Consider the following 72,089-nt stretch of genomic DNA (forward strand, 5'->3'; position numbering starts at 1 on the left):
AGCGTATAGATACTCAGTATTATTATACACAGCGACATGTCTATTATCAGCGTATAGATACTCAGTATTATTATACAGAGCGACATGTTTATTATCAGCGTATAGATACTCAGTACTATTATACCGAGCGACATGTTTATTATCAGTGTATAGATACTCAGTATTATTATACAGAGCGACATGTTTATTATCCGTGTATAGATACTCAGTATTATTATACACAGCGCCATGTTAATTATCAGCGTATAGATACTCAGTATTATTGTACAGAGCGACATGTTTATTGTCAGTGTATAGATACTCAGTATTATTATACAGAGCGGCTTGTTTATGATCAGCGTATAGATACTCAGTATTATTATACACAGCGCCATGTTTATTATCAGCGTATAGATACTCAGTATTATTATACAGAGCGACATGTTTATTATCAGCGTATAGATACTCAGTATTATTATACAGAGCGACATGTTTATTATCAGCGTATAGATACTCAGTATTATTATACAGAGCGACATGTTTATTATCAGTGTATAGATACTCAGTATTATTATACAGAGCGACATGTTTATTATCAGCGTATAGATACTCAGTATTATTATACAGAGCGACATGTTTATTATCAGCGTATAGATACTCAGTATTATTATACAGAGCAACAGGTTTATTATCAGTGTATAGATACTCAGTATTATTATACAGAGCGACATGTTTATTATCAGTGTATAGATACTCAGTATTATTATACAGAGCGACATGTTTATTATCAGCGTATAGATACTCAGTATTATTATACAGAGCGACATGTTTATTATCAGTGTATAGATACTCAGTATTATTATACAGAGCGACATGTTTATTATCAGTGTATAGATACTCAGTATTATTATACAGAGCGACATGTTTATTATCAGCGTATAGATACTCAGTATTATTATACAGAGCGACATGTTTATTATCAGTGTATAGATACTCAGTATTATTATACAGAGCGACATGTTTATTATCAGCGTATAGATACTCAGTATTATTATACAGAGCAACAGGTTTATTATCAGTGTATAGATACTCAGTATTATTATACAGAGCGACATGTTTATTATCAGTGTATAGATACTCAGTATTATTATACAGAGCGACATGTTTATTATCAGTGTATAGATACTCAGTATTATTATACAGAGCAACAGGTTTATTATCAGTGTATAGATACTCAGTATTATTATACAGAGCGACATGTTTATTATCAGTGTATAGATACTCAGTATTATTATACAGAGCAACAGGTTTATTATCAGTGTATAGATACTCAGTATTATTATACAGAGCGACATATTTATTATCAGCGTATAGATACTCAGTATTATTATACAGAGCGACTTGTTTATTATCAGCGTATAGATACTCAGTATTATTATACAGAGCGGCTTGTTTATGATCAGCGTATAGATACTCAGTATTATTATACACAGCGACATGTCTATTATCAGCGTATAGATACTCAGTATTATTATACAGAGCGACATGTTTATTATCAGCGTATAGATACTCAGTACTATTATACCGAGCGACATGTTTATTATCAGTGTATAGATACTCAGTATTATTATACAGAGCGACATGTTTATTATCCGTGTATAGATACTCAGTATTATTATACACAGCGCCATGTTAATTATCAGCGTATAGATACTCAGTATTATTGTACAGAGCGACATGTTTATTGTCAGTGTATAGATACTCAGTATTATTATACAGAGCGGCTTGTTTATGATCAGCGTATAGATACTCAGTATTATTATACACAGCGCCATGTTTATTATCAGCGTATAGATACTCAGTATTATTATACAGAGCGACATGTTTATTATCAGCGTATAGATACTCAGTATTATTATACAGAGCGACATGTTTATTATCAGCGTATAGATACTCAGTATTATTATACAGAGCGACATGTTTATTATCAGTGTATAGATACTCAGTATTATTATACAGAGCGACATGTTTATTATCAGCGTATAGATACTCAGTATTATTATACAGAGCGACATGTTTATTATCAGCGTATAGATACTCAGTATTATTATACAGAGCGACAGGTTTATTATCAGTGTATAGATACTCAGTATTATTATACAGAGCGACATGTTTATTATCAGTGTATAGATACTCAGTATTATTATACAGAGCGACATGTTTATTATCAGTGTATAGATACTCAGTATTATTATACAGAGCGACATGTTTATTATCAGTGTATAGATACTCAGTATTATTATACAGAGCGACATGTTTATTATCAGTGTATAGATACTCAGTATTATTATACAGAGCGACATGTTTATTATCAGTGTATAGATACTCAGTATTATTATACAGAGCGACATGTTTATTATCAGTGTATAGATACTCAGTATTATTATACACACTAGTGACAACATTATTATGTGGATACTGTGGTGAATACCAGCAGTCCCCTCTAGGGGAGCTTTGCACAATGCACAGTTTTTCCCTAACCAGCTCCTGTAGTCAGTGTGCAAGGCATGCTGGGATGGATACACCCCCTAGATTTGCTCTCTTCCCAGTGTGTGCATGGAGTTCGGCCATGTTGGGTGTATGTTACAGCAGGAATGTGTATATCAACAAAGGGATCGAACATAATATGTGACTTGTGATCAATAAATCCTGGCTGATTAATAGACGGTATGTTATTGTAAGTCAGCTATCATCAAACATAACAGGTACTCGGCATCATTATACAGAGCGACATGTTTATTATTAGTGTATAGATACTCAGTATTATTATACAGAGCGACATGTTTATTATCAGCGTATAGATACTCAGTATTATTATACAGAGCGACATGTTTATTATCAGTGTATAGATACTCAGTATTATTATACAGAGCGACATGTTTATTATCAGTGTATAGATACTCAGTATTATTATACAGAGCGACATGATTATTATCAGTGTATAGATACTCAGTATTATTATACAGAGCGACATGTTTATTATCAGCGTATAGATACTCAGTATTATTATACAGAGCAACAGGTTTATTATCAGTGTATAGATACTCAGTATTATTATACAGAGCAACAGGTTTATTATCAGCGTATAGATACTCAGTACTATTATACCGAGCGACATGTTTATTATCAGTGTATAGATACTCAGTATTATTATACAGAGCGACATGTTTATTATCCGTGTATAGATACTCAGTATTATTATACACAGCGCCATGTTAATTATCAGCGTATAGATACTCAGTATTATTGTACAGAGCGACATGTTTATTGTCAGTGTATAGATACTCAGTATTATTATACAGAGCGGCTTGTTTATGATCAGCGTATAGATACTCAGTATTATTATACACAGCGCCATGTTTATTATCAGCGTATAGATACTCAGTATTATTATACAGAGCGACATGTTTATTATCAGCGTATAGATACTCAGTATTATTATACAGAGCGACATGTTTATTATCAGCGTATAGATACTCAGTATTATTATACAGAGCGACATGTTTATTATCAGCTTATAGATACTCAGTATTATTATACAGAGCGACATGTTTATTATCAGCTTATAGATACTCAGTATTATTATTCAGAGCGGCTTGTTTATTATCAGCGTATAGATACTCAGTATTATTATACAGAGCGGCTTGTTTATGATCAGCGTATAGATACTCAGTATTATTATACACAGCGACATGTTTATTATCAGCGTATAGATACTCAGTACTATTATACAGAGCGACATGTTTATTATCCGTGTATAGATACTCAGTATTATTATACAGAGCGACATGTTTATTATCAACGTATAGATACTCCGTATTATTATACAGAGCGACATGTTTATTATCACTGTATAGATACTCCGTATTATTATACAGAGTTACATGTTTATTATCACTGTATAGATACTCAGTATTATTATTCAGAGCGGCTTGTTTATTATCAGCGTATAGATACTCAGTATTATTATACAGAGCGGCTTGTTTATGATCAGCGTATAGATACTCAGTATTATTATACACAGCGCCATGTTTATTATCAGCGTATAGATACTCAGTATTATTATACAGAGCGACATGTTTATTATCAGTTTATAGATACTCAGTATTATTATACAGAGCGACATGTTTATTATCAGCGTATAGATACTCCGTATTATTATACAGAGCGGCTTGTTTATTATCAGCGTATAGATACTCAGTATTATTATACAGAGCGGCTTGTTTATGATCAGCGTATAGATACTCAGTATTATTATACACAGCGACATGTCTATTATCAGCGTATAGATACTCAGTATTATTATACAGAGCGACATGTTTATTATCAGCGTATAGATACTCAGTACTATTATACAGAGCGACATGTTTATTATCAGTGTATAGATACTCAGTATTATTATACAGAGCGACATGTTTATTATCAACGTATAGATACTCCGTATTATTATACAGAGCGACATGTTTATTATCAGCGTATAGATACTCCGTATTATTATACAGAGCGACATGTTTAATAATACTGAGTATCTATACAGTGATAATAAACATGTAACTCTGTATAATAATACTGAGTATCTATACAGTGATAATATACAGAGTTACATGTTTTTTATCACTGTATAGATACTCAGTATTATTATTCAGAGCGGCTTGTTTATTATCAGCGTATAGATACTCAGTATTATTATACAGAGCGGCTTGTTTATGATCAGCGTATAGATACTCAGTATTATTATACACAGCGCCATGTTTATTATCAGCGTATAGATACTCCGTATTATTATACAGAGGGACATGTTTATTATCAGTGTATAGATACTCAGGATTATTATACAGAGCGACATGTGTATTATCCGTGTATAGATACTTAGTATTTTTATACAGAGCAACATGTTTATTATCAGTGTATAGATACTCAGTATTATTATACAGAGCGACATGTTTATTATCAGTGTATAGATACTCAGTATTATTATACAGAGCAACATGTTTTTTATCAGCGCATAGATACTCAGAATTATTATACAGAGGGACATGTTTATTATCAGTGTATAGATACTCAGTATTATTATACAGAGCGACATGTTTATTATCAGTGTATAGATACTCAGTATTATTATTCAGGGTGACATGTTTATTATCAGTGTATATATACTCAGTATTATACAGAGCGACATGTTTATTATCAGTTTATAGATACTCAGTATTATTATACAGAGCGACATGTTTATTATCAGCGTATAGATACTCCGTATTATTATACAGAGCGACATGTTTATTATCAGTGTATAGATACTCAGTATTATTATACAGAGCGACATGTTTATTATCAGCGTATAGATACTCAGTATTATTATACAGAGCGACATGTTTATTATCAGCTTATAGATACTCAGTATTATTATACAGAGCGACATGTTTATTATCAGCGTATAGATACTCCGTATTATTATACAGAGCGACATGTTTATTATCAGCGTATAGATACTCAGTATTATTATACAGAGGGACATGTTTATTATCCGTGTATAGATACTCATTATTATTATACACAGCGCCAAGTTTATTATCAGCGTATAGATACTCAGTATTATTATACAGAGCGACATGTTTATTATCAGCGTATAGATACTCCGTATTATTATACAGAGCGACATGTTTATTATCAGCGTATATATACTCAGTATTATTATACAGAGCGACATGTTTATTATCAGTGTATAGATACTTAGTATTATTATACAGAGCGACATGTTTATTATCAGTGCATAGATACTCAGTATTATTATACAGAGTGACATGTTTATTATCAGTGTATAGATACTCAGTATTATTATACAGAGCGACATATTTATTATCAGCGTATAGATACTCAGTATTATTATACAGAGCGACTTGTTTATTATCAGCGTATAGATACTCAGTATTATTATACAGAGCGGCTTGTTTATGATCAGCGTATAGATACTCAGTATTATTATACACAGCGACATGTCTATTATCAGCGTATAGATACTCAGTATTATTATACAGAGCGACATGTTTATTATCAGCGTATAGATACTCAGTACTATTATACCGAGCGACATGTTTATTATCAGTGTATAGATACTCAGTATTATTATACAGAGCGACATGTTTATTATCCGTGTATAGATACTCAGTATTATTATACACAGCGCCATGTTTATTATCAGCGTATAGATACTCAGTATTATTGTACAGAGCGACATGTTTATTGTCAGTGTATAGATACTCAGTATTATTATACAGAGCGGCTTGTTTATGATCAGCGTATAGATACTCAGTATTATTATACACAGCGCCATGTTTATTATCAGCGTATAGATACTCAGTATTATTATACAGAGCGACATGTTTATTATCAGCGTATAGATACTCAGTATTATTATACAGAGCGACATGTTTATTATCAGCGTATAGATACTCAGTATTATTATACAGAGCGACATGTTTATTATCAGCTTATAGATACTCAGTATTATACAGAGCGACATGTTTATTATCAGCTTATAGATACTCAGTATTATTATTCAGAGCGGCTTGTTTATTATCAGCGTATAGATACTCAGTATTATTATACAGAGCGGCTTGTTTATGATCAGCGTATAGATACTCAGTATTATTATACACAGCGACATGTTTATTATCAGCGTATAGATACTCAGTACTATTATACAGAGCGACATGTTTATTATCCGTGTATAGATACTCAGTATTATTATACAGAGCGACATGTTTATTATCAACGTATAGATACTCCGTATTATTATACAGAGCGACATGTTTATTATCACTGTATAGATACTCCGTATTATTATACAGAGTTACATGTTTATTATCACTGTATAGATACTCAGTATTATTATTCAGAGCGGCTTGTTTATTATCAGCGTATAGATACTCAGTATTATTATACAGAGCGGCTTGTTTATGATCAGCGTATAGATACTCAGTATTATTATACACAGCGCCATGTTTATTATCAGCGTATAGATACTCAGTATTATTATACAGAGCGACATGTTTATTATCAGTTTATAGATACTCAGTATTATTATACAGAGCGACATGTTTATTATCAGTTTATAGATACTCAGTATTATTATACAGAGCGACATGTTTATTATCAGTGTATAGATACTCGGTATTATTATACAGAGCGACATGTTTATTATCAGTGTATAGATACTCAGTATTATTATACAGAGCGGCTTGTTTATGATCAGCGTATAGATACTCAGTATTATTATACACAGCGCCATGTTTATTATCAGCGTATAGATACTCAGTATTATTATACAGAGCGACATGTTTATTATCAGCGTATAGATACTCAGTATTATTATACAGAGCGACATGTTTATTATCAGTTTATAGATACTCAGTATTATTATACAGAGCGACATGTTTATTATCAGCGTATAGATACTCCGTATTATTATACAGAGCGACATGTTTATTATCAGTGTATAGATACTCAGTATTATTATACAGAGCGACATGTTTATTATCAGCTTATAGATACTCAGTATTATTATACAGAGCGACATGTTTATTATCAGCGTATAGATACTCCGTATTATTATACAGAGCGACATGTTTATTATCAGCGTATAGATACTCAGTATTATTATACAGAGGGACATGTTTATTATCCGTGTATAGATACTCATTATTATTATTATACACAGCGCCAAGTTTATTATCAGCGTATAGATACTCAGTATTATTATACAGAGCGACATGTTTATTATCAGCGTATAGATACTCCGTATTATTATACAGAGCGACATGTTTATTATCAGCGTATATATACTCAGTATTATTATACAGAGCAACATGTTTATTATCAGTGTATAGATACTCAGTATTATTATACAGAGCGACATGTTTATTATCAGTGCATAGATACTCAGTATTATTATACAGAGTGACATGTTTATTATCAGTGTATAGATACTCAGTATTATTATACAGAGCGACATATTTATTATCAGCGTATAGATACTCAGTATTATTATACAGAGCGACTTGTTTATTATCAGCGTATAGATACTCAGTATTATTATACAGAGCGGCTTGTTTATGATCAGCGTATAGATACTCAGTATTATTATACACAGCGACATGTCTATTATCAGCGTATAGATACTCAGTATTATTATACAGAGCGACATGTTTATTATCAGCGTATAGATACTCAGTACTATTATACCGAGCGACATGTTTATTATCAGTGTATAGATACTCAGTATTATTATACAGAGCGACATGTTTATTATCCGTGTATAGATACTCAGTATTATTATACACAGCGCCATGTTAATTATCAGCGTATAGATACTCAGTATTATTGTACAGAGCGACATGTTTATTGTCAGTGTATAGATACTCAGTATTATTATACAGAGCGGCTTGTTTATGATCAGCGTATAGATACTCAGTATTATTATACACAGCGCCATGTTTATTATCAGCGTATAGATACTCAGTATTATTATACAGAGCGACATGTTTATTATCAGCGTATAGATACTCAGTATTATTATACAGAGCGACATGTTTATTATCAGCGTATAGATACTCAGTATTATTATACAGAGCGACATGTTTATTATCAGCTTATAGATACTCAGTATTATTATACAGAGCGACATGTTTATTATCAGCTTATAGATACTCAGTATTATTATTCAGAGCGGCTTGTTTATTATCAGCGTATAGATACTCAGTATTATTATACAGAGCGGCTTGTTTATGATCAGCGTATAGATACTCAGTACTATTATACAGAGCGACATGTTTATTATCCGTGTATAGATACTCAGTATTATTATACAGAGCGACATGTTTATTATCAACGTATAGATACTCCGTATTATTATACAGAGCGACATGTTTATTATCACTGTATAGATACTCCGTATTATTATACAGAGCGACATGTTTATTATCACTGTATAGATACTCCGTATTATTATACAGAGTTACATGTTTATTATCACTGTATAGATACTCAGTATTATTATTCAGAGCGGCTTGTTTATTATCAGCGTATAGATACTCAGTATTATTATACAGAGCGGCTTGTTTATGATCAGCGTATAGATACTCAGTATTATTATACACAGCGCCATGTTTATTATCAGCGTATAGATACTCAGTATTATTATACAGAGCGACATGTTTATTATCAGTTTATAGATACTCAGTATTATTATACAGAGCGACATGTTTATTATCAGCGTATAGATACTCCGTATTATTATACAGAGCGGCTTGTTTATGATCAGCGTATAGATACTCAGTATTATTATACACAGCGACATGTCTATTATCAGCGTATAGATACTCAGTATTATTATACAGAGCGACATGTTTATTATCAGCGTATAGATACTCAGTATTATTATACAGAGCGGCTTGTTTATGATCAGCGTATAGATACTCAGTATTATTATACACAGCGACATGTTTATTATCAGCGTATAGATACTCAGTACTATTATACAGAGCGACATGTTTATTATCCGTGTATAGATACTCAGTATTATTATACAGAGCGACATGTTTATTATCAACGTATAGATACTCCGTATTATTATACAGAGCGACATGTTTATTATCACTGTATAGATACTCCGTATTATTATACAGAGTTACATGTTTATTATCACTGTATAGATACTCAGTATTATTATTCAGAGCGGCTTGTTTATTATCAGCGTATAGATACTCAGTATTATTATACAGAGCGGCTTGTTTATGATCAGCGTATAGATACTCAGTATTATTATACACAGCGCCATGTTTATTATCAGCGTATAGATACTCAGTATTATTATACAGAGCGACATGTTTATTATCAGTTTATAGATACTCAGTATTATTATACAGAGCGACATGTTTATTATCAGCGTATAGATACTCCGTATTATTATACAGAGCGGCTTGTTTATTATCAGCGTATAGATACTCAGTATTATTATACAGAGCGGCTTGTTTATGATCAGCGTATAGATACTCAGTATTATTATACACAGCGACATGTCTATTATCAGCGTATAGATACTCAGTATTATTATACAGAGCGACATGTTTATTATCAGCGTATAGATACTCAGTACTATTATACAGAGCGACATGTTTATTATCAGTGTATAGATACTCAGTATTATTATACAGAGCGACATGTTTATTATCAACGTATAGATACTCCGTATTATTATACAGAGCGACATGTTTATTATCAGCGTATAGATACTCCGTATTATTATACAGAGCGACATGTTTAATAATACTGAGTATCTATACAGTGATAATAAACATGTAACTCTGTATAATAATACTGAGTATCTATACAGTGATAATATACAGAGTTACATGTTTTTTATCACTGTATAGATACTCAGTATTATTATTCAGAGCGGCTTGTTTATTATCAGCGTATAGATACTCAGTATTATTATACAGAGCGGCTTGTTTATGATCAGCGTATAGATACTCAGTATTATTATACACAGCGCCATGTTTATTATCAGCGTATAGATACTCCGTATTATTATACAGAGGGACATGTTTATTATCAGTGTATAGATACTCAGGATTATTATACAGAGCGACATGTGTATTATCCGTGTATAGATACTCCGTATTATTATACAGAGCAACATGTTTATTATCAGTGTATAGATACTCAGTATTATTATACAGAGCGACATGTTTATTATCAGTGTATAGATACTCAGTATTATTATACAGAGCAACATGTTTTTTATCAGCGCATAGATACTCAGAATTATTATACAGAGGGACATGTTTATTATCAGTGTATAGATACTCAGTATTATTATACAGAGCGACATGTTTATTATCAGTGTATAGATACTCAGTATTATTATTCAGGGTGACATGTTTATTATCAGTGTATATATACTCAGTATTATACAGAGCGACATGTTTATTATCAGCGTATAGATACTCAGTATTATTATACAGAGCAACATGTTTATTATCAGCGTATAGATACTCCGTATTATTATACAGAGCGACATGTTTATTATCCGTGTATAGATACTCAGTATTATTATACAGAGCGACATGTTTATTATCAGCGTATAGATACTCAGTATTGTTATACAGACTATTGATTACATTATTATGTGGATACTGTGGTGTATACCAGCAGTCCCCTCTAGGGGAGCTTTGCACAATGCACAGTTTGTCCCTAACCAGCTCCTGTAGTAAGTGTGCAAGGCATGCTGGGATGGATACACCCCTTAGATATGCTCTCTTCCCAGTGTGTGTATGGAGGTCGGCCATGTTGGGTGTATATTACAGCAGGAATGTTTATATCAACAAAGGGATCGAACATAATATGTGACTTGTGATCAATAAATCCTGGCTGATTAATAGACGGTATGTTATTGTAAGTCAGCTATCATCAAACATAACAGGTACTCGGCATCATTATATAGAGCGACATGTCTATTATCAGCGTATAGATACTCAGTATTATTATACAGAGCGACATGTTTATTATCAGCGTATAGATACTCCGTATTATTATACAGAGCGACATGTTTATTATCACTGTATAGATACTCAGTATTATTATACAGAGCGACATGTTTATCAGTGTATAGATACTCAGTATTATTATACAGAGCGACATGTTTATTATCAGTGTATAGATACTCAGTATTATTATACAGAGCCACATGTTTATTATCAGTGTATAGATACTCAGTATTATTATACAGAGCGACATGTTTATTATCAGTGTATAGATACGCAGTATTATTATACAGAGCAACATGTTTATTATCAGTGTATAGATACTCAGTATTATTATACAGAGCGACATGTTTATTATCAGCGTATAGATACTCCGTATTATTATACAGAGCATCAAGTTTATTATCAGTGTATAGATACGCAGTATTATTATACAGAGCAACATGTTTATTATCAGTGTATAGATACTCAGTATTATTATACAGAGCGACATGTTTATTATCAGCGTATAGATACTCAGTATTATTATACAGAGCGACATGTTTATTATCAGTGTATAGATACGCAGTATTATTATACAGAGCAACATGTTTATTATCAGTGTATAGATACTCAGTATTATTATACAGAGCGACATGTTTATTATCAGCGTATAGATACTCAGTATTATTATACAGAGCGGCTTGTTTATGATCAGCGTATAGATACTCAGTATTATTATACACAGCGCCATGTTTATTATAAGTGTATAGATACTCAGTATTATTATACAGAGCGACATGTTTATTATCAGCGTATAGATACTCAGTATTATTATACAGAGCGACATGTTTATTATCAGCGTATAGATACTCAGTATTATTTTACAGACTAGTGACTACATTATTATGTGGATACTGTGGTGTATACCAGCAGTAGGGGAGCTTTGCACAATGCACAGTTTGTCCCTAACCAGCTCATGTAGTGTGCAAGGCATGCTGGGATGGATACACCCCCTAGATTTGCTCTCTTCCCAGTGTGTGTATGGAGTTCGGCCATGTTGGGTGTATGTTACAGCAGGAATGTGTATATCAACAAAGGGATCGAACATAATATGTGACTTGTGATCAATAAATCCTGGCTGATTAATAGACGGTATGTTATTGTAAGTCAGCTATCATCAAACATAACAGGTACTCGGTATTATTATACAGAGCAACATGTTTATTATCAGCGTATAGATACTCAGTATTATTATACAGAGCGACATGTTTATTGTCAGCGTATAGATACTCAGTATTATTATACAGAGCGACATGTTTATTATCAGCGTATAGATACTCAGTATTATTATACAGAGTGACATGTTTATTATCAGTGTATAGATACTCAGTATTATTATACAGAGCGACATGTTTATTATCAGCGTATAGATACACAGTATCATTATACAGAGGGACATGTTTATTATCAGCGTATATATACTCAGTATTATACAGAGGGACATGTTTATTATCAGCGTATAGATACTCAGTATTATTATACAGAGCGACATGTTTATTATCAGCATATAGATACTCAGTATTATTATTCAGAGCGGCTTGTTTATGATCAGCGTATAGATACTCAGTATTATTATACAGAGCGACATGTTTATTATCCGTGTATAGATACTCACTATTATTATACAGAGCAACATGTTTATTATCCGTGTATAGATACTCAGTATTATTATACAGAGTGACATGTTTATTATCAGTGTATATGTGGCAGAAGCAGCCACAAGAGACTATTATTTACGATGTATTTGTCCTTAGCTCTATATGTCAATGCATATAATGTATGTTGTACCAGCATGTTAATGTAATCGTTTCCCGAGCCCAATATACTTACCCGGTTCGGGAACCGATTAAAAGTACCGAATGCCAGACCACCCTGCTGTGGTCGTGTGTCTCCTATTAAGAAAGAAACAATGTTACACATATCGTTATTGGGTTCGTGGGTGGCCGCCGTTCGCCTAACCTCCACGTGGCGGCGGCCATCTTAACTGCCGAACAGCGGTGTTTGGTCGTCGAGCGTCTGGAACTAAAATCGGACGCTCGACTAACCAGACACCGCTCAGACCTCCAGGATTGCCAAACCGTATGATTCAAACTGCCGAACGGCCCGCCGTTCGGTAGTTTGAATTCCCCAGACTAGGGGATTCATCCGAACGAAAGATTGGGGTCGGATGGCTGAGATGTTCGGCACTTTCTATTCAGTGAAGTAGACCGACTACAGGGCCAGAATCTATGGAGCTGTTTTCGGCCACTGTGTCCCTGCAGTCGGTCAAATCTTTAAATGTCTGTAACTCCCGAACCCCTGGTCTGATCTGGGTGAAATTTGAATATGTTACTCACCCAGAGCAGACCTACCAGGGGACCCCTCATTTGTCATCGTACCCCCCGTATTTAGGGGACATTCAGAAACTGGGGAAAACTCGGTTCCCACTAATGAATTTACCTGCTAATCTAAGGGGAGGAGAGGGAGGGGAGGTGATTGTGAGGTGATTGGTTGTTTTGAGTTACCTCCCTTGCATGGGAAAAAGCCATAAAAGAAATTGTGTGAATAAAGCTGACAGTTGACCTCCAAGCTATGTGTCGTCTAGTTCTTGGAGGGAAGGGATTGTGACTACGCTACCCGTTTGATACCTGTCTTGGATTGCTGTTCCTGTCTACCAGCGGAGCTACCTTGGATCATACCTCTACTCCGCTACAGTATAGATACTCAGTATTATTATACAGAGTGACATGTTTATTATCAATGTATAGATACTCAGTATTATTATACAGAGTGACATGTTTATTATCAGCGTATAGATACTCAGTATTATTATACACAGCGACATGTTTATTATAAGTGTATAGATACTCAGTATTATTATGATACCGGAGAAACTGACGGAAGCCAAGCACAGAGAGATGGACACAGGTTTCTTCAGGAAGGAAGAGATCTTTATTCGATTCACCGACCGGGACTCAGAGGGACTAATGTCACCAAAAACAGCTAAAATCTGAGTCCTGATCATACAGTGTAGGTCCCTTATATAGACCTATAGCTCCTCCTATAATCAGTTCCACCTACACCTACATGTAACCCAATCAACAGAATAAAGACTAACTTCCTGTTTGACCACTTGGCTTGCCCAGCACAATGGAGGAGGGGAATAATCTTATATCCTGTATTCCTGCACATGCTCCTTACACTACTGATTGTATCGTTGCCACGTGCAACCAACCGACCGATACATCAGCATATGCACGTGCACATACCACGTGGCAATCTCGGCCTACTAAATTTATTTTTACCGAGATTCCACCACAGTATGTCAGAAGTTAGCTGGGAGGGGGGTAGATGCATGCTGGACAAAACCCCTCCCTCAGCTGCAGATTTCACTTTTGTGTTTGGGGACAAAAGAACAAAGGTATTTAAGGTTTTTCCCATATCAGTAATAGCAAGTTGGTTGTGGCTAAAAATAATACCACTGTGGCAGGACCGCTGTCTGTCTTCGAATTGCCCTCTTCTATTTTCATAGCTTCCCAATTATAAAATGTGTATTTTCCCGTGTAGTTTTATTTTTAACTGTGTAATATGCCTTATGACCGCGAGGGGGCACTCCAGCACACGGAGCATGTGCGCCTCCCAAACAAGGACCACCCCGGTGCCCGTCAGAACGTTCAAACTTACAACATAGGTGTGAAACCGCAGGGGACGTAATTAACGCTCCCCTAGGTGGCCACCAGGTGGAGCATTCCCCAGGGTGACCACCGATCCCAAAGTGGAACGCTTCCCTTGCTGGGGTGTTTCACACCAGGACTCCAAGGATGGGTCCCTGATGTTGGTGAGGATATCTTCTGGGGTACTGGTGGTTCGGATCACCCTAACCTACTCCTACCGAGGGGGTGCGAGGCAACGCTCATAGCTGCCCAAAGAGCGCTCCCCCCCGGGGTCTAACTCAGTGTATGCAGCCGCTAGGGAGAGGCGTGAGCTCCGGGGGGACCCTGGGGCCGTGAGTTGGCTTCACAGCCGCAGAGTTCCGCTGACGGCCTGGAAGTCTGTGCTGACAAATGGGAGAAGGCGCTCTCATTCAAATTGGCTTTGCGCCATTCTCCTGATTGGTCGACACAAGGGAGCACTGATTAGTCGCTGCATGGTGCAGACGACCAATCAGAAAAAGAGTGCCTTCCAAATGGGGTTTCGCGCCCTTTCATCTGATTGGACAGCGAAACCCCTCTCCTCCCGAGCGCTGATTGGTGCAACCGATTTTCGACCCCTTTTTTCAGATTGGGCAGCGAATTTCCTCTCCTCCCCGAGCGCTGATTGGCACGATTTGGTTCACGCCCTTTCAGCAACTTCCTAGAGCTAATTTTGGGATAACAGAGCCTCGAGCCCCAAACTTTAGATGATGATTTCTCTGGCTCTGTACATCTGATAGTCTCGCTATTTGCAGGGATCCTAGCTAGGACCCAGGGCTAACCAGGTATGTATTTTTCATGTGTGTCCCCCATTCCTTTCCTGGGACTCAGAGCTCCTTATTGTTTCCCCATATGTTCAATGTGTTTTTACTGTTTGTAATATGTTTTAATGCAGGGCTCGACAAATCCCAGAAATGTCGCCCTGGGATTTGCCAGCTCTCTAGTTAGTGAGCTTTGACAGCGGGCGGCTGCCCGCGGGTACATGGAGGTGGCCGTGCGCCGGCGGAAGCACTGTGCAAGGCGCCCGCTGAAGCAGTACTCTCTTTGCAGTTGCTCTCTGCTCCCTCACGCTGTCTAATGTCGGGAGCTGGAATATGATGTCATTCCGGTCCTGGCATCATTACAGGGCACATGGGAGCAGAGAGGAGCTACAAACAGCTATTTCAGCTGCTGCCTGTTCTCAGTATTCTCTTTGCTCTCCACAAGTTTAAAGAGTAATCCAGACGTGGACCCCTTGCTCACAGTGCCTAGAGAGATATCAGCTATGCCTCACCGATGATGCCTAACAAGGCTGAAATGATCGTCTGGGGTTGCTGTGTCTCTTGTGCAGAGGGAACTTGCTGGCATTTTGGATCTGGACTGCCCGTATGGGTGGGACCAGTCTGTAGCGGATGGCATGGGGTTGTCCTCAAAGGTTGTGTTAAAAAAGCAATTTGTGTTTTTATTCTCATGTATAGATAAATTGTATGTACCATTCATATGATTGTTCGCTAGTTTTCATCCGTATTCCATACGAATGAAAACTACCGAACCATTAGACCACCCCAGAGAGAAGTGTGCACCTTATTAGGCTTTCACACTTCTCTAACCGCAAGTTAATTGGTGCAATCTTACGCACGAAAAAATCAGCGGTGTTTGGTCGTCGAGTGTCTGGAACTCAAATCGGACACTCAATTACCCAAACACCGCTAAGACCTCCAGAGCTCCGTAACTCCCGAACGGAGGGGCCAACCAGCCCCCCGTTCGGTTAATTAAAAGTACCGAACAAGGGTATTCATACGAATACCGATTTAATGGTGAATGACAAGAATTTCTGTGTATTTTATCTCCCGAACGGAGACCGACCGCAGGGCCAAAACACATGCCTTTTTCGGCTACTTTTCGGCTACCACCTTATGCTCGGTCGGTCAAGCTTTTAAAACTTATGTGGAGGCAGAGGAGGACATAGATGCATTCCTCCAAGATTTTGAGCGACTATGTGCACTACATAAGATTAGTCCAGAAGAGTGGGTACCCATTTTAGCAGGTCGGCTAACTGGGAGGGCAGCTGAGGCATACAGAACTGTACCAGACAAGGAAATTCAGAACTACCACTGGATAAAAAAAGGTTATTCTGGCCCATCACACCAGAGGCATACCGGAGGCGTTTCTGAGAGCTGAAAAAGAATGATGAGGAATCACATGTCGAATGGGCTTGCAGGCTGCACAGGGCCGCCCTCGGATGGGCACAGGCAAACAAGGCTCGGTCCATGGAGGACTTATTACAAATGTTGCTATTAGAACAATTTTATGATGGGATCCAGACAGATGTCCAGGAATGGGTAAGGGACCGCAATCCAACCTCCCTCACAGAGGCAGCTAAGAAAGCGGACGACTACCTGGATGCCCGCAGGCAACAAAAACCTGCACACACCAAAACAGTGATTCGACCCTTAGGGGGAAGCAGCCAACCCCCCAGCACAGCAACACCACCTCGACAACTAACTCCTTATCCACCAGCCGCTACACAACAGGGCCACCCAGTTCTCTGCAATTCACCCAGTGCCAGAGGTGGGGACACTACAAACAGGATTGTCCCCAACAAAGAGACCAGGTCCTCCTCCACCACCTCGAGCAGCAGCTCACTGCTATCAAACTGAGACACCAACTCCATATGGCTCGGCAATCCCTATCACTACCGTGGAACAATGGGAAGTGTTACATGAAGCGGATCCCCTCCAAGCGAATGCAGACAATCTTCAACATCATTGACAAACTGGCTACCTGGATGGGAAAGTGGTACAAGGGCTCCGCGACTCAGGGGCCACTATAACTCTGGTCAAAAGCCATCTCGTATCCGATCAAGCCAAGACCAGCCGAACTGTAACAGTCAGGGTAGCCGGGGGAGCAGTATACCGGCTACCTACAGCCCGGGTACATTTGTATTGGGGAGCAGGGTCTGGATATGTGAAAGTGGGGTTAATGCCACAATTGCCGGCGGAGGTTTTGCTGGGGAATGATCTGGGCAAACTCACCTCTGCTTTTGAGACCCAGGCACTAACAACCGGAGAAGCACACCCAGTGGTCACTTGACAACAGGCCCACACCCAGGACTACAACACACTCCCGGAGGTCCCTGCTTTAGAATGTCCCCTGGGCCCCCCCTACCGAATTTGCGGCCGAGGTGATCACTGACCCCACATTACAGGTCTACAGAGGCAAGGTCACCTCGGACCAACCTGGGGGGGAGGGCGAAAGATTTGTATGGGATAAACCGTTACTGTATAGGGAGTCTGACAAGCAGATAGCTGGGTCAGACCCGATAGTCATGAGGCAGCTAGTAGTACCACAACGGTACCGATCCGAATTACTCCGGATAGCGCACGATATTCCGCTATTTGGACATTAGGTGGTCAGTCGCACCCAGCACCGACTGACTCAAAGTTTCTTTTGGCTGGGAATCATCCAGGAAGTCCGCAGGTACTGCAGTACTTGTGATACTTGCCAACGGGTAGCAAAGAGGGGGGACCGGTGGAAGGCAAAACTGAACCCGCGACCCATAATTGAGGAACCATTCAGTAGGGTAGCTGTAGATTTAATATGCCCCCTTATGAGACACAACCCGTCTGGTAAAAAGTATATTTTAACGGTGGTAGACTATGCCACCAGATATCCAGAGGTGGTGGCCCTGACTAATATCCATGCAGAAACAGTGGCTGAGGCCCTGATGCAGATTTTCTCCAGGATGGAGTTACCCTGGGAGATCATCTCGGATCAGGGCACCCAGTTCACTGCGGAGGTCACCCAGCACCTCTGGAAATTCTGTTGCACCAAGCCTATAATCAGTGCTCCGTACCATCCCCAGACCAATGGGCTATGCGAACTGTTCAATGGAACATTGAAACAAATGCTCCAAACCTTCGCAGAAACCCATAGGGACTGGGAGCGATTCCTGCCCCCTCTCCTCTTTGCTTACCGGGAGGTGCCTGTAACGGAACCGCTGGCACCCTGACCGGGTACCTTGCATTGATGGATGCTCCTAGTGCTTTCCGAGGACTCCAAGCACCCCGACAGACACCATAACCACTGTAGACTCCCACGAACCACCGCAGCTTGGTTGGGGTCTCGCCGTCTCCACCCACTCTGGACCCAAGACCAGGATCCAGCTTCCAGTAGGTCAACCTCTCCGAATTCCAGAGAACAGGAACAGGAACCAGGTCTTAGCAGAGCTTAGTGATTATACCCTGGGGAGTATAGTGATTATAGCAATCCCCGGAATGTAGTTCTCCAATCCCCCAAACATGAGCCGAAACTTCATCCAGGGGTTAAAAAGTTAGCTGGAGGTCCCTTTATGACCGACCGCAAGCACATTTTCCTGCCCAAAACAGTTCCATAGATTTGGGCTGTGCGGTCGGTCTATTTCAGCCTGTAAAAATGACTAAGTCCCATCGCCGAATGGGACTTGGTCTCTGCGGCTGCAAAATCATTGTGAGAGAAGGTAAGGCTCAGCGGTGTTCGCGGAACTGTATAGCCGATTTCAGTTCCATGAATTTGGCTCCACACACCACTGACCGCATTGAATGAAAAAAGATGGCCGCTGCCATGTGTTGGTTTGCACGAACTGCGGCCACCCAGCGTTCGGCAATTTACCTACAGCAGGCTCCCAGCCTGGGAGGTAAATTGCCTGCACACTTCCACTTCTGGGTGGTCCGCCTGTGCAGTGAGTGGCTCGGTAAGCCCCAATTACTGAACCATAAGGGAAAAAGACATTTAAAGTTATTTCCAAAGACTGGGGACCGTCTTAAAGGGGCAGTGTCCCAAACAAGTCTGGGGACACTGGGAACACAGTCTTAAAGGGCCCTTGTCCTGGGGACACACATTTAAAGGGGCATTGTCACACAGTCTCTATGTCCCCAGACGGTTCTTAAAGGGCCAGCATGTTCCAATACAAGTCCATAAGCCACAATGTAGTTCTTAAAGGGCCAGCAGCAGCACAATATAAATCCATTAGCCCAAATGTTTGAAAAGGGCCATAGTCATGAGGCAGGAGGCTGGCAATCAACAACCAGGAGCAAAGGGCAGCTTGTCACCAAAAAATCCAGTGACAAGTCATTTTGTCACAGTGCTGCAGGAATCGACCGGGTTTTCCCCATTTTAATTATTATTTGGGAGGAGAGTAAGAGGACCCCTTGACCTGATGGGGCTGTCTTCAAAGGTTGTGTTAAAAAAGCAATTTTTGTGTTTATTCTCATGTATAGATAAATTGTATGTAGCATTCGTATGATTAGTCGCTAGCTTTCATCCGTATTCCATACGAATGAAAACTACCGAACCATCAGACCACCCCAGAGAGAAGTGTGCACCTTATTAGGCTTTCACACTTCTCTAACCGCAAGTTAATTGGTGCAATCGGTACTTTGTGTATGTATCTGGGTGGCCGCCGTTCGGCATACGAACACGTGGTGGCGGCCATCTTACGCACGAAAAACTCAGCGGTGTTTGGTCGTCGAGTGTCTGGAACTCAAATCGGACACTCAATTACCCGAACACAGCTGAGACCTCCAGAGCTCCTTAACTCCTGAATGGAGGGGCCAACCAGCCCCTCGTTCTGTGAATTAAAAGTACAGAACAAGGGTATTCATACGAATACCGATTTAATGGTGGATGACAAGAATTTCTGTGTATTTTATCTCCCGAACGGAGACCGACCGCAGGGCCAAAACACATGGAGCCCTTTTTGGCTGCCACTTTATGCGCGTCGGTCAAATTGTCTCTTCCACCTAACTCTCAAATCTCTGGTCCGATCTGTCCGATCTGTGTGAATTTTGAATATGTTGGTCACCCAGATCAGGGCTACCAGGGGGTGACAGTTAGATAATTGTACCTGACTGTTTTGGTTTACATACAGAAACCAGGTAAAACTGTATCATGTATAAGTGGATTATGTGTCACACTGAGGGGAGGAGATGTATGGGAGGTAACTGTAGAGGTAATTGTACTATTGGCTACTGTACCAATTAATGTGAATCCCTCCCTTGCATGGGAGAAACCTTTAAAAGGAGTTTGTGTGATTAAAAGTTCAGTTCTGCTCCTGCTGTGTGTCGTCCAGTCATTGGGATTGATGTTGGGATATTATTGGATTGTCTCGCCTGCTGGAATTATTGCCTTATGGATTTTTAATACTTGTTCCTGAGCCTTACTGGGATCTTAAGTGGAGATAACCTGTGTAATAGCAGCTCTCTGCTACACAGTCTATATTTCATAGAGTTTCTCTCTGTAATGGCACAAGATGAGCTAAAACCAGCTTGAGATCTGAGCGGGGGCCCACCGAAGGGCAGGCTCTTTCAGCTGCTGCCCGTCCTCAGTATTCTCTTGCGCCCCATTTTTTGTTCTCCACAAGTTTAAAGGGTAATCCAGACGTGGACCCCTTGCTCACAGTGCCTAGAGAGATTTCAGCTATGCCTCACTGATGATGCCTAACAAGGCTGAAATGATCGTCTTAGGTTGCTGTGTCTCTCGTGCAGAGGGAACTTGCTGGCATTTTGGATCTGGACTTCCCATATGGAGGAGGGTATCGAGAAGTTGCTCCCACTGACTGGATCACAATATTCGCCAGGAAACTAACATGGAGGGTGTCGAAAGCCTACCAGGACGTACCCGAAGAGCCACTCTGGGAGTAGCCCTTTGTGAAGAGTGCTGCTGGCCAGGTATGCCGTCAATCCGGAGGCATACCGCTGAAAATTGTAGATTATACTAGTTTTAGTGCAACTATAATCTTAAAGGAACACTATAGTCACCTAAATTACTTTAGCTAAATAAAGCCGTTTTAGTGTATAGATCATTCCCCTGCAAGTTCACTGCTCAATTCACTGTTTTATTTAGGAGTTAAATCACTTTGTTTCTGTTTATGCAGCCCTAGCCACACCTCCCCTGGCTATGATTGACAGAGCCTGCATGAAAACAAAACTGGTTTCACTTTCAAACAGATGTAATTTACCTTAAATAATTGTATCTCAATCTCTAAATTGAACTTTAATCACATACAGGAGGCTCTCACAGGGCCTAGCAAGCTATTAACTTAGCAGGGGATAAGAAAAAGGTTTATGGTTGCATTACTTTTTTCTGATTGGTTGTTTTTTCTGTGCTGCTGTGGAGTTCTAGTAAAGAGAGACTTAAGCAAAAATGAAACCTCCTGTCATGTTATAAAATTCAGGAGGACCAAGAAAGGGGAAAAGAACTCCCAGAGCTAACCAGAACTGCATGAACTCCCAGCAGGCAAATTTCCCTGAAGAGATCCTTGTGGCGGGACCGCTGCCTAATTGTGAATTGCCCTTTTTTCTATGTGTGGATGTGCCCTCCTGGAATATGTGTTCCCCCTTTGTAATTTTCCCGCACCACCCTGATACCCCATTTAGAATGTTTAGTTAGAATGTTCACACCTCACTAATGAGGGAACAAGCGGCGCATGCTTTCCCTGGGTGGCCACCGTTTCGTATCACTGAACGCCCACCAAAGGGATCATTCATCTCCCGAACCGGCCTGCACGCACTGCCTTCGATTCCTGGGTCGAGGATCACTCTACCTGCTCCTAACGGTTTGCGCCCTTTCAGCCTATTGAAGTTTGAATTTGCCAGACTAAACCAAGCAACTCCCTGTGTGACGAAAGCAATTTCACCACTGGTTTTTGGAGAGGACTACTTGCCAGCCTTTTACCCTGTGACTATGGTCCCTTTAATTTATTTTGGCTGAGAGACCCTAATTGTGCCTATTGGGACTTTAAACATTTGGTTCTTCGAACTCCCGAGCATCTTGTTCATATGGACTAAACTGCGAATAGACTTCAGGGGGTCCTACCTGCGAATGCTTTGGAACTATTTTCGGAATTAAAACCTTGTGGTTCCTGGTTGGTCCTCCAGCTGCACTTTTATTGAACAGTTTTGGGCACGAAATCCTGGGGTCATCTGGGCAAAAATATGACTTGCATAACATTTCTGAACCCCTTACTTGATCTGGGTGATGTTAGGATATGTTGTTCACCCAGATCAGGGCTATCAGGGGATGTAAGATGTATGGGGATATGTTGTGTTTTGGGGCACTTATGGTACTTTATATAAATGTGTGTTTTTTTTTCTGCTTAGCGTTAATTGAGTTAGTCCAGGCATAGGCAACGTTTGGCACTGCAGATGTTTTGGACTACACCTCCCATGATGCTTTACCAGCATTATGTGTGTAAGAGCATTATGGGGGATGTAGTCCACAACATCTGGAATGCCGAAGGTTGCCTATCCTTGAATTAGTCCATTGTCTTTGTTCATTGTATCACAGGCAGAGGGGAAGGATTGTGTACACTGTAGGGCAGTGTCTGAATATTAAACCTCTGTTTTTATTGATTTGTATGTTTTGTAATCGGTGCCCAACTAGGTCCACCTTTCGGGGATGTACAGAGTCACGATCACCCGCTCTGTACATCTGATCGCCCTGCATTTTGCAGGGATCCCAGGTGGGACCCGGAGGTTTAACCCTGTATTCCTTTCCAGTCCCGGGATGCCGAGCCCCAAAGTCCTCCCCCGTATTTAATGTGTATTCATGTGTGTCCCTGTGTCCTGTTAGTATCTCCCAGAGTGGGATATGGTTATTTGTCACCCAGCCAGCCCCCTCCTGCCTGGGATTGTGCTGTGCTCAATGGAGACTCCCTGCGGGGTTCTGTGCTTAAAAAGCTGTGTACCCAAATAAAGATTGTCAAAGGTTGTATCCTGGAACTGTGTGCCGTCCAGTTACTGGGGAAATGGGTCTGACCTATTATTAGTAAAAGGGAGTAACCATCCTGGTTACCCAGGTCCTGCTACAATCCTCCAGCTGTTTATGGTGGAGCACTTTTATAACGGACTCCCAGCCATAGTACAGGAATGGGTGAGAGACCGGTAACCTAAGACTTTAACTGAGGCAGCCCAGCGGGCTCACTAGTATGCCCAATGCCCCACTACTTCTCTCAGCCATTGACCACCCCTGCGCCCGGCAGCCCCAACCTTCCCACGAAACCCACCAGATATCAGGCAGCCCCCTCGTACCCACCGATCCCCAGTGAAGACACCTGGCCCGTCCTTCATGAAGTGGACCCCCTCCAAGCTGCCAATAACAGGGCTCATCACAGGCAGCCAGTTCAGGGGCTACGGGACTCCGGCCCACCCTGTCTCTGGTACAAAGCCAACTCGTCACAGAGGCCGAGGAGAACAGCGGAACAGTCGCTGTCCAGGTAGCTGGGAAAGCTTACTACATGCCCACGTCCAACTCGACTGAGGCAACTGCGACAAGAATGTGGAGGTTGGGCTCATGGATGAACTACCCACAGACGTACTACTCTGCAACATCCTGGGTATCATCACCTCCACCTATGTGCACCCCCAGACTCCGGAGGAGACCTACCCCGTGATGACCAGGCAGCAGGCGCACACCAGATGGCACGGATCACACTCTGAGGCTTAGGTAGGAACACGTACCCCTTCCATTACCCCTACACCCCGCAGCCCGGCAAGCACCCCGTGTCCGTCCCCATAGACCCATTCACCATAGGCACCCCTGCTTCTCGACCCCGTGCCCAGTTGTCTTCCCCTTGCCCTGGGAAAACCCCGGTGAATTTGGGAGGGCGGTAGCCTCTAACCCTTCCCTCCAGGCATATAGGGAAATGGCTGCCACTGGCCAGGTGGGGAAGAAAGGTAAAACGTTTATCTGGGAGGGGGGTTCTGTTCTCCTTGGAACATAGCAGAAAAAGGAAAGTCATGGACATCGCCTACTACCCCCAAGCAGTTGGTGGCACCCAAGAAATATTGGAATGAGCTGCTGAAGATAGTTCATGATATCCCCCTGGCAGGGCATTTGGGAAGAGGCATACTTGGCATCGGCTCACCAAAACTCTTTCTGGACGGGCATCTCTAAGGATCTGAGTCGGTATTGCCATTCCTGTGATGTCTGCCAGCGAGTGGGAAAGTGGGGCGATCGGCACAAGGCCAAGCTCCAGCATCTCCCCATCATCGAAGAACCCTTCGGCAGAGTATGGGTGGGATCAGTCTGATATGTTTGAGATGTTCTCTCTGTAATGGCACAAGATGAGCTAAAACCAGCTTGAGATCTGAGCGGGGACCCACTGAAGGGCAGGCTATTTCAGCTGCTGCTCGTTCTCAGAATACTCTTGCGCCCATTTTTTTTGCCCTTTCATACAATATGTATTGCAGCGCTGTGTAATCTATCACAGTGATCCTGGCTGTGTGGGATAGTTGTGGATCTCCTAATTTTGCCAGCTCTGTAAGTTATTTCTCTGTATTTTAGATTATGGATATCTCCGTAGCCTACCCCGATCTGTGTATTGTATAGGTGTCATTATATTGTGCACAGCTCTGTGTTTTGTGTGGGTATTTTTTTCTTGTGCCCAGGTCTGGGTACTGTGTGTAATTCTTCTTAGCTCTGTTTTTGGTATGGTTCTCTCTGTATTGTAATTTGCTCTCTGTATTTTACAGAGATCTTTATGTTGTGAGTAGAATGCAGCTTTATTGAACTCATGACACCTATTTATACACAGAAATCTTGATTCACACACCATTGGGTCCTCCATGCTATGCATTGGCCCTGGCGCCACTCACTCTTGGGTCTTGATTGCATATTTCCCAGCTAACCAAATAGACTCCCTGCTGTGCCTTTACAAACAGAGACATCTCTTCAAAATCCCATTTCCCTGGACAGTACACTCACACATTCTAAATCCCTGAATAGCTCATCTCCGAGCGCTCATACTGTCCAAAAAGCGTCCTGATCGGGGAATGCATGCCTGAGATAAAGCTTGATAAAGTATTATCAGGTCGTGTCCATTCTCCTATCCAGCTCAGAATTCAAGCCCAATGCTCGTTAGTCCAGGTTTCACAAAAGAGGGTTCCTGGGGCATAAATTAAAGCATTTCCTACATGTTATACATCACTAGATAGCTCTTCACAGAGTGCCCATGCTGTGCAAAAAGCACCCTGACTGGTGGTCAGGGGACCGAAAGATACCCAATCAAAGATTCACCTGTTCACAGCACATTACAAATCTGGCAATCCATTCCAAAGCGGTTCAGAGTATCTCCCGGTCAGGCGCTTGATTCATAGAATGGATCCAAGCAATCCCCAAAGATCTCCAATTACCTCAGGGAGACATGATAAGCATCCAGCAGGATCTCCATACTGCCTTGGAACAGTAATAATAGCCTTTTTTAGTCCATGATGGAATGAGGTTCTGAGACACCCGCCATCTTACAACTTTACAAGCCGCCACTGCTCTCTGTTCTCAGTATCCTCTTGCAACCTCTTTCTTTATCTCATCAATCCTAATACACACTCTTATCTTGGCAATAGTGTTAGAGGAATTCCCTTGTTGACATCTAAACCTTCAGTTGTTTGAATCTGCATGGATTTGGGGTAGTGCGCAGGTTCTATATTAAATGTTCTGAGGCTGATCACTATTATAGTCATTGCTGACAGTAGTGGGAGTTTGAGCACAGGGCTTAACTTGTTTGTTTGGTTTGTTGGGGTACTATATTGAGTTCTATAGTCATTGCTGGTGCCCAGGAGTAGTAGGAATTTAGTGCATGGCTTAATTATGTGATTAGGCAGAAAGAGGCTAAGCAAGTTATAAGAGCTTCCAAATCACACACACAAGAGAAAATAGCACAGTCAGTAGAAAAAAAGGGGACAAAACATTTTTAGATACATAAATGAGAAAAGGAAAGTAAAACAAGGATTAGTTAGATCAAAAACAAAAAAGGAAGGTATGTAGAAGAGGATAAGGGTCTAGCTGACTGCCTCAATGAATATTTGTGTTCAGTATTTACACATGAAAATGAAGGAAAGGGGCCTTAGTTAGGAAAAAGGACAAATGAGTCATTTGTTACATGTGACTTTACAGAGGAAGAGGTTCTATTTAAACTGTCAAAAGTAAAGACAAATAAGTCAATGGGACCTGATGGAATACACCCAAAGTTATTAAAAGAGCTTAGTGGTGTACTAGTAAAACCATTAACAGGTTTACTTAACCAATCATTGTTAACAGGAGTAGTCCCAGATGATTGGAAGTTAAGGAATGTTGTGCCCATTCACTAGAAAGGTAGTAGGGAGGAGTCTGGCAACTATAGTCCAGGAAGCCTTACTTTAGTAGTGGGGAAAGTAATGGAAACCATGTTAAAGGATAGGATTGTTGAACATCTAAAAACATGGATTTCAAGATCAGAGACAACATGGGTTTACTTCAGGGAGATCATGCCAAACTAATCTTATTGATTTTTTTGATTGGGTAACTAAAATTATAGATCAGGGTGGTGCAGTAGACATTGCTTACCTAGATTTAATTAAGGCTTACCTAGATTTAATTAAGGCTTTTGACACTGTTGCACATAGAAGACTTATCAATAAACTGCAATATTTAAGTTTGGATTCCAATATTGTTGAATGGGTAAGGCAGTGGCTGAGTGACAGGCAACAGAGGGTTGTAGTCAATGGAGTATATTCGAAGCTTGGGCTTGTCACCAGTGGGGTACCTCAGGGATCTGTACTTGGACCCACTCTCTTTAATATTTTTATTAGTGATATTGCAGAAGGTCTTGATGGTAAGGTATGTATTTTTGATGATGATGAAACTAAGATCTGTAACAGGGTTGATGTTCAAGGAGCGATAAGCCAAATGGCAAATGATTTAGGTAAACTAGAAAAATGGTCAGGCCTGCGGCAGCTGCCATTTAATGTGGATAAGTGCAAGATAATGCATCTTGGACGTAAAAACCCAAGGGCAGAGTACAATTTTTTTTATAGAGTCCTAATCTCAACATCTGAGGAAAGGGATTTAGGAGTGATTATTTCTGATGACTTAAAGGTAGGCAGATAATGTAATAGCAGCAGGAAATGCTCGCAGAATGCTTGGTTGTATAGGGAGAGGTATTAGCAGTAGAAAGAGGCAAGTGCTCATGCCATTGTACAGAACACTGGTGAGACCTCACTTGGAGTATTGTACGCAGTACTGGAGACCGGATCTTCAGAAGGATATTGATACTTTAGAGAGAGTTCAGAAAAGGGCTACTAAACTGGTTCATGGATTGCAGGATAAAACTTACAAGGAAAGGTTAAAGGAACTTAACATGTATAGCTTGGAGGAAAGACGAGACAGGGGAGATATGATAGAAAAATTTAAATGCATAAAAGGGAATCAACACAGTAAAGGAGGAGACAATATTTAAAAGAAGAAAAACTACCACAACAAGAGGACATAGTCTTAAATTAGAGGGACAAAGGTTTAAAAATATCTGGAAGTGTTATGTTACTGAGAGGGTTGTGGATGCATGGAATCGCCTTCCAGCTGAAGTGGTAGAGGTAAACACAGTAAAAGCGTTTAAGCATGCGTGGGATATGCATAAGGCTATCCTAACTATAAGATAAAGCCAGGGACTAATGAAAATATTTAAAAAAATAAAATAAAAAAAAATTGGGCAGACTTGATGGGCCGAATGGTTCTTATCTGCTGTCACATTCTATGTTTCTATGTATTTGCTTGTGTATTACACAGCCATGTTAGAGTGTTGTTGCCTGGTTTATTAAACCAACAATTGGTTCAAACATATAAATACCAATAACACATAAAGTTACAAAAAACAGGCAAAAAATGAATAATAAACAGTAATAGTTTACCAAAGTTCTTACAAGCCTAATAGGGCAGAAACACGAATCCAAAATAACCCCCCAATATTTTGGCAGCACCTGGCTGCCTAACATTTAAAGTGGATTATTGTTATTTATATGTTTGACCCAATTGTTGGTTTAATAAACCAGGTTAGATATTACTTGTGGTTTCTGGTGTGCATACTCTTTCTTATCTAACTATTGTTTATATTGGAATTTGAGGGAGTACCAGTGAGGAATATCACCCTGGTTGTTATAGTTTTCATTAACAGATAGTTTCTCCATACCTTATTCATTGTATGACAGTGTTGTTGCCCAACACATGTGTACCCTTTGAAGGGTTAATAAGTGTGAAGGGGTTTATAAAAATCCTCTCTTTCTTAATAGAAATTTCTTTTTCATTTTAGCTGAAAGCAGCAAGGGGATTTACCTTGACGTGGCAGGTGAGTTTATACTTGAATGACCATTTGAGTGATGCTTAAAAAAACCTACAGCTATTTAAATGTGGAAAAGGATTTGGGATACGGCCGAGCCTGTCGAGATATGTTTGATGTTTCATAGTCTTATTTCTGATGTTTCATGAAACTATAGTCTGTTTTTCTAGGTATGGTGAACAATAATTTATAGACCGATTTTGATTAACTCCCACTGCATTTCTCTTTCAGGTGTTTACATCAGCAGAAGTAAGAAGTTCTGAAGGACGTGACAAGAACAGAACTACACTAAGCAAAACTATGGAGAGATCTTTTAATATAAAGACCAAGGATTCCAACTCTCCAAACTCAAGCAATCTCTCAGAATCCTATATGTCTACAAAGGATATAGTAAACATAAACTCAAATTCTTTTGCATGTATTGAATGTGGTAAATATTTTGTCGCTAAAGCAGACCTTGTTTCACATCAGAGAGTGCACACAGGGGGGAAACCTTTCTTATGTTCTGAATGTGGGAAATGTTTCAGTCAGCACTCAGGTCTTGTCACACATCAAAAAACTCACACAGGAGAGAAAACTTTGTCATGTACTGAATGTGGGAAATGTTTTTTCATTAAAGCAACACTTGTTGCACATCTGAGAACTCACACAGGATTAAAACCATTCTCATGTTTTGAATGTGGGAAATGTTTTGTCACTAAGGGAGAGCTTGTTAGACACCAGATAACCCACACTGGAGAGAAACCATTCTACTGTTCAGAATGTGGGAAATGTTTTGGCCTGTACACAAACCTTGTTCGCCATCAGAGAACTCACACCAAAGAGAAACCTTTCTCATGCTCTCACTGTGGTAAGTGTTTTGACACTGAAAAACGTCTTGTTACACATCGGAGAACTCACAAAGGATTAAAACCATTCTCATGTTCTGAATGTGGGAAATGTTTTGTCCGTAAAGAAGAGCTTGTAAGACATTGGAGAACTCACACTGGAGAGAAACCTTTCTCCTGTTCTGAATGTGGTAAATGTTTCTTTAGTAAAGGAGAGCTTGTTAGACATCGGAGAACTCACACTGGAGAGAAACTGTTCTCCTGTTCAGAATGTTTGAAATGCTTTAATTGGCACTCATATCTTGTTAAACATTACAGAATCCATACAGGAGAGAAACATTTCTCATGTACTGAATGTGGGAAAATGTTTATCACTAAACCAGAGCTTGAATCACATCAGAGAACACACACAGGAGTAAAACCATTCTCATGCTCTGCATGTGGTAAGTGTTTTGACACTAAAACACGCCTTGTTCGCCATGAGAGTACTCACACAGGAGTGAAACCTTTTTCATGCTCTGAATGTGGAAAATGTTTTAGTCTGAACACAAACCTTATTCGCCATCAGAGAACTCACACAGGAGCGAAACCCTTTGCATGCTCTGAATGTGGGAAATGTTATCGCTTTCAGTCAAATCTTGTTACTCATCAGAGATCTCATACCGGCGAGAAACCTTTCTCATGTATTGAATGTGGGAAAATGTTTGTTACTAAAGCAGAGCTTGTTTCACATCAGAGAACACACACAGGAGAGAAACCGTTCTCGTGCTCTGAATGTGGGAAATGTTTTAACCATCGCTCACATCTTGTTACACATCAGAGAACTCACACAGGTGAGAAACCTTTCTCATGCACTGAATGTGGAAAATGTTTTAGTCTGAATGCAAACCTTGTTCGCCATCAGAGAACTCATACAGGAGAGAAACCATTTGCATGCTCTGAATGTGGGAAATGTTATCGCTTTCAGTCAAATCTTGTTACACATCAGAGAACTCACACAGGAGAGAAAGCTTTCTAATGTACTGAATGGAAAATGTTTTGTCACAAAAGCAAGACTTGTTACACAATAGAGAACTAACACGGGAGATAAACCATTTTCATGTTTCATATCTGAAAAGAGACATGCAACCATCAAGTTCAGCCTTTTTCATTATTGTTTCTGATGTTGATCCTAAAGATGGCAAAATCCCCAGTCGGAAGTGCTTCCAATTTAGCATCAAACAAGAAAATAATTCCTTCTTAAACCCAGAATGGCAGTCAGATATATCCTTGATTCAAGAAGCTATTACCCTACCAAATAAAAATATATCCCTGTATATTATTATTTTTGCAAGTATTTATCTAATTCATGTTTAAACATCTGTATAGACTCTGACTAAACCTATTCAGGCAGAGAATTCCGCATCCTTATTTGTTTTACTGTATAAAACCCTTTTCTCTGTGACAAAATCTCCCTTCTTTCTTGTGTCCTATGTATAGTCCTGTTTATGAATAGATTTCCAGACAATGATGTACCAAAGCTACCTGTATCCTAGCTGGGTACCTCTGCCAAGGTCCGCTTCCTAGCTCGAATAGGAGAAAAACATCAGCGTTTCTGCCCCAGTCGCCATGACTTGACTGCGGTCCTCCTGGAGCCTGTCCTGGAAAAGAAAAGAGGACTAGCTCTATTACCTCCCAGGGACTGCACGACACACAGTCTTAAGAGCTCTAGTCCTTACAAGGAATTCCCGCAGAATCCTCCACGAACTGGAACAAGGTGCTAAGTAGTGATTATAGCCCTTCCCCGCCTAGTAACTAGATGTTTAACGCATCCAAACACAGCCATTTTAAACACAGATCCCAGCAGGAATCTCCATTGTATTCCACACAAGTCCCTCCCAGGAATCTCTAGACCTGGGAGATAATTGTTTGGCAGGACCACTGTCTAACTGTGAATTGCCCTGTTTTATATGTGTGGATGTGCCCTCCTAGAATGTGTGTTCCCCTTTTTACTATTCCTCTTTCTGTAATTTTGACTATAAAATCCTGCAATATACCTTTCAACCACGCGGTGGCACTGAACCTAGAACGTTTACTTAGAATGTTCGCACCTCACTAGTGAGGTGTGACAACTACAGATAGCAGGGGGATGAGTGGCGCGTATCTCCCCTGGGTGGCCACCAGTTCGTATCACCAAACTTCCACCACGGGGAGCGTTTGTCTCCCGAACCATGCCAGACCACCCTGATATTTCAGTTAGAATGTTCACATCTTGCTAACGAGATGTGAAAGCCGCAGACCACAAGGGAACGAGCGGCGCGTGCTTCCCCTGGGTGGCCATCGGTTCGTATCACCAAACGCCCACCAGGGGGAGCATCCATCTCCCGAACCTTCCTGCGTACACTGTCTTCAATGCCGGTATCAGGGATCATCCTACATGTTCCTAACGGAGATACAATCACTATTACTCTCAAACCTGGAAGCTACGAGGCTAGGCTCGTGACTACCCAGGTGAACACTCTCTCCGGTGGATACCTGAATGTGGGTGTCCACAGGAGAGAGGGACGCGTGCCAGCAGGGAGTGCCTGGGGCTGTGAGTTGGTCTGATTGCCACAGGGTTCCCGCTGGCCGCATGGAAGTCCTTGCTGACCAATGGGAGAAGGATCGCCCATTTAAACTGGGTTTGCGCCATTCTCCTGGTTGGTCGGCGTGAGTAAAGCGCTGATTGGTCACCGCAGAGAGCAGATTGGCGTGCTTTGGTTCACAACCTTCCAGCTGATTGGTTGTTGCTTGGTTTAGGTGCAAAGTTTGAATTCTCCAGACTAAACCAAGCAACACAATGGAAGTAATTTCAGTGGTGTACAGAGCCTTGAGCCCCATACTTTGGTGCTGATAACTCCGGTTCTGTACATCTGTACGGCCCACTTTTTGCAGGGATCCCAGGTGGGACCCCGAGTTTTAACCCTGTAACCCCTTCCCATCCCGGGGTGACGAGCCCCAAAGTTCACCCCTGTATGCAATGTGTACCCATGCGTATTCCTGTGTCTTGTTAGTATCTCCCAAAGCAGGAGATGGTTATCTGTTCCCCAGCCCAGTCCTGTATGAATTTGTGTTGTGTTTAGTGATGTCCCGAACGGTTCGCAGGCGAATAGTTCCTGGCGAACATAGCATGTTCGCCACGGTGGGCGGACATATGCGATGTTCGGTCCGCCCCCTATTCTTTATCATTGAGTAAACTTTGACCCTGTACCTCACAGTCAGCAGACACATTCCAGCCAATCAGCAGCAGATCCTCCTTCCCAGACCCTCCCACCTCCTGGACAGCATCCATTTTAGATTCATTCAGAAGCTGCGTTGTATTAACGCCACGACAGAGTGTACATTGGCATTTTAGTGAAACAATATTCACTAAATGCCAAACATTATTACATAGGGGAATATTCACTAAATGCCAAACATTGTTATATAGGGGAATATTCACTAAATACCAAACATTGTTATACAGGGGAATATTCACTAAATGCCAAACATTGTTATATAGGGGAATATTCACTAAATGCCAAACATGGTTACATAGGGGAATATTCACTAAATGCCAAACATTGTTATACAGGGGAATATTCACTAAATGCCAAACATTGTTATATAGGGGAATATTTACTAAATGCCAAACATTGTTATATAGGGGAATATTCACTAAATACCAAACATTGTTATATAGGGGAATATTCACTAAATGCCAAACATTGTTATATAGGGGAATATTCACTAAATGCCAAACATTGTTATATAGGGGAATATTCACTAAATGCCAAACATTGTTATATAGGGGAATATTTACTAAATGCCAAACATTGTTATATAGGGGAATATTCACTAAATGCCAAACATTGTTATACAGGGGAATATTCACTAAATGCCAAACATTGTTATACAGGGGAATATTCACTAAATACCAAACATTGTTATATAGGGGAATATTCACAAAATACCAAACATTATTACATAGGATAATATTAACTAAATGCCAAACATTGTTATATAGGGGAATATTCACTAAATGGCAAAGATTGTTACATAGGGGAATATTCACTAAATACCAAACATTGTTATACAGGGGGATATTCACTAAATGCCAAACATTGTTATATAGGGGAATATTCACTAAATGCCAAACATTGTTATACAGGGGAATATTCACTAAATACCAAACATTGTTATATAGGGGAATATTCACAAAATACCAAACATTATTACATAGGATAATATTAACTAAATGCCAAACATTGTTATATAGGGGAATATTCACTAAATACCAAACATTGTTATACAGGAGAATATTCACTAAATACCAAACATTGTTATACAGGGGGATATTCACTAAATGCCAAACATTGTTATATAGGGGAATATTCACTAAATGCCAAACATTGTTATACAGGGGAATATTCACTAAATGCCAAACATTGTTATACAGGGGAATATTCACTAAATGCCAAACATTGTTATATAGGGGAATATTCACTAAATGCCAAACATTGTTATATAGGGGCATATTCACTAAATGCCAAACATTGTTATACAGGGGAATATTCACTAAATACCAAACATTGTTATACAGGGGAATATTCACTAAATGCCAAACATTGTTACACAGGGGAATATTCACTAAATACCAAACATTGTTATATAGGGGAATATTCACTAAATGCCAAACATTGTTATACAGGGGGATATTCACTAAATACCAAACATTGTTATACAGGGGAATATTCACTAAATGCCAAACATTGTTACATAGGGGAATATTCACTAAATGCCAAACATTGTTATATAGGGGAATATTCACTAAATACCAAACATTGTTATATAGGGGAATATTCACTAAATGCCAAACATTGTTATATAGGGGAATATTCACTAAATGCCAAACATTGTTATACAGGGGAATATTCACTAAATACCAAACATTGTTATATAGGGGAATATTCACTAAATGCCAAACATTGTTATACAGGGGAATATTCACTAAATACCAAACATTGTTATATAGGGGAATATTCACTAAATGGCAAAGATTGTTACATAGGGGAATATTCACTAAATGCCAAACATTGTTATATAGGGGAATATTCACTAAATGCCAAACATTGTTATACAGGGGGATATTCACTAAATACCAAACATTGTTATACAGGGGAATATTCACTAAATGGCAAACATTGTTATACAGGGGAATATCCACTAAATACCAAACATTGTTATACAGGGGAATATTCACTAAATACCAAACATTGTTATATAGGGGAATATTCACTAAATGCCAAACATTGTTATATAGGGGAATATTCACTAAATGCCAAACATTGTTATACAGGGGAATATTCACTAAATACCAAACATTGTTAGACAGGGGAATATTCACTAAATACCAAACATTGTTATACAGGGGAATATTCACTAAATGCCAAACATTGTTAGACAGGGGAATATTCACTAAATACCAAACATTGTTATATAGGGGAATATTCACTAAATACCAAACATTGTTATATAGGGGAATATTCACTAAATACCAAACATTGTTATACAGGGGAATATTCACTAAATACCAAACATTGTTATACAGGGGAATATTCACTAAATACCAAACATTGTTATATAGGGGAATATTCACTAAATGCCAAACATTGTTATACAGGGGGATATTCACTAAATACCAAACATTGTTATACAGGGGAATATTCACTAAATGCCAAACATTGTTACATAGGGGAATATTCACTAAATGCCAAACATTGTTATATACGGGAATATTCACTAAATACCAAACATTGTTATATAGGGGAATATTCACTAAATACCAAACATTGTTATACAGGGGAATATTCACTAAATACCAAACATTGTTATATAGGGGAATATTCACTAAACACCAAACATTGTTAGACAGGGGAATATTCACTAAATACCAATCATTGTTATATAGGGGAATATTCACTAAATGCCAAACATTGTTAGACAGGGGAATATTCACTAAATACCAAACATTGTTATATAGGGGAATATTCACTAAATACCAAACATTGTTATATAGGGGAATATTCACTAAATACCAAACATTGTTATACAGGGGAATATTCACTAAATACCAAACATTGTTATACAGGGGAATATTCACTAAATGCCAAACATTGTTATACAGGGGAATATTCACTAAATGCCAAACATTGTTATACAGGGGAATATTCACTAAATGCCAAACATTGTTATACAGGGGAATATTCACTAAATACCAAACATTGTTATACAGGGGAATATTCACTAAATACCAAACATTGTTATATAGGGGAATATTCACTAAATACCAAACATTGTTATACAGGGGAATATTCACTAAAAAGCAAACATTGTTATATAGGGGAATATTCACTAAATGCCAAACATTGTTATACAGGGGAATATTCACTAAATGCCAAACATTGCTATATAGGGGGATATTCACTAAATGCCAAACATTGTTACACAGGGGAATATTCACTAAATCCCAAACATTGTTATATAGGGGAATATTCACTAAATGTCAAACATTGTTATATAGGGGAATATTCACTAAATGCCAAACATTGTTATATAGGGGAATATTCACTAAATCCCAAACATTGTTATATAGGGGAATATTCACTTTATGTCAAACATTGTTATATAGGGGAATATTCACTAAATGCCAAACATTGTTATATAGGGGAATATTCACTAAATACCAAACATTGTTATATAGGGGAATATTCACTAAATGCCAAACATTGTTATATAGGGGAATATTCACTAAATGCCAAACATTGTTATATAGGGGAATATTCACTAAATACCAAACATTGTTATATAGGGGAATATTCACTAAATGCCAAACATTGCTATATAGGGCAATATTCACTAAATACCAAACATTGTTATACAGGGGAATATTCACTAAATGCCAAACATTGTTATATAGGGGAATAGTCACTAAATACCAAACATTGTTATATAGGGGAATATTCACTAAATCCCAAACATTGTTATACAGGGGAATATTCACTAAATACCAAACATTGTTATATAGGGGAATATTCACTAAATGGCAAAGATTGTTACATAGGGGAATATTCACTAAATGCCAAACATTGTTATATAGGGGAATATTCACTAAATGGCAAAGATTGTTACATAGGGGAATATTCACTAAATGCCAAACATTGTTATATAGGGGAATATTCACTAAATGCCAAACATTGTTATACAGGGGGATATTCACTAAATACCAAACATTGTTATATAGGGGAATAGTCACTAAATGCCAAAGATTGTTACACAGGGGAATATTCACTAAATACCAAACATTGTTATACAGGGGAATATTCACTAAATACCAAACATTGTTATATAGGGGAATATTCACTAAATGGCAAAGATTGTTACATAGGGGAATATTCACTAAATGCCAAACATTGTTATATAGGGGAATAGTCACTAAATGCCAAAGATTGTTACACAGGGGAATATTCACTAAATACCAAACATTGTTATACAGGGGAATATTCACTAAATACCAAACATTGTTATATAGGGGAATATTCACTAAATGGCAAAGATTGTTACATAGGGGAATATTCACTAAATGCCAAACATTGTTATATAGGGGAATATTCACTAAATGGCAAAGATTGTTACATAGGGGAATATTCACTAAATGCCAAACATTGTTATATAGGGGAATATTCACTAAATGCCAAACATTGTTATACAGGGGGATATTCACTAAATACCAAACATTGTTATACAGGGGAATATTCACTAAATGCCAAACATTGTTATATAGGAGAATATTCACTAAATACCAAACATTGTTATACAGGGGAATATTCACTAAATGCCAAACATTGTTACACAGGGGAATATTCACTAAATACCAAACATTGTTATATAGGGGAATATTCACTAAATGCCAAACATTGTTATACAGGGGAATATTCACTAAATACCAAACATTGTTATACAGGAGAATATTCACTAAATACCAAACATTGTTATACAGGGGGATATTCACTAAATACCAAACATTGTTATACAGGGGAATATTCACTAAATGCCAAACATTGTTACATAGGGGAATATTCACTAAATGCCAAACATTGTTATATAGGGGAATATTCACTAAATACCAAACATTGTTATATAGGGGGATATTCACTAAATGCCAAACATTGTTATATAGGGGAATATTCACTAAATGCCAAACATTGTTATACAGGGGAATATTCACTAAATACCAAACATTGTTATATAGGGGAATATTCACTAAATGCCAAACATTGTTATACAGGGGAATATTCACTAAATACCAAACATTGTTATATAGGGGAATATTCACTAAATACCAAACATTGTTATACAGGGGAATATTCACTAAATGCCAAACATTGTTATACAGGGGGATATTCACTAAATACCAAACATTGTTATACAGGGGAATATTCACTAAATGCCAAACATTGTTACATAGGGGAATATTCACTAAATGCCAAACATTGTTATATACGGGAATATTCACTAAATACCAAACATTGTTATATAGGGGAATATTCACTAAATACCAAACATTGTTATACAGGGGAATATTCACTAAATACCAAACATTGTTATATAGGGGAATATTCACTAAACACCAAACATTGTTAGACAGGGGAATATTCACTAAATACCAATCATTGTTATATAGGGGAATATTCACTAAATGCCAAACATTGTTAGACAGGGGAATATTCACTAAATACCAAACATTGTTATATAGGGGAATATTCACTAAATACCAAACATTGTTATATAGGGGAATATTCACTAAATACCAAACATTGTTATACAGGGGAATATTCACTAAATACCAAACATTGTTATACAGGGGAATATTCACTAAATGCCAAACATTGTTATACAGGGGAATATTCACTAAATGCCAAACATTGTTATACAGGGGAATATTCACTAAATGCCAAACATTGTTATACAGGGGAATATTCACTAAATACCAAACATTGTTATACAGGGGAATATTCACTAAATACCAAACATTGTTATATAGGGGAATATTCACTAAATACCAAACATTGTTATACAGGGGAATATTCACTAAAAAGCAAACATTGTTATATAGGGGAATATTCACTAAATGCCAAACATTGTTATACAGGGGAATATTCACTAAATGCCAAACATTGCTATATAGGGGGATATTCACTAAATGCCAAACATTGTTACACAGGGGAATATTCACTAAATCCCAAACATTGTTATATAGGGGAATATTCACTAAATGTCAAACATTGTTATATAGGGGAATATTCACTAAATGCCAAACATTGTTATATAGGGGAATATTCACTAAATCCCAAACATTGTTATATAGGGGAATATTCACTTTATGTCAAACATTGTTATATAGGGGAATATTCACTAAATGCCAAACATTGTTATATAGGGGAATATTCACTAAATACCAAACATTGTTATATAGGGGAATATTCACTAAATGCCAAACATTGTTATATAGGGGAATATTCACTAAATGCCAAACATTGTTATATAGGGGAATATTCACTAAATACCAAACATTGTTATATAGGGGAATATTCACTAAATGCCAAACATTGCTATATAGGGCAATATTCACTAAATACCAAACATTGTTATACAGGGGAATATTCACTAAATGCCAAACATTGTTATATAGGGGAATAGTCACTAAATACCAAACATTGTTATATAGGGGAATATTCACTAAATCCCAAACATTGTTATACAGGGGAATATTCACTAAATACCAAACATTGTTATATAGGGGAATATTCACTAAATGGCAAAGATTGTTACATAGGGGAATATTCACTAAATGCCAAACATTGTTATATAGGGGAATATTCACTAAATGGCAAAGATTGTTACATAGGGGAATATTCACTAAATGCCAAACATTGTTATATAGGGGAATATTCACTAAATGCCAAACATTGTTATACAGGGGGATATTCACTAAATACCAAACATTGTTATATAGGGGAATAGTCACTAAATGCCAAAGATTGTTACACAGGGGAATATTCACTAAATACCAAACATTGTTATACAGGGGAATATTCACTAAATACCAAACATTGTTATATAGGGGAATATTCACTAAATGGCAAAGATTGTTACATAGGGGAATATTCACTAAATGCCAAACATTGTTATATAGGGGAATAGTCACTAAATGCCAAAGATTGTTACACAGGGGAATATTCACTAAATACCAAACATTGTTATACAGGGGAATATTCACTAAATACCAAACATTGTTATATAGGGGAATATTCACTAAATGGCAAAGATTGTTACATAGGGGAATATTCACTAAATGCCAAACATTGTTATATAGGGGAATATTCACTAAATGGCAAAGATTGTTACATAGGGGAATATTCACTAAATGCCAAACATTGTTATATAGGGGAATATTCACTAAATGCCAAACATTGTTATACAGGGGGATATTCACTAAATACCAAACATTGTTATACAGGGGAATATTCACTAAATGCCAAACATTGTTATATAGGAGAATATTCACTAAATACCAAACATTGTTATACAGGGGAATATTCACTAAATGCCAAACATTGTTACACAGGGGAATATTCACTAAATACCAAACATTGTTATATAGGGGAATATTCACTAAATGCCAAACATTGTTATACAGGGGAATATTCACTAAATACCAAACATTGTTATACAGGAGAATATTCACTAAATACCAAACATTGTTATACAGGGGGATATTCACTAAATACCAAACATTGTTATACAGGGGAATATTCACTAAATGCCAAACATTGTTACATAGGGGAATATTCACTAAATGCCAAACATTGTTATATAGGGGAATATTCACTAAATACCAAACATTGTTATATAGGGGGATATTCACTAAATGCCAAACATTGTTATATAGGGGAATATTCACTAAATGCCAAACATTGTTATACAGGGGAATATTCACTAAATACCAAACATTGTTATATAGGGGAATATTCACTAAATGCCAAACATTGTTATACAGGGGAATATTCACTAAATACCAAACATTGTTATATAGGGGAATATTCACTAAATACCAAACATTGTTATACAGGGGAATATTCACTAAATGCCAAACATTGTTATATAGGGGAATATTCACTAAATACCAAACATTGTTATATAGGGGAATATTCACTAAATGGCAAAGATTGTTACATAGGGGAATATTCACTAAATGGCAAACATTGTTATACAGGGGAATATCCACTAAATACCAAACATTGTTATACAGGGGAATATTCACTAAATACCAAACATTGTTATATAGGGGAATATTCACTAAATGCCAAACATTGTTATATAGGGGAATATTCACTAAATGCCAAACATTGTTATACAGGGGAATATTCACTAAATACCAAACATTGTTATACAGGGGAATATTCACTAAATGCCAAACATTGTTAGACAGGGGAATATTCACTAAATGCCAAACATTGTTAGACAGGGGAATATTCACTAAATGCCAAACATTGTTATATAGGGGAATATTCACTAAATACCAAACATTATTATATAGGGGAATATTCACTAAATGCCAAACATTGTTATATAGGGGAATATTCACTAAATACCAAACATTGTTATATAGGGGAATATTCACTAAATACCAAACATTGTTATACAGGGGAATATTCACTAAATACCAAACATTGTTATATAGGGGAATATTCACTAAACACCAAACATTGTTAGACAGGGGAATATTCACTAAATACCAAACATTGTTATATAGGGGAATATTCACTAAATGCCAAACATTGTTAGACAGGGGAATATTCACTAAATACCAAACATTGTTATACAGGGGAATATTCACTAAATACCAAACATTGTTATATAGGGGAATATTCACTAAATACCAAACATTGTTATATAGGGGAATATTCACTAAATACCAAACATTGCTATACAGGGGAATATTCACTAAATACCAAACATTGTTATACAGGGGAATATTCACTAAATGCCAAACATTGTTATACAGGGGAATATTCACTAAATGCCAAACATTGTTATACAGGGGAACATTCACTAAATGCCAAACATTGTTATACAGGGGAATATTCACTAAATACCAAACATTGTTATACAGGGGAATATTCACTAAATACCAAACATTGTTATATAGGGGAATATTCACTAAATACCAAACATTGTTATACAGGGGAATATTCACTAAATAGCAAACATTGTTATATAGGGGAATATTCACTAAATGCCAAACATTGTTATACAGGGGAATATTCACTAAAAGCCAAACATTGCTATATAGGGGAATATTCACTAAATGCCAAACATTGTTACACAGGGGAATATTCACTAAATCCCAAACATTGTTATATAGGGGAATATTCACTAAATGTCAAACATTGTTATATAGGGGAATATTCACTAAATGCCAAACATTGTTATATAGGGGAATATTCACTAAATACCAAACATTGTTATATAGGGGAATATTCACTAAATGCCAAACATTGTTATATAGGGGAATATTCACTAAATGCCAAACATTGTTATATAGGGGAATATTCACTAAATACCAAACATTGTTATATAGGGGAATATTCACTAAATGCCAAACATTGTTATATAGGGGAATATTCACTAAATGCCAAACATTGTTATATAGGGGAATATTCACTAAATGCCAAACATTGTTATACAGGGGAATATTCACTAAATGCCAAACATTGCTATATAGGGGAATATTCACTAAATGCCAAACATTGTTATATAGGGGAATATTCACTAAATCCCAAACATTGTTATATAGGGGAATATTCACTTAATGTCAAACATTGTTATATAGGGGAATATTCACTAAATGCCAAACATTGTTATATAGGGGAATATTCACTAAATACCAAACATTGTTATATAGGGGAATATTCACTAAATGCCAAACATTGTTATATAGGGGAATATTCACTAAATGCCAAACATTGTTATATAGGGGAATATTCACTAAATGCCAAACATTGCTATATAGGGCAATATTCACTAAATACCAAACATTGTTATACAGGGGAATATTCACTAAATGCCAAACATTGTTATATAGGGGAATAGTCACTAAATACCAAACATTGTTATATAGGGGAATATTCACTAAATCCCAAACATTGTTATACAGGGGAATATTCACTAAATACCAAACATTGTTATATAGGGGAATATTCACTAAATGGCAAAGATTGTTACATAGGGGAATATTCACTAAATGCCAAACATTGTTATATAGGGGAATATTCACTAAATGGCAAAGATTGTTACATAGGGGAATATTCACTAAATGCCAAACATTGTTATATAGGGGAATATTCACTAAATGCCAAACATTGTTATACAGGGGGATATTCACTAAATACCAAACATTGTTATATAGGGGAATATTCACTAAATGCCAAACATTGCTATATAGGGCAATATTCACTAAATACCAAACATTGTTATACAGGGGAATATTCACTAAATGCCAAACATTGTTATATAGGGGAATAGTCACTAAATGCCAAAGATTGTTACACAGGGGAATATTCACTAAATACCAAACATTGTTATACAGGGGAATATTCACTAAATACCAAACATTGTTATATAGGGGAATATTCACTAAATGGCAAAGATTGTTACATAGTGGAATATTCACTAAATGCCAAACATTGTTATATAGGGGAATATTCACTAAATGGCAAAGATTGTTACATAGGGGAATATTCTCTAAATGCCAAACATTGTTATATAGGGGAATATTCACTAAATGCCAAACATTGTTATACAGGGGGATATTCACTAAATACCAAACATTGTTATACAGGGGAATATTCACTAAATACCAAACATTGTTATACAGGGGAATATTCACTAAATGCCAAACATTGTTATATAGGGGAATATTCACTAAATACCAAACATTGTTATATAGGGGAATATTCACTAAATGCCAAACATTGTTATATAGGGGAATATTCACTAAATGCCAAACATTGTTATATAGGGGAATATTCACTAAATACCAAACATTGTTATATAGGGGAATATTCACTAAATGCCAAACATTGTTATATAGGGGAATATTCACTAAATGCCAAACATTGTTATATAGGGGAATATTCACTAAATGCCAAACATTGTTATACAGGGGAATATTCACTAAATGCCAAACATTGCTATATAGGGGAATATTCACTAAATGCCAAACATTGTTATATAGGGGAATATTCACTAAATCCCAAACATTGTTATATAGGGGAATATTCACTAAATGCCAAACATTGTTATATAGGGGAATATTCACTAAATGCCAAACATTGTTATATAGGGGAATATTCACTAAATACCAAACATTGTTATATAGGGGAATATTCACTAAATGCCAAACATTGCTATATAGGGCAATATTCACTAAATACCAAACATTGTTATACAGGGGAATATTCACTAAATGCCAAACATTGTTATATAGGGGAATAGTCACTAAATACCAAACATTGTTATATAGGGGAATATTCACTAAATCCCAAACATTGTTATACAGGGGAATATTCACTAAATACCAAACATTGTTATATAGGGGAATATTCACTAAATGGCAAAGATTGTTACATAGGGGAATATTCACTAAATGCCAAACATTGTTATATAGGGGAATATTCACTAAATGGCAAAGATTGTTACATAGGGGAATATTCACTAAATGCCAAACATTGTTATATAGGGGAATATTCACTAAATGCCAAACATTGTTATACAGGGGGATATTCACTAAATACCAAACATTGTTATATAGGGGAATAGTCACTAAATGCCAAAGATTGTTACACAGGGGAATATTCACTAAATACCAAACATTGTTATACAGGGGAATATTCACTAAATACCAAACATTGTTATATAGGGGAATATTCACTAAATGGCAAAGATTGTTACATAGGGGAATATTCACTAAATGCCAAACATTGTTATATAGGGGAATAGTCACTAAATGCCAAAGATTGTTACACAGGGGAATATTCACTAAATACCAAACATTGTTATACAGGGGAATATTCACTAAATACCAAACATTGTTATATAGGGGAATATTCACTAAATGGCAAAGATTGTTACATAGGGGAATATTCACTAAATGCCAAACATTGTTATATAGGGGAATATTCACTAAATGGCAAAGATTGTTACATAGGGGAATATTCACTAAATGCCAAACATTGTTATATAGGGGAATATTCACTAAATGCCAAACATTGTTATACAGGGGGATATTCACTAAATACCAAACATTGTTATACAGGGGAATATTCACTAAATGCCAAACATTGTTATATAGGAGAATATTCACTAAATACCAAACATTGTTATACAGGGGAATATTCACTAAATGCCAAACATTGTTACACAGGGGAATATTCACTAAATACCAAACATTGTTATATAGGGGAATATTCACTAAATGCCAAACATTGTTATACAGGGGAATATTCACTAAATACCAAACATTGTTATACAGGAGAATATTCACTAAATACCAAACATTGTTATACAGGGGGATATTCACTAAATACCAAACATTGTTATACAGGGGAATATTCACTAAATGCCAAACATTGTTACATAGGGGAATATTCACTAAATGCCAAACATTGTTATATAGGGGAATATTCACTAAATACCAAACATTGTTATATAGGGGGATATTCACTAAATGCCAAACATTGTTATATAGGGGAATATTCACTAAATGCCAAACATTGTTATACAGGGGAATATTCACTAAATACCAAACATTGTTATATAGGGGAATATTCACTAAATGCCAAACATTGTTATACAGGGGAATATTCACTAAATACCAAACATTGTTATATAGGGGAATATTCACGAAATACCAAACATTGTTATACAGGGGAATATTCACTAAATGCCAAACATTGTTATATAGGGGAATATTCACTAAATACCAAACATTGTTATATAGGGGAATATTCACTAAATGGCAAAGATTGTTACATAGGGGAATATTCACTAAATGGCAAACATTGTTATACAGGGGAATATCCACTAAATACCAAACATTGTTATACAGGGGAATATTCACTAAATACCAAACATTGTTATATAGGGGAATATTCACTAAATGCCAAACATTGTTATATAGGGGAATATTCACTAAATGCCAAACATTGTTATACAGGGGAATATTCACTAAATACCAAACATTGTTATACAGGGGAATATTCACTAAATGCCAAACATTGTTAGACAGGGGAATATTCACTAAATACCAAACATTGTTATATAGGGGAATATTCACTAAATGCCAAACATTGTTATATAGGGGAATATTCACTAAATACCAAACATTATTATATAGGGGAATATTCACTAAATGCCAAACATTGTTATATAGGGGAATATTCACTAAATACCAAACATTGTTATATAGGGGAATATTCACTAAATACCAAACATTGTTATACAGGGGAATATTCACTAAATACCAAACATTGTTATATAGGGGAATATTCACTAAACACCAAACATTGTTAGACAGGGGAATATTCACTAAATACCAAACATTGTTATATAGGGGAATATTCACTAAATGCCAAACATTGTTAGACAGGGGAATATTCACTAAATACCAAACATTGTTATACAGGGGAATATTCACTAAATACCAAACATTGTTATATAGGGGAATATTCACTAAATACCAAACATTGTTATATAGGGGAATATTCACTAAATACCAAACATTGTTATACAGGGGAATATTCACTAAATACCAAACATTGTTATACAGGGGAATATTCACTAAATGCCAAACATTGTTATACAGGGGAATATTCACTAAATGCCAAACATTGTTATACAGGGGAACATTCACTAAATGCCAAACATTGTTATACAGGGGAATATTCACTAAATACCAAACATTGTTATACAGGGGAATATTCACTAAATACCAAACATTGTTATATAGGGGAATATTCACTAAATACCAAACATTGTTATACAGGGGAATATTCACTAAATAGCAAACATTGTTATATAGGGGAATATTCACTAAATGCCAAACATTGTTATACAGGGGAATATTCACTAAAAGCCAAACATTGCTATATAGGGGAATATTCACTAAATGCCAAACATTGTTACACAGGGGAATATTCACTAAATCCCAAACATTGTTATATAGGGGAATATTCACTAAATGTCAAACATTGTTATATAGGGGAATATTCACTAAATGCCAAACATTGTTATATAGGGGAATATTCACTAAATACCAAACATTGTTATATAGGGGAATATTCACTAAATGCCAAACATTGTTATATAGGGGAATATTCACTAAATGCCAAACATTGTTATATAGGGGAATATTCACTAAATACCAAACATTGTTATATAGGGGAATATTCACTAAATGCCAAACATTGTTATATAGGGGAATATTCACTAAATGCCAAACATTGTTATATAGGGGAATATTCACTAAATGCCAAACATTGTTATACAGGGGAATATTCACTAAATGCCAAACATTGCTATATAGGGGAATATTCACTAAATGCCAAACATTGTTATATAGGGGAATATTCACTAAATCCCAAACATTGTTATATAGGGGAATATTCACTTAATGTCAAACATTGTTATATAGGGGAATATTCACTAAATGCCAAACATTGTTATATAGGGGAATATTCACTAAATACCAAACATTGTTATATAGGGGAATATTCACTAAATGCCAAACATTGTTATATAGGGGAATATTCACTAAATGCCAAACATTGTTATATAGGGGAATATTCACTAAATGCCAAACATTGCTATATAGGGCAATATTCACTAAATACCAAACATTGTTATACAGGGGAATATTCACTAAATGCCAAACATTGTTATATAGGGGAATAGTCACTAAATACCAAACATTGTTATATAGGGGAATATTCACTAAATCCCAAACATTGTTATACAGGGGAATATTCACTAAATACCAAACATTGTTATATAGGGGAATATTCACTAAATGGCAAAGATTGTTACATAGGGGAATATTCACTAAATGCCAAACATTGTTATATAGGGGAATATTCACTAAATGGCAAAGATTGTTACATAGGGGAATATTCACTAAATGCCAAACATTGTTATATAGGGGAATATTCACTAAATGCCAAACATTGTTATACAGGGGGATATTCACTAAATACCAAACATTGTTATATAGGGGAATATTCACTAAATGCCAAACATTGCTATATAGGGCAATATTCACTAAATACCAAACATTGTTATACAGGGGAATATTCACTAAATGCCAAACATTGTTATATAGGGGAATAGTCACTAAATGCCAAAGATTGTTACACAGGGGAATATTCACTAAATACCAAACATTGTTATACAGGGGAATATTCACTAAATACCAAACATTGTTATATAGGGGAATATTCACTAAATGGCAAAGATTGTTACATAGTGGAATATTCACTAAATGCCAAACATTGTTATATAGGGGAATATTCACTAAATGGCAAAGATTGTTACATAGGGGAATATTCTCTAAATGCCAAACATTGTTATATAGGGGAATATTCACTAAATGCCAAACATTGTTATACAGGGGGATATTCACTAAATACCAAACATTGTTATACAGGGGAATATTCACTAAATACCAAACATTGTTATACAGGGGAATATTCACTAAATGCCAAACATTGTTATATAGGGGAATATTCTCTAAATACCAAACATTGTTATATAGGGGAATATTCACTAAATGCCAAACATTGTTATATAGGGGAATATTCACTAAATGCCAAACATTGTTATATAGGGGAATATTCACTAAATACCAAACATTGTTATATAGGGGAATATTCACTAAATGCCAAACATTGTTATATAGGGGAATATTCACTAAATGCCAAACATTGTTATATAGGGGAATATTCACTAAATGCCAAACATTGTTATACAGGGGAATATTCACTAAATGCCAAACATTGCTATATAGGGGAATATTCACTAAATGCCAAACATTGTTATATAGGGGAATATTCACTAAATCCCAAACATTGTTATATAGGGGAATATTCACTTAATGTCAAACATTGTTATATAGGGGAATATTCACTAAATGCCAAACATTGTTATATAGGGGAATATTCACTAAATACCAAACATTGTTATATAGGGGAATATTCACTAAATGCCAAACATTGTTATATAGGGGAATATTCACTAAATGCCAAACATTGTTATATAGGGGAATATTCACTAAATACCAAACATTGTTATATAGGGGAATATTCACAAAATGCCAAACATTGTTATACAGGGGAATATTCACTAAATGCCAAACATTGCTATATAGGGCAATATTCACTAAATACCAAACATTGTTATACAGGGGAATATTCACTAAATGCCAAACATTGTTATATAGGGGAATAGTCACTAAATACCAAACATTGTTATATAGGGGAATATTCACTAAATGGCAAAGATTGTTACATAGGGGAATATTCACTAAATGCCAAACATTGTTATATAGGGGAATATTCACTAAATGGCAAAGATTGTTACATAGGGGAATATTCACTAAATGCCAAACATTGTTATATAGGGGAATATTCACTAAATGCCAAACATTGTTATACAGGGGGATATTCACTAAATACCAAACATTGTTATATAGGGGAATATTCACTAAATGCCAAACATTGCTATATAGGGCAATATTCACTAAATACCAAACATTGTTATACAGGGGAATATTCACTAAATGCCAAACATTGTTATATAGGGGAATAGTCACTAAATTCCAAAGATTGTTACACAGGGGAATATTCACTAAATACCAAACATTGTTATACAGGGGAATATTCACTAAATACCAAACATTGTTATATAGGGGAATATTCACTAAATGGCAAAGATTGTTACATAGTGGAATATTCACTAAATGCCAAACATTGTTATATAGGGGAATATTCACTAAATGGCAAAGATTGTTACATAGGGGAATATTCACTAAATGCCAAACATTGTTATATAGGGGAATATTCACTAAATGCCAAACATTGTTATACAGGGGGATATTCACTAAATACCAAACATTGTTATACAGGGGAATATTCACTAAATACCAAACATTGTTATACAGGGGAATATTCACTAAATGGCAAACATTGTTATACAGGGGAATATCCACTAAATACCAAACATTGTTATACAGAGGAATATTCACTAAATGCCAAACATTGTTATATAGGGGAATATTCACTAAATACCAAACATTGTTATATAGGGGAATATTCACTAAATACCAAACATTGTTATACAGGGGAATATTCACTAAATACCAAACATTGTTATACAGGGGAATATTCACTAAATACCAAACATTGTTATACAGGGGAATATTCACTAAATGCCAAACATTGTTATACAGGGGAATATTCACTAAACACCAAACATTGTTAGACAGGGGAATATTCACTAAATACCAAACATTGTTATATAGGGGAATATTCACTAAATGCCAAACATTGTTATATAGGGGAATATTCACTAAATACCAAACATTGTTATATAGGGGAATATTCACTAAATACCAAACATTGTTATACAGGGGAATATTCACTAAATACCAAACATTGTTATACAGGGGAATATTCACTAAATACCAAACATTGTTATATAGGGGAATATTCACTAAATACCAAACATTGTTATATAGGGGAATATTCACTAAATACCAAACATTGTTATACAGGGGAATATTCACTAAATACCAAACATTGTTATACAGGGGAATATTCACTAAATGCCAAACATTGTTATACAGGGGAATATTCACTAAATGCCAAACATTGTTATACAGGGGAACATTCACTAAATGCCAAACATTGTTATACAGGGGAATATTCACTAAATACCAAACATTGTTATACAGGGGAATATTCACTAAATACCAAACATTTTTATATAGGGGAATATTCACTAAATACCAAACATTGTTATATAGGGGAATATTCACTAAATAGCAAACATTGTTATATAGGGGAATATTCACTAAATGCCAAACATTGTTATACAGGGGAATATTCACTAAATGCCAAACATTGCTATATAGGGGAATATTCACTAAATGCCAAACATTGTTACACAGGGGAATATTCACTAAATCCCAAACATTGTTATATAGGGGAATATTCACTAAATGTCAAACATTGTTATATAGGGGAATATTCACTAAATGCCAAACATTGTTATATAGGGGAATATTCACTAAATACCAAACATTGTTATATAGGGGAATATTCACTAAATGCCAAACATTGTTATATAGGGGAATATTCACTAAATGCCAAACATTGTTATATAGGGGAATATTCACTAAATACCAAACATTGTTATATAGGGGAATATTCACTAAATGCCAAACATTGTTATATAGGGGAATATTCACTAAATGCCAAACATTGTTATATAGGGGAATATTCACTAAATGCCAAACATTGTTATACAGGGGAATATTCACTAAATGCCAAACATTGCTATATAGGGGAATATTCACTAAATGCCAAACATTGTTATATAGGGGAATATTCACTAAATCCCAAACATTGTTATATAGGGGAATATTCACTAAATGTCAAACATTGTTATATAGGGGAATATTCACTAAATACCAAACATTGTTATATAGGGGAATATTCACTAAATGCCAAACATTGTTATATAGGGGAATATTCACTAAATGCCAAACATTGTTATATAGGGGAATATTCACTAAATACCAAACATTGTTATATAGGGGAATATTCACTAAATGCCAAACATTGCTATATAGGGCAATATTCACTAAATACCAAAAATTGTTATACAGGGGAATAGTCACTAAATACCAAACATTGTTATATAGGGGAATATTCACTAAATCCCAATCATTGTTATACAGGGGAATATTCACTAAATGGCAAACATTGTTATACAGGGGAATATTCACTAAATGCCAAACATTGTTATACAGGGGAATATTCACTAAATACCAAACATTGTTATATAGGGGAATATTCACTAAATGCCAAACATTGTTATATAGGGGAATATTCACTAAATGCCAAACATTGTTATACAGGGGAATATTCACTAAATACCAAACATTGTTATATAGGGGAATATTCACTAAATGCCAAACATTGTTATACAGGGGAATATTCACTAAATGCCAAACATTGTTATATAGGGGAATATTCACTAAATACCAAACATTGTTATACAGGGGAATATTCACTAAATGCCAAACATTGTTATACAGGGGAATATTCACTAAATACCAAACATTGTTATATAGGGGAATATTCACTAAATACCAAACATTGTTATATAGGGGAATATTCACTAAATGCCAAACATTGTTATATAGGGGAATATTCACTAAATACCAAACATTGTTATATAGGGGAATATTCACTAAATGCCAAACATTGTTATATAGGGGAATATTCACTAAATGCCAAACATTGTTATATAGGGGAATATTCACTAAATGCCAAACATTGTTATACAGGGGAATATTCACTAAATACCAAACATTGTTATACAGGGGAATATTCACTAAATACCAAACATTGTTATATAGGGGAATATTCACTAAATGCCAAACATTGTTATATAGGGGAATATTCACTGAATGCCAAACATTGTTATACAGGGGAATATTCACTAAATACCAAACATTGTTATATAGGGGAATATTCACTAAATACCAAACATTGTTATATAGGGGAATATTCACTAAATGCCAAACATTGTTATATAGGGGAATATTCACTAAATGCCAAACATTGTTATATAGGGGAATATTCACTAAATACCAAACATTGTTATATAGGGGAATATTCACTAAATGCCAAACATTGCTATATAGGGCAATATTCACTAAATACCAAACATTGTTATACAGGGGAATATTCACTAAATGCCAAACATTGTTATATAGGGGAATAGTCACTAAATACCAAACATTGTTATATAGGGGAATATTCACTAAATCCCAAACATTGTTATACAGGGGAATATTCACTAAATACCAAACATTGTTATATAGGGGAATATTCACTAAATGGCAAAGATTGTTACATAGGGGAATATTCACTAAATGCCAAACATTGTTATATAGGGGAATATTCACTAAATGGCAAAGATTGTTACATAGGGGAATATTCACTAAATGCCAAACATTGTTATACAGGGGAATATTCACTAAATACCAAACATTGTTATACAGGGGGATATTCACTAAATACCAAACATTGTTATATAGGGGAATATTCACTAAATGCCAAACATTGTTATACAGGGGGATATTCACTAAATACCAAACATTGTTATATAGGGGAATATTCACTAAATGCCAAACATTGCTATATAGGGCAATATTCACTAAATACCAAACATTGTTATACAGGGGAATATTCACTAAATGCCAAACATTGTTATATAGGGGAATAGTCACTAAATGCCAAAGATTGTTACACAGGGGAATATTCACTAAATACCAAACATTGTTATACAGGGGAATATTCACTAAATACCAAACATTGTTATATAGGGGAATATTCACTAAATGGCAAAGATTGTTACATAGTGGAATATTCACTAAATGCCAAACATTGTTATATAGGGGAATATTCACTAAATGGCAAAGATTGTTACATAGGGGAATATTCACTAAATGCCAAACATTGTTATATAGGGGAATATTCACTAAATGCCAAACATTGTTATACAGGGGGATATTCACTAAATACCAAACATTGTTATACAGGGGAATATTCACTAAATACCAAACATTGTTATACAGGGGAATATTCACTAAATGCCAAACATTGTTATATAGGGGAATATTCACTAAATACCAAACATTGTTATATAGGGGAATATTCACTAAATGCCAAACATTGTTATATAGGGGAATATTCACTAAATGCCAAACATTGTTATATAGGGGAATATTCACTAAATACCAAACATTGTTATATAGGGGAATATTCACTAAATGCCAAACATTGTTATATAGGGGAATATTCACTAAATGCCAAACATTGTTATATAGGGGAATATTCACTAAATGCCAAACATTGTTATACAGGGGAATATTCACTAAATGCCAAACATTGCTATATAGGGGAATATTCACTAAATGCCAAACATTGTTATATAGGGGAATATTCACTAAATCCCAAACATTGTTATATAGGGGAATATTCACTTAATGTCAAACATTGTTATATAGGGGAATATTCACTAAATGCCAAACATTGTTATATAGGGGAATATTCACTAAATACCAAACATTGTTATATAGGGGAATATTCACTAAATGCCAAACATTGTTATATAGGGGAATATTCACTAAATGCCAAACATTGTTATATAGGGGAATATTCACTAAATACCAAACATTGTTATATAGGGGAATATTCACTAAATGCCAAACATTGCTATATAGGGCAATATTCACTAAATACCAAACATTGTTATACAGGGGAATATTCACTAAATGCCAAACATTGTTATATAGGGGAATAGTCACTAAATACCAAACATTGTTATATAGGGGAATATTCACTAAATCCCAAACATTGTTATACAGGGGAATATTCACTAAATACCAAACATTGTTCTATAGGGGAATATTCACTAAATGGCAAAGATTGTTACATAGGGGAATATTCACTAAATGCCAAACATTGTTATATAGGGGAATATTCACTAAATGGCAAAGATTGTTACATAGGGGAATATTCACTAAATGCCAAACATTGTTATATAGGGGAATATTCACTAAATGCCAAACATTGTTATACAGGGGGATATTCACTAAATACCAAACATTGTTATATAGGGGAATATTCACTAAATGCCAAACATTGCTATATAGGGCAATATTCACTAAATACCAAACATTGTTATACAGGGGAATATTCACTAAATGCCAAACATTGTTATATAGGGGAATAGTCACTAAATTCCAAAGATTGTTACACAGGGGAATATTCACTAAATACCAAACATTGTTATACAGGGGAATATTCACTAAATACCAAACATTGTTATATAGGGGAATATTCACTAAATGGCAAAGATTGTTACATAGTGGAATATTCACTAAATGCCAAACATTGTTATATAGGGGAATATTCACTAAATGGCAAAGATTGTTACATAGGGGAATATTCACTAAATGCCAAACATTGTTATATAGGGGAATATTCACTAAATGCCAAACATTGTTATACAGGGGGATATTCACTAAATACCAAACATTGTTATACAGGGGAATATTCACTAAATACCAAACATTGTTATACAGGGGAATATTCACTAAATGGCAAACATTGTTATACAGGGGAATATCCACTAAATACCAAACATTGTTATACAGAGGAATATTCACTAAATGCCAAACATTGTTATATAGGGGAATATTCACTAAATACCAAACATTGTTATATAGGGGAATATTCACTAAATACCAAACATTGTTATACAGGGGAATATTCACTAAATACCAAACATTGTTATACAGGGGAATATTCACTAAATACCAAACATTGTTATACAGGGGAATATTCACTAAATGCCAAACATTGTTATACAGGGGAATATTCACTAAACACCAAACATTGTTAGACAGGGGAATATTCACTAAATACCAAACATTGTTATATAGGGGAATATTCACTAAATGCCAAACATTGTTATATAGGGGAATATTCACTAAATACCAAACATTGTTATATAGGGGAATATTCACTAAATACCAAACATTGTTATACAGGGGAATATTCACTAAATACCAAACATTGTTATACAGGGGAATATTCACTAAATACCAAACATTGTTATATAGGGGAATATTCACTAAATACCAAACATTGTTATACAGGGGAATATTCACTAAATGCCAAACATTGTTATACAGGGGAATATTCACTAAATGCCAAACATTGTTATACAGGGGAACATTCACTAAATGCCAAACATTGTTATACAGGGGAATATTCACTAAATACCAAACATTGTTATACAGGGGAATATTCACTAAATACCAAACATTGTTATATAGGGGAATATTCACTAAATACCAAACATTGTTATATAGGGGAATATTCACTAAATAGCAAACATTGTTATATAGGGGAATATTCACTAAATGCCAAACATTGTTATACAGGGGAATATTCACTAAATGCCAAACATTGCTATATAGGGGAATATTCACTAAATGCCAAACATTGTTACACAGGGGAATATTCACTAAATCCCAAACATTGTTATATAGGGGAATATTCACTAAATGTCAAACATTGTTATATAGGGGAATATTCACTAAATGCCAAACATTGTTATATAGGGGAATATTCACTAAATACCAAACATTGTTATATAGGGGAATATTCACTAAATGCCAAACATTGTTATATAGGGGAATATTCACTAAATGCCAAACATTGTTATATAGGGGAATATTCACTAAATACCAAACATTGTTATATAGGGGAATATTCACTAAATGCCAAACATTGTTATATAGGGGAATATTCACTAAATGCCAAACATTGTTATATAGGGGAATATTCACTAAATGCCAAACATTGTTATACAGGGGAATATTCACTAAATGCCAAACATTGCTATATAGGGGAATATTCACTAAATGCCAAACATTGTTATATAGGGGAATATTCACTAAATCCCAAACATTGTTATATAGGGGAATATTCACTAAATGTCAAACATTGTTATATAGGGGAATATTCACTAAATACCAAACATTGTTATATAGGGGAATATTCACTAAATGCCAAACATTGTTATATAGGGGAATATTCACTAAATGCCAAACATTGTTATATAGGGGAATATTCACTAAATACCAAACATTGTTATATAGGGGAATATTCACTAAATGCCAAACATTGCTATATAGGGCAATATTCACTAAATACCAAAAATTGTTATACAGGGGAATAGTCACTAAATACCAAACATTGTTATATAGGGGAATATTCACTAAATCCCAATCATTGTTATACAGGGGAATATTCACTAAATGGCAAACATTGTTATACAGGGGAATATTCACTAAATGCCAAACATTGTTATACAGGGGAATATTCACTAAATACCAAACATTGTTATTTAGGGGAATATTCACTAAATGCCAAACATTGTTATATAGGGGAATATTCACTAAATGCCAAACATTGTTATACAGGGGAATATTCACTAAATACCAAACATTGTTATATAGGGGAATATTCACTAAATGCCAAACATTGTTATACAGGGGAATATTCACTAAATGCCAAACATTGTTATATAGGGGAATATTCACTAAATACCAAACATTGTTATACAGGGGAATATTCACTAAATGCCAAACATTGTTATACAGGGGAATATTCACTAAATACCAAACATTGTTATATAGGGGAATATTCACTAAATACCAAACATTGTTATATAGGGGAATATTCACTAAATGCCAAACATTGTTATATAGGGGAATATTCACTAAATACCAAACATTGTTATATAGGGGAATATTCACTAAATGCCAAACATTGTTATATAGGGGAATATTCACTAAATGCCAAACATTGTTATATAGGGGAATATTCACTAAATGCCAAACATTGTTATACAGGGGAATATTCACTAAATACCAAACATTGTTATACAGGGGAATATTCACTAAATACCAAACATTGTTATATAGGGGAATATTCACTAAATGCCAAACATTGTTATACAGGGGAATATTCACTAAATGCCAAACATTGTTATACAGGGGAATATTCACTAAATACCAAACATTGTTATATAGGGGAATATTCACTAAATACCAAACATTGTTATATAGGGGAATATTCACTAAATGCCAAACATTGTTATATAGGGGAATATTCACTGAATGCCAAACATTGTTATACAGGGGAATATTCACTAAATACCAAACATTGTTATATAGGGGAATATTCACTAAATACCAAACATTGTTATATAGGGGAATATTCACTAAATGCCAAACATTGTTATATAGGGGAATATTCACTAAATGCCAAACATTGTTATATAGGGGAATATTCACTAAATAGCAAACATTGTTATACAGGGGAATATTCACTAAATACCAAACATTGTTATATAGGGGAATAGTCACTAAATACCAAACATTGTTATATAGGGGAATATTCACTAAATGCCAAACATTGTTATACAGGGGAATATTCACTAAATGCCAAACATTGTTATACAGGGGAATATTCACTAAATGCCAAACATTGTTATACAGGGGAATATTCACTAAATACCAAACATTGTTATACAGGGGAATATTCAATAAATGCCAAACATTGTTATACAGGGGAATATTCACTAAATACCAAACATTGTTATATAGGGGAATATTCACTAAATGCCAAACATTGTTATATAGGAGAATATTCACTAAATGCCAAACATCCTTATATAGGGGAATATTCACTAAGTACCAAACATTGATACATAGGGGAATATTCACTAAATGCCAAACATTGTTATATAGGGGAATAATCACTAAGTACCAAACATTGTTATATAGGGGAATATTCACTAAATACCAAACATTGTTATACAGGGGAATATTCACTAAATACCAAACATTGTTATATAGGGGAATAGTCACTAAATACCAAACATTGTTATACAGGGGAATATTCACTAAATGCCAAACATTGTTATATAGGGGAATATTCACTAAATACCAAACATTGTTATATAGGGGAATATTCACTAAATGCCAAACATTGTTATATAGGGGAATAGTCACTAAATACCAAACATTGTTATATAGGGGAATAATCACTAAGTACCAAACATTGTTATATAGGGGAATATTCACTAAATGCCAAACATTGTTATACAGGGGAATATTCACTAAATGCCAAACATTGTTATACAGGGGAATATTCACTAAATACCAAACATTGTTATATAGGGGAATATTCACTAAATACCAAACATTGTTATATAGGGGAATATTCACTAAATGCCAAACATTGTTATATAGGGGAATATTCACTGAATGCCAAACATTGTTATACAGGGGAATATTCACTAAATACCAAACATTGTTATATAGGGGAATATTCACTAAATACCAAACATTGTTATATAGGGGAATATTCACTAAATGCCAAACATTGTTATATAGGGGAATATTCACTAAATGCCAAACATTGTTATATAGGGGAATATTCACTAAATAGCAAACATTGTTATACAGGGGAATATTCACTAAATACCAAACATTGTTATATAGGGGAATAGTCACTAAATACCAAACATTGTTATATAGGGGAATATTCACTAAATGCCAAACATTGTTATACAGGGGAATATTCACTAAATGCCAAACATTGTTATACAGGGGAATATTCACTAAATGCCAAACATTGTTATACAGGGGAATATTCACTAAATACCAAACATTGTTATACAGGGGAATATTCAATAAATGCCAAACATTGTTATACAGGGGAATATTCACTAAATACCAAACATTGTTATATAGGGGAATATTCACTAAATGCCAAACATCCTTATATAGGGGAATATTCACTAAGTACCAAACATTGATACATAGGGGAATATTCACTAAATGCCAAACATTGTTATATAGGGGAATAATCACTAAGTACCAAACATTGTTATATAGGGGAATATTCACTAAATACCAAACATTGTTATACAGGGGAATATTCACTAAATACCAAACATTGTTATATAGGGGAATAGTCACTAAATACCAAACATTGTTATACAGGGGAATATTCACTAAATGCCAAACATTGTTATATAGGGGAATATTCACTAAATACCAAACATTGTTATATAGGGGAATATTCACTAAATGCCAAACATTGTTATATAGGGGAATAGTCACTAAATACCAAACATTGTTATATAGGGGAATATTCACTAAATGCCAAACATTGTTATATAGGGGAATATTCACTAAATGCCAAACATTGTTACACAGGGGAATATTCACTAAATGCCAAATATTGTTATATAGGGGAATATTCACTAAATGCCAAACATTGTTATATAGGGGAATATTCACTAAATGCCAAACATTGTTATATAGGGGAATATTCACTAAATACCAAACATTGTTATATAGGGGAATATTCACTAAATGCCAAACATTGTTATATAGGGGAATATTCACTAAATACCAAACATTGTTATATAGGGGAATATTCACTAAATACCAAACATTGTTATATAGGGGAATATTCACTAAATACCAAACATTGTTATACAGGGGAATATTCACTAAATACCAAACATTGTTATACAGGGGAACATTCACTAAATGCCAAACATTGTTATACAGGGGAATATTCACTAAATACCAAACATTGTTATACAGGGGAATATTCACTAAATACCAAACATTGTTATATAGGGGAATATTCACTAAATACCAAACATTGTTATATAGGGGAATATTCACTAAATAGCAAACATTGTTATATAGGGGAATATTCACTAAATGCCAAACATTGTTATACAGGGGAATATTCACTAAATGCCAAACATTGCTATATAGGGGAATATTCACTAAATGCCAAACATTGTTACACAGGGGAATATTCACTAAATCCCAAACATTGTTATATAGGGGAATATTCACTAAATGTCAAACATTGTTATATAGGGGAATATTCACTAAATGCCAAACATTGTTATATAGGGGAATATTCACTAAATACCAAACATTGTTATATAGGGGAATATTCACTAAATGCCAAACATTGTTATATAGGGGAATATTCACTAAATGCCAAACATTGTTATATAGGGGAATATTCACTAAATACCAAACATTGTTATATAGGGGAATATTCACTAAATGCCAAACATTGTTATATAGGGGAATATTCACTAAATGCCAAACATTGTTATATAGGGGAATATTCACTAAATGCCAAACATTGTTATACAGGGGAATATTCACTAAATGCCAAACATTGCTATATAGGGGAATATTCACTAAATGCCAAACATTGTTATATAGGGGAATATTCACTAAATCCCAAACATTGTTATATAGGGGAATATTCACTAAATGTCAAACATTGTTATATAGGGGAATATTCACTAAATACCAAACATTGTTATATAGGGGAATATTCACTAAATGCCAAACATTGTTATATAGGGGAATATTCACTAAATGCCAAACATTGTTATATAGGGGAATATTCACTAAATACCAAACATTGTTATATAGGGGAATATTCACTAAATGCCAAACATTGCTATATAGGGCAATATTCACTAAATACCAAAAATTGTTATACAGGGGAATAGTCACTAAATACCAAACATTGTTATATAGGGGAATATTCACTAAATCCCAATCATTGTTATACAGGGGAATATTCACTAAATGGCAAACATTGTTATACAGGGGAATATTCACTAAATGCCAAACATTGTTATACAGGGGAATATTCACTAAATACCAAACATTGTTATTTAGGGGAATATTCACTAAAGGCCAAACATTGTTATATAGGGGAATATTCACTAAATGCCAAACATTGTTATACAGGGGAATATTCACTAAATACCAAACATTGTTATATAGGGGAATATTCACTAAATGCCAAACATTGTTATACAGGGGAATATTCACTAAATGCCAAACATTGTTATATAGGGGAATATTCACTAAATACCAAACATTGTTATACAGGGGAATATTCACTAAATGCCAAACATTGTTATACAGGGGAATATTCACTAAATACCAAACATTGTTATATAGGGGAATATTCACTAAATACCAAACATTGTTATATAGGGGAATATTCACTAAATGCCAAACATTGTTATATAGGGGAATATTCACTAAATACCAAACATTGTTATATAGGGGAATATTCACTAAATGCCAAACATTGTTATATAGGGGAATATTCACTAAATGCCAAACATTGTTATATAGGGGAATATTCACTAAATGCCAAACATTGTTATACAGGGGAATATTCACTAAATACCAAACATTGTTATACAGGGGAATATTCACTAAATACCAAACATTGTTATATAGGGGAATATTCACTAAATGCCAAACATTGTTATACAGGGGAATATTCACTAAATGCCAAACATTGTTATACAGGGGAATATTCACTAAATACCAAACATTGTTATATAGGGGAATATTCACTAAATACCAAACATTGTTATATAGGGGAATATTCACTAAATGCCAAACATTGTTATATAGGGGAATATTCACTGAATGCCAAACATTGTTATACAGGGGAATATTCACTAAATACCAAACATTGTTATATAGGGGAATATTCACTAAATACCAAACATTGTTATATAGGGGAATATTCACTAAATGCCAAACATTGTTATATAGGGGAATATTCACTAAATGCCAAACATTGTTATATAGGGGAATATTCACTAAATAGCAAACATTGTTATACAGGGGAATATTCACTAAATACCAAACATTGTTATATAGGGGAATAGTCACTAAATACCAAACATTGTTATATAGGGGAATATTCACTAAATGCCAAACATTGTTATACAGGGGAATATTCACTAAATGCCAAACATTGTTATACAGGGGAATATTCACTAAATGCCAAACAGTGTTATACAGGGGAATATTCACTAAATACCAAACATTGTTATACAGGGGAATATTCACTAAATACCAAACATTGTTATATAGGGGAATATTCACTAAATGCCAAACATTGTTATACAGGGGAATATTCACTAAATACCAAACATTGTTATATAGGGGAATATTCACTAAATGCCAAACATTGTTATATAGGAGAATATTCACTAAATGCCAAACATCCTTATATAGGGGAATATTCACTAAGTACCAAACATTGATACATAGGGGAATATTCACTAAATGCCAAACATTGTTATATAGGGGAATAATCACTAAGTACCAAACATTGTTATATAGGGGAATATTCACTAAATACCAAACATTGTTATACAGGGGAATATTCACTAAATACCAAACATTGTTATATAGGGGAATAGTCACTAAATACCAAACATTGTTATACAGGGGAATATTCACTAAATGCCAAACATTGTTATATAGGGGAATATTCACTAAATACCAAACATTGTTATATAGGGGAATATTCACTAAATGCCAAACATTGTTATATAGGGGAATAGTCACTAAATACCAAACATTGTTATATAGGGGAATATTCACTAAATGCCAAACATTGTTATATAGGGGAATATTCACTAAATGCCAAACATTGTTACACAGGGGAATATTCACTAAATGCCAAATATTGTTATATAGGGGAATATTCACTAAATGCCAAACATTGTTATATAGGGGAATATTCACTAAATGCCAAACATTGTTATATAGGGGAATATTCACTAAATGCCAACATTGTTATATAGGGGAATATTCACTAAATGCCAAACATTGTTATATAGGGGAATATTCACTAAATGCCAAACATTGTTACACAGGGGAATATTCACTAAATGCCAAACATTGTTATATAGGGGAATAGTCACTAAATGCCAAACATTGTTATATAGGGGAATATTCACTAAATGCCAAACATTGTTATATAGGGGAATATTCACTAAATGCCAAACATTGTTATACAGGGGAATATTCACTAAATGCCAAACATTGTTATATAGGGGATATTCACTAAATGCCAAACATTGTTATATAGGGGAATATTCACTAAATGCCAAACATTGTTATACAGGGGAATATTCACTAAATGACAAACATTGTTATACAGGGGAATATTCACTAAATGCCAAACATTGTTATATAGGGGAATATTCACTAAATGCCAAACATTGTTATACAGGGGAATATTCACTAAATACCAAACATTGTTATATAGGGGAATATTCATTAAATACCAAACATTGTTATACAGGGGAATATTCACTAAATGCCAAACATTGTTATATAGGGGAATATTCACTAAATGCCAAACATTGTTATATAGGGGAATATTCACTAAATGCCAAACATTGTTATATAGGGGAATATTCACTGAATGCCAAACATTGTTATATAGGGGAATATTCACTAAATGCCAAACATTGTTATACAGGGGAATATTCACTAAATACCAAACATTGTTATATAGGGGAATATTCACTAAATGCCAAACATTGTTATAGAGGGGAATATTCACTAAATGCCAAACATTGTTATATAGGGGAATATTCACTAAACGCCAAACATTGTTATATAGGGGAATATTCACTAAATGCCAAACATTGTTATATAGGGGAATATTCACTAAATACCAAACATTGTTATATAGGGGAATATTCACTAAATGCCAAACATTGTTATACAGGGGAATATTCACTAAATACCAAACATTGTTATATAGGGGAATATTCACTAAATACCAAACATTGTTATACAGGGGAATATTCACTAAATGCCAAACATTGTTATATAGGGGAATATTCACTAAATGCCAAACATTGTTATACAGGGGAATATCCACTAAATACCAAACATTGTTATACAGGGGAATATTCACTAAATGCCAAACATTGTTATATAGGGGAATATTCACTAAATACCAAACATTGTTATATAGGGGAATATTCACTGAATGCCAAACATTGTTATATAGGGGAATATTCACTAAATGCCAAACATTGTTATACAGGGGAATATTCACTAAATGCCAAACATTGTTATACAGGGGAATATCCACTAAATACCAAACATTGTTATACAGGGGAATATTCACTAAATGCCAAACATTGTTATATAGGGGAATATTCACTAAATGGCAAACATTGTTATACAGGGGAATATCCACTAAATACCAAACATTGTTATACAGGGGAATATTCACTAAATGCCAAACATTGTTATATAGGGGAATATTCACTAAATGCCAAACATTGTTATACAGGGGAATATTCACTAAATGCCAAACATTGTTATATAGGGGAATATTCACTAAATGCCAAACATTGTTATACAGGGGAATATTCACTAAATGCCAAACATTGTTATATAGGGGAATATTCACTAAATGCCAAACATTGTTATATAGGGGAATATTCACTAAATGCCAAACATTGTTATACAGGGGAATATTCACTAAATACCAAACATTGTTATACAGGGGAATATTCACTAAATACCAAACATTGTTATACAGGAGAATATTCACTAAATACCAAACATTGTTATACAGAGGGATATTCACTAAATACCAAACATTGTTATACAGGGGAATATTCACTAAATGCCAAACATTGTTATACAGGGGAATTTTCACTAAATGCCAAACATTGTTATATAGGAGAATATTCACTAAATACCAAACATTGTTATACAGGGGAATATTCACTAAATGCCAAACATTGTTATATAGGGGAATATTTACTAAATACCAAACATTGTTATATAGGGGAATATTCACTGAATGCCAAACATTGTTATATAGGGGAATATTCACTAAATGCCAAACATTGTTATACAGGGGAATATTCACTAAATGCCAAACATTGTTATACAGGGGAATATCCACTAAATACCAAACATTGTTATACAGGGGAATATTCACTAAATACCAAACATTGTTATATAGGGGAATATTCACTAAATACCAAACATTGTTATACAGGGGAATATTCACTAAATGCCAAACATTGTTATATAGGGGAATATTCACTGAATGCCAAACATTGTTATATAGGGGAATATTCACTAAATGCCAAACATTGTTATACAGGGGAATATTCACTAAATGCCAAACATTGTTATACAGGGGAATATCCACTAAATACCAAACATTGTTATACAGGGGAATATTCACTAAATGCCAAACATTGTTATATAGGGGAATATTCACTAAATGGCAAACATTGTTATACAGGGGAATATCCACTAAATACCAAACATTGTTATACAGGGGAATATTCACTAAATGCCAAACATTGTTATATAGGGGAATATTCACTAAATGCCAAACATTGTTATACAGGGGAATATTCACTAAATGCCAAACATTGTTATATAGGGGAATATTCACTAAATGCCAAACATTGTTATATAGGGGAATATTCACTAAATGCCAAACATTGTTATATAGGGGAATATTCACTAAATGCCAAACATTGTTATATAGGGGAATATTCACTAAATGCCAAACATATTTATACAGGGGAATATTCACTAAATACCAAACATTGTTATACAGGGGAATATTCACTAAATACCAAACATTGTTATACAGGAGAATATTCACTAAATACCAAACATTGTTATACAGGGGGATATTCACTAAATACCAAACATTGTTATACAGGGGAATATTCACTAAATGCCAAACATTGTTATACAGGGGAATATTCACTAAATGCCAAACATTGTTATATAGGGGAATATTCACTAAATGGCAAACATTGTTATACAGGGGAATATTCACTAAATGCCAAACATTGTTATATAGGAGAATATTCACTAAATACCAAACATTGTTATACAGGAGAATATTCACTAAATACCAAACATTGTTATACAGGGGGATATTCACTAAATACCAAACATTGTTATACAGGGGAATATTCACTAAATACCAAACATTGTTATACAGGGGAATATTCACTAAATGCCAAACATTGTTATATAGGGGAATATTCACTAAATGGCAAACATTGTTATACAGGGGAATATTCACTAAATGCCAAACATTGTTATATAGGAGAATATTCACTAAATAACAAACATTGTTATATAGGGGAATATTCACTAAATACCAAACATTGTTATACAGGAGAATATTCACTAAATACCAAACATTGTTATACAGGGGGATATTCACTAAATACCAAACATTGTTATATAGGAGAATATTCACTAAATAACAAACATTGTTATATAGGGGAATATTCACTAAATACCAAACATTGTTATATAGGGGAATATTCACTAAATGCCAAACATTGTTATACAGGGGGATATTCACTAAATACCAAACATTGTTATATAGGAGAATATTCACTAAATAACAAACATTGTTATATAGGGGAATATTCACTAAATACCAAACATTGTTATACAGGGGGATATTCACTAAATACCAAACATTGTTATATAGGAGAATATTCACTAAATAACAAACATTGTTATATAGGGGAATATTCACTAAATACCAAACATTGTTATATAGGGGAATATTCACTAAATGCCAAACATTGTTATACAGGGGAATATTTGCTAAATACCAAACATTGTTATACATTGGAATATTCACTAAATGCCAAACATTGTTATATAGGGGAATATTCACTAAATACCAAACATTGTTATATAGGGGAATATTCACTAAATGCAAAACATTGTTATATAGGGGAATATTCACTAAGTACCAAACATTGTTATATAGGGGAATATTCACTAAATGCCAAACATGGTTATACAGGGGAATATTCACTAAATGCCAAACATTGTTATATAGGGGAATATTCACTAAATGCCAAACATTGTTATACAGGGGGAATATTCACTAAATACCAAACATTGTTATACAGGGGAATATTCACTAAATACCAAACATTGTTATACAGGGGAATATTCACTAAATGCCAAACATTTTTATATAGGGGAATATTCACTAAATGCCAAACATTGTTATATAGGGGAATATTCACTAAATGCCAAACATTGTTATATAGGGGAATATTCACTAAATGCCAAAAATGGTTACATAGGGGAATATTCACTAAATACCAAACATTGTTATATAGGGGAATATTCACTAAATGCCAAACATTGTTATACAGGGGAATATTCACTAAATGCCAAACATTGTTATACAGGGGAATATTCACTAAATGCCAAACATTGTTATACAGGGGAATATTCACTAAATGCCAAACATTGTTATATAGGGGAATATTCACTAAATGCCAAACATTGTTATATAGGATAATATTCACTAAATGCCAAACATTGTTATATAGGATAATATTCACTAAATGCCAAACATTGTTATATAGGAGAATATTCACTAAATACCAAACATTGTTATATAGGGGAATATTCACTAAATCCCAAACATTGTTATATAGGGGAATATTCACTAAATGCCAAACATTGTTATATAGGAGAATATTCACTAAATGCCAAACATCCTTATATAGGGGAATATTCACTAAGTACCAAACATTGATACATAGGGGAATATTCACTAAATACCAAGCATTGTTATATAGGGGAATATTCACTAAATGCCAAACATTGTTATATAGGGGAATATTCACTAAATGCCAAACATTGTTATATAGGGGAATATTCACTAAATACCAAACATTGTTATATAGGGGAATATTCACTAAATACCAAACATTGTTATATAGGGGAATAGTCACTAAATACCAAACATTGTTATATAGGGGAATATTCACTACATGCCAAACATTGTTATACAGGGGAATATTCACTAAATGCCAAACATTGTTATACAGGGGAATATTCACTAAATGCCAAACATTGTTATACAGGGGAATATTCACTAAATACCAAACATTGTTATACAGGGGAATATTCACTAAATGCCAAACATTGTTATACAGGGGAATATTCACTAAATGCCAAACATTGTTATACAGGGGAATATTCACTAAATGCCAAACATTGTTATACAGGGGAATATTCACTAAATACCAAACATTGTTATACAGGGGAATATTCACTAAATGCCAAACATTGTTATACAGGGGAATATTCACTAAATGCCAAACATTGTTATACAGGGGAATATTCACTAAATGCCAAACATTGTTATACAGGGGAACATTCACTAAATGCCAAACATTGTTATACAGGGGAATATTCACTAAATACCAAACATTGTTATACAGGGGAATATTCACTAAATACCAAACATTGTTATATAGGGGAATATTCACTAAATACCAAACATTGTTATATAGGGGAATATTCACTAAATAGCAAACATTGTTATATAGGGGAATATTCACTAAATGCCAAACATTGTTATACAGGGGAATATTCACTAAATGCCAAACATTGCTATATAGGGGAATATTCACTAAATGCCAAACATTGTTACACAGGGGAATATTCACTAAATCCCAAACATTGTTATATAGGGGAATATTCACTAAATGTCAAACATTGTTATATAGGGGAATATTCACTAAATGCCAAACATTTTTATATAGGGGAATATTCACTAAATACCAAACATTGTTATATAGGGGAATATTCACTAAATGCCAAACATTGTTATATAGGGGAATATTCACTAAATGCCAAACATTGTTATATAGGGGAATATTCACTAAATGCCAAACATTGTTATACAGGGGAATATTCACTAAATGCCAAACATTGCTATATAGGGGAATATTCACTAAATGCCAAACATTGTTATATAGGGGAATATTCACTAAATCCCAAACATTGTTATATAGGGGAATATTCACTAAATGTCAAACATTGTTATATAGGGGAATATTCACTAAATACCAAACATTGTTATACAGGGGAATATTCACTAAATGCCAAACATTGTTATATAGGGGAATATTCACTAAATGCCAAACATTGTTATATAGGGGAATATTCACTAAATACCAAACATTGTTATATAGGGGAATATTCACTAAATGCCAAACATTGCTATATAGGGCAATATTCACTAAATACCAAACATTGTTATACAGGGGAATAGTCACTAAATACCAAACATTGTTATATAGGGGAATATTCACTAAATCCCAATCATTGTTATACAGGGGAATATTCACTAAATGGCAAACATTGTTATACAGGGGAATATTCACTAAATGCCAAACATTGTTATACAGGGGAATATTCACTAAATACCAAACATTGTTATATAGGGGAATATTCACTAAATGCCAAACATTGTTATATAGGGGAATATTCATTAAATGCCAAACATTGTTATACAGGGGAATATTCACTAAATACCAAACATTGTTATATAGGGGAATATTCACTAAATGCCAAACATTGTTATACAGGGGAATATTCACTAAATGCCAAACATTGTTATATAGGGGAATATTCACTAAATACCAAACATTGTTATACAGGGGAATATTCACTAAATGCCAAACATTGTTATACAGGGGAATATTCACTAAATACCAAACATTGTTATATAGGGGAATATTCACTAAATACCAAACATTGTTATATAGGGGAATATTCACTAAATGCCAAACATTGTTATATAGGGGAATATTCACTAAATACCAAACATTGTTATATAGGGGAATATTCACTAAATGCCAAACATTGTTATATAGGGGAATATTCACTAAATGCCAAACATTGTTATATAGGGGAATATTCACTAAATGCCAAACATTGTTATACAGGGGAATATTCACTAAATACCAAACATTGTTATACAGGGGAATATTCACTAAATACCAAACATTGTTATATAGGGGAATATTCACTAAATGCCAAACATTGTTATACAGGGGAATATTCACTAAATGCCAAACATTGTTATACAGGGGAATATTCACTAAATACCAAACATTGTTATATAGGGGAATATTCACTAAATACCAAACATTGTTATATAGGGGAATTTTCACTAAATGCCAAACATTGTTATATAGGGGAATATTCACTGAATGCCAAACATTGTTATACAGGGGAATATTCACTAAATACCAAACATTGTTATATAGGGGAATATTCACTAAATACCAAACATTGTTATATAGGGGAATATTCACTAAATGCCAAACATTGTTATATAGGGGAATATTCACTAAATGCCAAACATTGTTATACAGGGGAACATTCACTAAATGCCAAACATTGTTATACAGGGGAATATTCACTAAATACCAAACATTGTTATACAGGGGAATATTCACTAAATACCAAACATTGTTATATAGGGGAATATTCACTAAATACCAAACATTGTTATATAGGGGAATATTCACTAAATAGCAAACATTGTTATATAGGGGAATATTCACTAAATGCCAAACATTGTTATACAGGGGAATATTCACTAAATGCCAAACATTGCTATATAGGGGAATATTCACTAAATGCCAAACATTGTTACACAGGGGAATATTCACTAAATCCCAAACATTGTTATATAGGGGAATATTCACTAAATGTCAAACATTGTTATATAGGGGAATATTCACTAAATGCCAAACATTTTTATATAGGGGAATATTCACTAAATACCAAACATTGTTATATAGGGGAATATTCACTAAATGCCAAACATTGTTATATAGGGGAATATTCACTAAATGCCAAACATTGTTATATAGGGGAATATTCACTAAATACCAAACATTGTTATATAGGGGAATATTCACTAAATGCCAAACATTGTTATATAGGGGAATATTCACTAAATGCCAAACATTGTTATATAGGGGAATATTCACTAAATGCCAAACATTGTTATACAGGGGAATATTCACTAAATGCCAAACATTGCTATATAGGGGAATATTCACTAAATGCCAAACATTGTTATATAGGGGA

General features: G+C 35.4%; 1 protein-coding gene across 1 annotated transcript; it reads left to right on the top strand.

Annotated features, from left to right (window-relative positions):
• Positions 1 to 12,611: 12,611 nt before the first annotated feature.
• LOC134568472 (oocyte zinc finger protein XlCOF7.1-like) lies at positions 12,612 to 31,656 on the top strand. Its single transcript, XM_063427082.1, has 2 exons — positions 12,612 to 12,716; positions 29,631 to 31,656. The coding sequence occupies exon 2, from the start codon at positions 29,700 to 29,702 to the stop codon at positions 31,242 to 31,244; it is 1,545 nt and encodes a 514-aa protein (XP_063283152.1). The 5' UTR covers positions 12,612 to 12,716; positions 29,631 to 29,699; the 3' UTR covers positions 31,245 to 31,656.
• Positions 31,657 to 72,089: the final 40,433 nt, after the last annotated feature.

This window comes from Pelobates fuscus, chromosome 7 (assembly GCF_036172605.1).
Source record: "Pelobates fuscus isolate aPelFus1 chromosome 7, aPelFus1.pri, whole genome shotgun sequence".
NCBI lineage: Eukaryota > Metazoa > Chordata > Amphibia > Anura > Pelobatidae > Pelobates > Pelobates fuscus.

Coding starts and splice junctions, on each gene's coding strand:
- LOC134568472 (XM_063427082.1), top strand. CDS start 29,700: ATGGAGAGATCTTTTAATATAAAGACCAAGGATTCCAACTCTCCAAAC.